Genomic DNA, 72,089 nt, shown 5'->3' on the forward strand with positions numbered 1-72,089 from the left:
TCCTTTGATGATGGTTCAAAGCGGACCAGCCGGATCGGCTGGTTAGCACACAAGGGTGACAACACCTATAGAAGAAAGACCTCGTTTGGTTCACAACGTGTCCCTTACCCTCAGAGTGCCACCTCATGCATGTGTCTTCCACTGACATGACATGTAGTTTCACCAACTTGCTTAGCTGAGACGATGGCTAGGAGAAATGCTGTTTTGACAGACACCCACTTGAGATCCACTTGTGACAAGGGTTTCGAAGGGTTGTCGACTCAGTACTGCAAGTACCAGGGGCAGATACCATGCCGGAGCCTTCTGAATCCGTAGAGGTCGGAGCCCTAAGGCCCCTTTCAGAAAGCGGGTCACCTACTGTAGCGAGCATGTCTGCTGGTTATAGCGGGCAACAAAGACCTTAAGCTTGGACTGTGAGTGGCACTATCCAGGAGGGACTGAAGAAATCCATGACAGCAGTCAGCGGGTGGAGTACTGTGTGAGAACCTCCTGAACTTGTTCTCATATCAAGTTTGGGTGGATGGTGCCAACGCTTTCAGGATGGTGGCTTTTTAAGCAATCATTACAGTCATTCAGCAGTGGGTAAGCCCCTGCAAGGGCCAGGCCCACAGTTAGATATGTCCTGGGTCTGAGTGCCAGATCTGACACCCCAGGTGCGAGAGGAGATCTCTCCTGTCGAGGAGGCACCACGGCTGACAGCGACAGAGCATGCACAACAGGGGAAACCAGGTCCTCCCCGGCCACCGAGGAGCCACCAACAGCAGGCTGTGGCCCTGCTCAAAGACCCTGTGTAGCGTTGACAAGATCAGTTTTCATTTTTCAGTTACAATTACGCCTTCAATTATCCATCTTCAATTTTGATGAAACCGCTTCTTTCTGAAAACAGGTTCCCAGTAATCCAATTCCTCTGAATCGTTTGTTTGCTTGCCTGTCTATTCCGCGTATCGGTTCCTCTTACGTCGCAAATATGTAACAATAAACTCCTCCAGGTCTTGTTTTATTATGTTTATGCTAGCACCGAGTGAAGCTCCTTCCACCATATAGTTGTTTGCTGTCCACCGTGGAGAATCCACCTCCTCCACCCACAGCAGCACTGTCCTCCTTGCTGTGTTTGTAGCGTCTCTGTTGCTACGCTACTCACTTCTGGGTTCTGTTCACTCGCGCAAAAGTTGCTTGTTGCACTGACTTTTCTTTTGAAAACAACAAACTTCAGCAAGAACACACACCTTGTCGCCAATTTCTGTCCTCATAACAAGTAATCAGACACGGGAGACGGAGTGGTACTGATCATTGTCTTTAGTTTGCTCTTTCACACGTTCACACACTGATGGACGTCACATGTAACAATTTATAGAATGTAAACAAAGGCTAAACTAAAGCTTTACCGTTTAACTACATAGGAAGTGCAGCTGTACATTTGGTTAATATGTTCTTTTTTACAGAATAATTATTTTGTTTTATGTGTGAATTAGTTTTGGATCAAGTTGTTCAAGTTCAAAAGGAGCACTGTAAATATTCTCAAATGTTTGTAGCCAAAATGTGTCATATGTTTGTAATAATAATAATAATAATTCATTAATTTTATATAGCGCTTTTGTATATATTATTATTCAGTGAAAAACAATCTATGGCTCCTTGGGGGCTTTTCGGGTGTGTATGGGGGGGGCAATGGCAGCCTCTCGGCTTGGGACCTTGGGGGCGTTCGGGGGGCTGCTTGGCCGTGGGGTGGTCGCCGGGGGCCCCTAGATCTCTCGCTCTTTATGCTGGCCCGACTGCTTCTTCGGGCCCGGGGGCGGCTTATGGGTTTTGCAGTAGCGGCTCTTGGAATCACATTTGTCATGGACGCACTGGCCTCGGGCTGTGGGATAACACTCATACTGGGCTCAACCATAGACACGTTGTTCCCAAATACCTGTTTTATGTAACTTCCACTCACTTCCTCCTCTGCTCACAGCCACCATCATTATTCCTAAGCCGCACACTGGTCACCCAGACTGGCTTGATAACACAACAATAAGCACAATATACACAACCACAACTTCACATCACATCACTTGAAACTTATTGATTATTCCCCACCCATTCGTTTTCCTATCTTGTATCCCTCCTCCCTGTTAACTCCCCCCCCCCCACCCCCCTCACCCTGGGTGTTGTAACACTGCCCTCTCTCTTTTACATCCTCCCCTTTAATAAAGTATTTACCCTTCCCTAGGGAGGGCTGGTGATGGTCACAATTATGCAATGAAATAAATTCATTTATTAATTGCAATAATAAAATATGCATTTGCTGTTAAAGATTGCACTTCTTGTAGTGTTAACCTTCAACAGCATGTGCAAACAAGGTGAAAGGAAAAAAAAAAAAAAAAAAAAAAAAAAAAAAAAAAAAAAAAAAAAAAAAAAAAAAAAAAAAAAAAAAGTGAAAACAATCTATACCTGGTGGATTAAAAGGGAGCTGATTTCCCTGCAGGAAATTAAAAGAGACAAATATAATATATTAAAGAGCTAAAGCAAACAATCATTTGTATTATTTCATTCCCTCACCCAATGAGAATCGGTAAGGAATCGAATCGATAAGCAGTATTGATAATGGGATCGGACCAAACTATCTGGTTCTTAAAACAGAGGAGTGTAACGTTTTTGTGGCTCCACAACACGGCTTCACTATGATTAACGTTTGTTCTGCGCAAGAGAGAGAGAGAGTTGTGTTGCAAAACGTTTCTTTTTTGTGGTACTTTCGGGTCTCTCTCTTTTTTAAAAAATCTCTCAACAACCTGACGAATTATGAGCATAATGTGCGCGCACGTGTGAGAGAGGTAACGCACGGAGGAGAGAGAGGTACACACACACACACACAACACACACACACACACACACACACACACACACACACACACACACACACACACACACACACACACACACACAGTATTTATAATAAAAATATACTAATGAGTACAATGAAACAAAAAACTAACAATATTTATACATAGAGTACACAAAACAACAACAGAAATTCCCAAAAATATATACAAAAATGCTCCAAAAACACACAAAATGACTCCAATAAAAAAAATTACAGAAAAATACACTAAACAACAAAAAATATGAAAAATGACTCAAAATACACAAAAAATAAATATTCATCCACCAAATGACAACAGAAATGCACAAAACTACACAAAAATGACTCCCAGTATTACACTACAATGGCAACAAAAAACTATAATTACAGAAAAAATGCACAAAAATACACATGACTCGAAAAAACATCCATGACAGAAAAATAACCACCAAACAAAAAAAATGTACAAATGAGTAAAAAAACCAAACACATTTATCATGCACATGTCTCATAGAATGAAAACCAGGTAAATCACACACACTATTTTACTTTACACCCGCAAAATAAACCCCTTCATTACAAGTAACAGAGTATGTACAACTCTTTGTACGTCTAAACCTTCAAAACACATACTCATTTGGCCAGGTTGTACATCCAACCTTCAAATATATTCTCCATTTGGCCATAATTGACAACTGTACTTATGCTCCCACATGAATGCATACTTCCGACGGGCACTGTAGGAGTTTTTTTTTAATTACAATTAAAATTGCGATTATTTTTTTCCCCCCTGAAAGCCAATTACCAATTACGCTCTCAATTATTAAATATCTAATCATGTCTAAATCAGCTGTAAAATACACTGATTACAATTATTCGTTGTCGAATTTGTGTTTCATCTTTGTTAGGCTTAAATCAAGGGGTACCCCTTGATTTATTGTTTATTTTACATAAAAATAATCTTCATAACGTAGCTCCTAACAGCCAATCCAAGGCAAATCCCAGAAGCTGCCTGTGGTTGTAGTGCAATGGGCACATGGAAATACACATCCTGGAGGGTCTACCAGCATGAACCTTGATAAGGAAACTAATGGGGCTGCAGGTGCTGTGGTCCCAGTAAAAACCATGTCCTATCCAGCCCATTGGAGAGGGAACACAGGTTAGCAAGCTCCAACCTATAAGGTCACGTGTCTGCCAACACAACGAGTAATTCCGGAGTTAGTTTTCCTGTCCATGAGCTCCACGTAACTAGCGTTCAAATGACCATACGTGCACAGGAAGATTAGATCTATTGGACACTGGAACTTATAGACTCCGGGGGTTACTTGGAGGCCACAGGTGACTTTTGTTGATATAAGTGCTCGACCAGTGCGTACGTGAGACGTAGATATCCAGTGCTAAAGGCACCGTCTCTGGCTTGTCAGTAGGAATGAAATAGAACTGTATTCTTTGATGATAACAAATTTATGAATTTGAATCACATTTTCAGACTTATATATTAGTTTGGCTCCCTAATGTTTACCTTTGATTTTGTTCTTTAGCTGGCGGAGTGGAGTGTGTAATCCTGGGTGTTCTGGTGATGACTCTAATCCTGCAGCTCTAATAATCACTGATTATTGACTCTATCCTCATCATCTGTTTTTTCATCTTATTTGCTAATTGTTGTGTTTGTATGTGCATTTAAAGCTACTTTATAATTTACCTATTGTTTTACCTGCTATTGTGACTATTTGGATAAAAACCTAATTTACGTAACATGCTTTGAATGATGTCAGATTAATTGTTAAGAAGAAATGCTAATCATAATATAATCCTTTTATTATTGTGAATTTAAAAATAAGACTAAATATATGATGTGTTATGATTATTGATGCACTTTCCTACACTGATCAATGCATATCATAACCCAATCAAATCTCTCAATCTTTCTGTTTTTGATTGAAATTTTAAATAAAGTAATTTTCTTTGTCATTTGAATGCAGTCACTGCAGTGTTTTTAGGAAGAAAAAGGCACAACTAGTGCAGACAAACATATTACATAGATAACATTTTATTTTATTTTATTTTTTGTATATTCTGTTTATTAGTTTTAGTTTTTTTTTTTTTACAAAAACAAATGCACAAACATTACACAGTGAACAACCATTAACACTGCAACAAAATAAAAGCTGCGAGACTGGTCGATATAATAAAGTATGTGGCATCAATACCACAGTGAAATAATGCAACATATACGTATTTGCCCATACCATATGGTGTGAGGTGTATTGACTGCTTAATATGATATTCATTTCATGCAATATTCCTTTTTACTTAAAGTATGAGTATTTGCCTTCATCAGGCTGCCTGAACAAATGTTTTCACAAGCAAATCCAGTCACCTTTGAAGCTCTGTCATTTGAATGTTTTATGCTATGTGAATCATGGAAGTTGCTTGTTCCCATGCTTCTCTGTTAATGCATGGGAGTTTTACCACCGTAATAAACATTTGTTGCTTCTATTCTTTGTCTTAAAGTTAAAGCTTTAAGCTCCACCTGTTGGGTGTCAGGTTTCTCGTCCGTTCATATATGTGATTGCCGGGCTGGATTTCTTCAGAGCATGATTTGACCTCCCTTGTTCTCCCAGGGTTTCTGTCTCTGCCATGGTTTTGATTATTGGGACCTTATTATCTGTTCTCCGATGTGGATGTTTAAAATGACTGTGTCTTTTTTGTTGAATTGTTCTGGTTTGTGTTGTGATTTCGTTGTGGATTTAGTCCGGTATACTGTGAATGTGTTGTGTCGATTTGTTTCGCGTTGTTTTTTAGCGTCTGTCTGTGCTCCGTGTAGTTGTGGCCTCTCCGTTGTTAACATCGATACTGGACGTTTGTTTGTTTTGAGAGGCAGAGCTGGAAGTTACGTCATGAAGTGGACGGACTTAGGTCCACCCAAGGGGGGAGGATGATCAGTTGTGGTTAAATGGCCATCTAGCGGTACAAATGGGAAACTGCATGTTTTAGTGGAAGCAATGTCGCTCTCTGCTGGTGACATGAAGTTAACACATATAAATTGTTCGTTCATTTAAATAGTTTATTTTTTAATATTTATGCATTATAATTAATCATAATTAGAATTGTTCCACAAATTTGAACTATGATTAAGATTTACAGAAATTTTTCAAGGTTTTTTTTTTTTTAGCTTTGGATTTACAGCTTTAAATATGCTGATGACTGTTTTTTTGTTTACATGAGGAGTTAGGGGGAGGAGTGTCTGAATTGCGACTCCTAGGGCACTGAAATACACACCTGGTGACTTTGACTTTGTGGATGACATGATGTTTGACATACTTGAAAAATGAAAAATGAAAAAGAATTTGTGGATAAAACAGTAAGGTTAATTCTACAAAAACTAGGAATCAAACAACGCTTAGGTGCTGTCTATCACCCACAAACCGCATTGTTAGCACACAGGTCTTAATTGGGTTGAGTCACTTCCGCTAGCATTGATGGTATGTTGTTCAAGTGAATTCCAAAGCAAAAAGGTCAACAGCAACTAGTTACACCAATAATGACTGTAGAACAAAATGTGTCCACTATTTTATCTGGGGCTATAGCTAGTGGTATTAATGCATCAAAGATAGTTTCTACTACAAATACAACAGTGATGGATAAGAATGCTTTAATAGCATTGATGACAACAGCTAATTCTGTAATTTCTGATAATCATACAAGTGTGGAAATTAGTTCCACAACAAATAAACCAATGACGACTTTTTCGGTGCCTATAGAGCCTGAAGGTACAACACCAACACCAGGCATTACATCCCAATTCATTACAAAGTCTATAAATACAACTCAACAGGGGGTCGACTGCGCAGCCGCAAAGATGACAGCCTAAAAGTTTCACTCCTCCGACATTTGGTGTTAAACTGCCCTTTAAACTTGACAAACGCGACTTGAACTAACGTGAATAGATGGATAAGGGCAAGATGTGGACGCGGGACAAGCAGACTAAGATGAAAACCAAGAAAAACCATCAGACTGTCGACTCACAGGACGGCGTTAGCCATGAATGCCCACGAGCTAATGCTAACTGCAGTCTGCTAGCCGAGAATGAGGAAGAAGGGGAAGACGAGGAGGTCAGTCTACACACAATACTGGCGGAAATAAAGAGCTTCCGCCAAGACAACAAGCAGCAACTTGGAGAAATTAAGGAGGAGATCAACAAGGCAAAGTTGAGACTCGATGAGGCGGAGGAACGGATTGTGAGTGCTGAGGAGAGGATGCAGTTGATGGAGGAAGTGATGGAGGAGCTGGTGAAGCTTCAGACTCACCTGGAAGCTAAACAATCCGACCAAGAGGGAAGATCCAGGCGGAATAATATTAGGATATATTCCGTAGCGGAGGGGTCTGAGAAAGAGTCTCCGTCGATGATTTTGTTGAGGAACTGTTAAAACGTAACCTATCCGTGACGGACGAAAAGGGTTTCCAGATTGAGCGGGCACACCGAGCACTGGGTCCGGCACCGAGAGAAGGGGCTCCTCCGAGGTCGATTGTTGTCGCTTTCCAAAGCTACAGAATGAAGGAGGAGATCCTGCGAACATCGTGGCAAATGAAGGGATTCGACTGGAAAGGTGCGCGTGTCAATTTTGATAATGACTACGCACCGAGTGTGCTTAAGAAAAGACAAGAATATGCGGAAGCAAAGAAGGTGCTGAAGGAAAAGGGGATCCGCTTCCAGACACCCTTCCCAGCCAGATTTCGAGTTTTCTACCCAGATGGAACCCGTACCTACACATCTGCAGAGGAAGCGACCGAGGAGATGACAAAAAAGGGGTTACAGGTTACTGTGCTTAAACCACCTGAGACCCTTCTGGAGCAGATCAGGAGACTGACATGGACTGTCAGCGGCGGACGAAGACAGACCCAGGCTCATAAACAAAGAAGATCAACATACAAGGACAGGCTCCAGAAGTTCAGGAGCTCATCACAGGAAGACCAAGACAAGGCTGAGTAGACGATGAACACACTGGCCCTATTGGGGGAATATATATTTCTGTTTTCTTTGACATTCTAGGTAAAGCTTAAGCTATCATTTCCCCCGGAGCGCGACAGAAACCATTTTATTCCCCTTTCCTTCTTATTTAATCTTATTTGATTAGTCAGACGTCTTAGATTTAAATTTAGATGATGACTAGTGTTTTCTGGTTTAAATTTTATTGTTATTATTTTTTTTATTATGAAAACGCAAAATGATGGCAATTAATAAGCATGTCGGGGGACTGATTTTTTTTTTTTTTTTTTTGGACTATTTGCACCACCATGGATAAAACTTATGGTGTTACCATGGCGACTGAGGGCCCTTTCAGGAATGAGAGGCCCTCCCTCAGGGAGGCTGCAGTACAACAACTGACTCAGGGTCCTTCTATGGACCCCACCTATCAATGTTCTGTTGAACATTTGATGTTCAAGATGTTCAGTAGAGGAGACTGTTCAGCAGCTGAATCCATCAACGTGTTGCCTTGACACAATACCCTCAAACTTCTTTAAAACTGTTGTAAAGTCAATTGTCACTGATTTGTGTCAGATAATTAACTGCTCATTCCAATCAGGCACCGTACCAAAATCCCTGAAAGTAGCTGCTGTGAAACCTCTGTTAAAAAGAGAACACTGGATGCCTCTATACTGGCTAACTATAGACCAATCAGAACCTTCTATTCATGGCCAAGATCATTGAGAAGGTGGTCTTCAACCAACTGAGTCAATTCTTAACATTCAACAAAATATTTGATAAATTTCAGTCAGGTTTTCGTTCTCATCACAGCACTGAAACTGCTCTGATCAAAGTGATCAATGACATAAGGTTGAACACTGATTCAGGAAAAGTATCTGTTCTCATTCTGTTGGATCTAAGTGCTGCATTTGACACTGTAGATCATACAATTTTGTTGCACAGATTGCAAACATGGGTTGGACTAAATGGAAAAGTAATGCAATGGTTTAAGTCATACTTAGAGGAGCGAAGATATTTTGTAAGCATTGGAAACTTTGAATCTGACAGATTACCAATGTCCTGTGGGGTTCCTCAGGGATCTGTTCTTGGACCTCTTCTGTTTAGCCTTTATATGCTTCCTTTAGGACAAATTTTACACAACTGTAAGGTTGATTATCAGAGCTATGCAGATGACACACAATTATATCTATCACTGAAACCAGATGACTATGGTCCCATTGAGGTGTTGTGTGACTGTTTAGAAAAAGTAAACTGCTGGATGAGTGAAAACTTCCTTCAACTAAACCATGACAAGATGGAGGTGATTGTCTTTGGTAACAAGGAAAAGAGGACTGCTGTCAGCAAGTATCTGAGTCTGGATCATTAACACTAGCATGACCAGAGTGGTGTCATTTGACACCTATAACTTTAATGCCCAAGCTGGTGTCAGATGGCGGGTGTGAACAAATGTGACCATTGTTATGTTACTGAGGCCACTACTCCCCCCTCAGCTAGGGTGGGGGGGGTGGCTAGGTAGGTTCCAGGACACAAAGACCTTTTGTAATCTCCTTTGTGTTTCCCATACAGCAGCTACATAGAGGTTGCAACTTATATTTCAACTTTTGCAACAGAAAGTAGTAAGTAGTAATAGTGAGATGGCAACAGTTTGTTTGCATTCTTGGTGAAATTTATTTAATAGAGATTTTGTGAACATTTCTGGCACTGCCACACCTCCTTTATGCATTTGCCACATGCAAACTTGTCACAATACATACAACGCTTGGTGGCACGGTTTTTCCTGCAGCAACACTTCACCTGGCACAATGCCCTTTTCCCCACATCAGGTGTGGGTGGTTGTTGCTGAAGGTTTTGCTCATTCACCTCCTTGGCTGCCATATGAGACTGGGCAAGCTCATTTTAAGCTCCAGCAAGAAGTCCACCCTTCTCTCCTTGACCCCAGTGCATGCCTGATAAAGCACATGTGCGTTCAGCGCTGCAATGTCAATCATGTTGTAAAACACAGCGACTGGCCAACGCCATGTTCCTGAACGCACAGTGTACTTTCGAACCATCTGGTCCATGACATCCACACCGCATTTCATGCTGTTGTAGTCGGTGACTGTGTTCGGCTTTTTTTTCCGAGTAGCCTCAGTCTCCACCACGCTGTGCACGCTACTGAGGAGGCAGACAGTCTTCTTCCGTTTGGGCACATAAACAGTCAGTGTGGCACCAGAGGTTGAAAACACTTGTGTGCTGAATTCCTCACGGGCCAAATTCTTTTTAGCTGAATCTGGAAGCTCCCGGCGAATCTTATTGACTGTGCCAAGGAGGGTGGTCTTCCGGCTGTGCAGTCGACGTGCTAGTGACAATGAAGTGAAAAAATTGTCAGTTGTAACAGTTCTTCCTTTGTCCATAAACGGTTCCATAAGCTTCATCACCACATTTTCAGACAATCTCTCCCCAGGTGGACGACTGGGGTCTTTGCCAAGATATGGGATGATTTTGCACACATACTTGGATTTAAGGTCACATGCCACCCAGAACTTGATACCAAACTTGTCCGGCTTCGTTGCAATGTATTGCAAGAAACAGCAGCGAGTCTTAGTTGGAAAAAGTTGCTCATCTATGGTGATGTGCCTGCCTGGGTTGTACGAAGTGATGCAGTTGGCAACAAAAGACCCCCAAACGTCAGAGATTGCAGCAAACCGGTCAGTCGTTCACCGCGTGTGTCCTTGTCGTCGAAGCGTAGATGCTGCATGATGTCCTTGAAACGGTTTCGAGCCATAATCCTGTTGATCAGGGGCGGTCCCAGTTTTGCTGACCATGCGTCATGCAGCGATGGAAGGCGGACAATCCCCCACAGAAGCACACACGATAAGCCTTTTCAAACTTTCACTATGGTTCAGTACTTCCGCATTGGGTCAACGGTCAAGAGGGATAATGTCAGCATAACTGATGGTGTAAACAGAGATTGAGATTGTTTTTCCCTGTTGAAGCATTGATTCTTTGTGCATCTTGTGCACTTTCTTCAAATTTGTAAAATAATAGCTTAATAAAATAATTCATGGACCTGGTTAGTGAATGGTGGACCTCGTGAATTTACCTTTTGAAAGTGAGAACTCAAACAGTCCTTTTCACACTCGGAAATCTTGCTTTACCATAAATAGCAACAATACATTTGATTTAAAAGCACAAAAACAATAAAGGTAAATAGTGAAAATACAGGAGTAGGAAACAGGGGCTTGGTTGCTTTATTACTGTTTTTCTTTTTCTAATTTTATTTATTGTGGTTTATTAATTGATCACAACACACATGGCTCATATTAATTTGGCCATTCTTATCCAATAATTCCATATAATGTTATTTGGATTAACAAACATCATCTACGTGGAAGAAACACTGGTTTCTCAACACTGGCCATCATTTACACCAACCCCCAAAGTTTGTCACTGCCCAGCTGCACATTCCGATCGAAAGGCTTTATTTACATAAGAGAGGTGGCCCACTGAGTTGCACATCAGTGTCATTTGGCGGCCTCTGGGCAGGGCAACAGGAGTAAGAAAACCTTGGGCATGCTAGAGTTAAAAGCTAAAGACCAAGTCAAAAACCTTGGTGTTCTGATTGACTCAGATCTTACATTCAGCATCAGATCAAATCTATCACAAAAACATCTTCTACCACCTAAAGAACATCTCCAGAGTGAAAGGTTTAATGACTCAGAAATATCAGGAGAAACTGGTCCATGCTTTTGCTGGTTCAGAACGCTGCAGCTCAGGTCTTAACCAGAACAAAGAGGCCAGAACACATTAGTCCAGTTTTAAAGTCTTTACACTGGCTCCCAGTCAGCCTCAGAATAGACTTTAAAGTTCTGCTGCTGGTTATAAATGTGTGAATGGGTTTGGTCCAGAATACATCAGTGACATGTTAGTCAGGTATGAACCCAGCAGGTCTCTCAGATCTATGGACACAGATCAGATAGTGGAGCCCAGAGCTCACAGTAAACATGGTGATGCTGCTTTTAGTTGTTATGCTGCAAAGAAGTGGAACAAACTGCCATCAGAGCTGAAGTCAGCATCACATGTAAACATTTTTAAATGAAAGTTAAAGGAACTTTTTTACTCTATTGCATATGATTGAGAGAGATTTTTTGTCATGTTGTTGATGTCATGATGATTTTACTGATGATTTTAATTGATTTTTCTGATGATTTTAATTGATTTTACCGATGATTTTAAATGTTCTTATTGATTTTAAACAATTGAATGTTTTATCATGTAAAGCACATTGAGTTGCCTTGAGTATGAAATGCGCTATACAAATAAATTTGCCTTGCCTTGCCTTGATTAAGGTTCACACCTTAACTAGTTACTTTGTTTTTTTGTTCGCTGCAGTTCAGAGCAGTATGGGAGCTGTCACACAAACTCATTTTAGAGGTCTTAAGAGGTTCTACTACAAATGTAATGTCGGATAATACTATAAAGATACTTTCCTATAATGTGAACGGTATTCTTAACCCGATCAAGAGAAGTAAAATATTTTCAAAGTTGAGAAAGGAGCAGGTGCAGGTGGTGTTTCTGCAGGAAACACATTTAACAGATGTGGAACATGTTAAATTGAGAAGAGGAGGCTTTAAACATCTATTCTATTCCTCCTATAAATCCGGGCATAGAAGAGGATCTGCTATCCTTATCTCAAACCAAGTTCAATATGAACATATCTCAGAGATTAAGGATATAATGACCATAGGAAGGATTGAAGGGGTTTTGGTGACATTATTTAGTATATATGCTCCCCCAGGAAGTGATTGGCGATTTTATCAAAGATTATTCCATATTATATCTACAGAATCTCAGGGGTTGCTTATATGTGGAGGTGATATGAACATAAAACTAACTAGAATGGATTAATCTGGGACCGGCAGAGGTCACAATATACCCATGATCAACAAAATCAACTCTATTATAGAGGAAATTGGTATTATTGATGTTTGGAGGGATCTTAACCCAACTAACCGGGACTACACCTTCTATTCAGCTCCACAATCCACATATTCGAGATTAGACTATTTCTTCATATTTAAAAAAGACCGATCTAGAATCAGATCTTGTGATATAGGAACAATTGATATATCAGACCACTCACCAATAAAAATGGTAATTAGTATTAATAATAATTTAAAAACAACATTGTGGAGATTAAACTCAAATATATTAAATAATGCCCAGGTAAAATTAGGATTACAAAAAGAGATGGAAATGTACTTTAAAGAAAATGAAAAAGGGGAAGTTTCCCCCCCTATGGTATGGGATGCTTACAAAGCGGTGTTGAGGGGGAAAACAATTTCCTACTCCTCAATGCTAAAGAAGCAAAGACAAGAGAAGCTCAATGATTTAAATCATCAACTTAAAGACTTACAGAAACAACACAAGGATAAAGTCAGGCCAAATAATGAAGGGGCAATTAAAAAACTGCAAAAAGATAGATGAGATTTATTCAGAGGAAATAAAAAGAAATTGATATTTCTAAAACAAGGACATTATGAGGCAGGTAGTAGAGCATTGAAATTGTTAGCTTATAAACTGAGGAAGCAAGAGGCCGATAATACCATCACTAAAATACGATGTTCTCAAACGAAGAAAATACAGTATAAATTGGAAGAGATCCAACGGAGCTTTGAAGAATATTACAAGAATTTATACTCACAACCCAAATTAAATAATGTAAATGAAATAGAGAAATTTCTTGAAACTTTGGATTTTCCTACAGTTACACAGGAACAGAATAAAACATTAGTAGCAGAAATAACTGCTAAAGAGGTGAAGGCCGCAATATCAAGGCTAAAACCACATAAAAGTCCTGGTTCAGATGGCTTTTTGGCCGAGTGGTATAAATGCTTTAAGGATCAATTAACCCCAAAACAATGTCACATATATAATTGGGCACTCAAAAAGGGAGAAATCCCCCCCTCGTGGAAGGCAGCTATAATTTCAGTAATTCAAAAAGAAGGTAAAGATAAATTAGACTGTAAACAATACCGACCAATTTCTGTGCTAAATGTAGACTATAAAATATTTATGTCTATTTTAGCTAGGAGAATAGAAAACATTTTACCATCACTCATACATCTGGACCAGACGGGCTTCATCCACCAGAGACAGACGCAGGATAGTTTGAGAAGGACATTACATATTATGTGGAATGTGCATCAAAATAAGACACAGGCAATGTTTATGGGAATGGACGCAGAGAAGGCATTTGATTCAGTCAGGTGGACCTTCCTGTATAAGGTACTAGATAAGTTTGGATTTCACAAGACTCTTATTCAGGCCTTTCAAGCCATATATAATGCACCTACAGCAAGGATAAAAATCAATGGTAGCCTCTCTAAATCTTTCACATTAGAACGTTCATGCAGACAGGGATGTCCCTGCTCACCACTTCTCTTTGCTCTTTTTATTGAGCCTCTAAGTCAATCTATTAGACAAAATACACAGATTACTGGAGTAAAGATAGCAGGAGAGGAGCACAAATTGTCATTATTTGCAGATGATGTGTTGATTTTTTTGACCCAACCCTTGAGATCTCTACCAACATTAATGTTGTTTCTGGGAAAATTTAGTCAATTGTCAGGCTACAAGCTAAATGTTCAAAAAACCCAGATTTTGGCTTTAAATTTCGATCCACCAGGGCATCTTATAAATAAATATGGCTTGAAGTGTGAAAAATCAATTAAGTATTTAGGAATTCACCTCACTCAAGATATTACAAAATTGTTTGAAGCTAATTATACCCCTCTTAGTTTAAAATTAAAGTCAGACATCTCCAGATGGAACCTCATACCCTTCCTTAGTCTAACTTCAAGGATTGACTCAATCAAAATGGTTATTCTGCCTCGTCTACTATATCTCTTTCAGACTCTACCAATTGAAGTAAATTATCAACAGTTTATTGAGTGGGATAAATTAATTTCGCGCTATATTTGGATGGGTAAGAAACTAAGGATAAGATACAAAACGATGCAATTGTCAAAAGAAAAAGGAGGTATGGCGCTCCCAATTTTAAGGGATTACTATTATGCAGCACAGTTAAGACCACTAGTGTGTCTTTCTGATCCACAATTTAGAGCAAGATGGAAAGAAATAGAAGAGGTGGAATCCACAGGACCCCCACTACAAGCTGTAATAGCTGATGATGGATTGATCAATATCTTTTATGATAAAGACAACCCTTGGATAAAAGTAACTCTGAAAATATGGCGGAAAATGATTATCAAACATAACCTGAAGGATGCAGAGAAAGTATTACGGTGGTGTGCATATGACACAGAATTTATACCAAACAGAACAGATTCCACTTTTAAAATTTGGAGAAATTCTGGGGTAACAGCTTACTGCTGTTTAATACAGAAGGGCGTTGTTAAAAGTTTTGATATGTGCAAGAGAGAATATAAATGGGAGAATAAAGATTTGTGTAGATATTTACAGATACGACATCGGTTGAATGAGATCATGCGGGGGATCAGGGAAATTAGACAGCGATATACTAAGTGTTTTTGTGACGGCTTATGTGTCTGGGAGTGGACGTGGAATAATATCCAGAATATACAAAAGCTTACAGAGCTCCTCAAACCTAAACACCCTGCATGTTAAAAGTAAATGGGAAAGGGAAGGAGGTCTGCCGATATCTGAAGAACAATGGGGGATATTTGTAAATTGCAATGGAAAACAAGTAATTCACACAGCTGGAAGGAATTTGGGTGGAAAAATATCATCAGATTTTTTATTACCCCTTTCCAAAAGAGATATCAAGGTGTTGGTACAGATTGTTGGAGGTTGTGTGGTTCAACTGAAGCCAATCATTCCCATGTGTTCTGGAGTTGCCCAAAACTTGCAACTTTTTGGCGAGAGGTTCATGAAAGTCTAGAAACTGTATTTCAAATAACTATTCCTTTTGATGTTTTCACACTGTATTTGGGAGGCATGGAACGGCATACACAATCTGCGGCAGACAAATATTTAATGAGAATACTGCTTGTGGGAGGGAAGAAGGCCATAACTAAGAAGTGGTTACAACCGGATGCACCAACAATTGACGATTGGTATAAAATTATTTATGACATCTACATTATGGAAAGATTGACCTTTTCTATTAAAGTGCAATCGGAGAAATTTCAAAGATGGTGGTCAAAGTGGGTTGGGTACATTGGCCCTCGGAGGCCAGACTTGATTTGATGACCCACCTATAGAATATAAAACTTACTGGACTATTCAATAGAGATGTGAGTATATACTTATAAATGGATGAGTGAAGGTGACAGCTTTTTTTTCTTGTTCATTTATTTTACTTTATTTTATTTTATTTTACTTTTGGGTTTTGAAATGTATACATTTGTTTAAAATGTTTTTGAAAATGAGAGGAAGGAGTGGCTGAAGTTTCAACTTGAGGAACCACATCTTGCACTGTTGGGTTATTTGTATATATGTGTATACAGATAAATGTTGTGCTGTAATGTTTGGAAATTGGTAAGATGTTGGACCATGTAAGATCTTCCAGTTTAAAAAAAAAATAAATTATATAAAAAAAAAAAAATACAACTCAACAGTCTATTGAACAGTTGAACGTTAGGTTGAATAATAGTGAGGACAGTTCTAAAGAGCCATTAGATGAGGAGGTTGATAGGGACTGCAGTGAGACAGAGAATGTGAATACATCACCAGTGTCTCAAAATCTTTGCGTGCTAAAAATGCGAGAAACACAGTGAAAAGCCTTTGGGTTTGATGCCTCAGCGTAGCAAATTTCAGATACATGGGCAAGCAGAAATATGTGGTATCAGCAGATAACTCACTCTGTTAGAGAGACCACTGGGGTAAAGGGTCCATTTTTAGTGAAAATTTCAACTCCAGGCATGTGGGATTCAATTTTACAGTCAATACCTGAACCTTTGCTAGCCTATTGCCAATCACAATTGGTGGCATGGCTGCGGTTTTTACACAGCAAACGCAATACTGATAATTTGGTGGAAATAGCGGATCACCTGTTCACAAGCAAAAACTCACATCACTACAATTGTTCTTCGCTAGTGGAACAACAGTATTTGAATATTCTTGAACATTAGGAAGATATTGTTATCAGACTGTTAAAGGTTTGCACACATTGTCACTCACCCAGAAAAGTCACCGATTGACATTGCTGAAACATGATATGGCTCTTGATTATGTCTTAGCTAAACAAGGTGTGTCACTTTAAATTTGACTGGAGATGACTGCTATATGTTAATCCCTAATACCTCTGATAACATGACTAGTGTGATAGACGCATTGAAACGTATAAGGGATGCCATTGGTCCATCAGCGGGCGCCGGTTGGTCAAGATAAATTAGGTCCAATAGGTGAGTATTAGCTCAAGTTCTTGGAGCTGCTATTCTATCACTTTGTGTGATGTTCTGTTGTTGTACATTGATACTGACCTTTGCTAAAGCTATGATATTGAGATGGGTAGGAGTTGTACTGCCACGAGAAAATGTTCAGATGCCATTACTAAATGGTGTTGATTATAATACAGATGAGGAGGAAGCAGTAGTGGTTGATGAGACATATCCATTTTGATTGATTACACCATTTCCTGAACACTATTTTAACCAAGAGGTCTCATGGTTAAAGGGGGGAACTGAAATGAGTATGGAATCACGTATTAACAATGTATTAATTATGTGTGGTGTGTTAAACATTAATAAAAAAAAAAACAGGAAAAATTTGAATTTAGCTATCGTGTTGTGTTTAATGTTTGTGCAAGATACTGGTTGGATGTTTTTTACCTTCCAGAACAAGTTTGGGAGTGATGGGGCTAGATGATTCTACCTGCCTAAACAAACTGAGATGCCTCAGACATGGACACTGAAGGACAAAAACATGGATGGCAATCCCCCAAAGAAGCCGTCATGAACTGTGCTACTGAATGATTAGTTGATGCTGCCAAAAGAAAATCAACAACAACAATTGTCCAATGTATTCATGTGTGTCCTACATGTTTGTGGTGTTTATTATACTGAAATATGTTTATTACAATGTATTCTACCTCATTAATGATTTTTTACTTTATACTAGATATTTTAACACATTTACACATTTTAGAGTTTGCTAGATAGTTTAAAGTGCTTATGTTGGGACCTCAGGTATTGTGATGTTTTTCCCAATTTTTATTTGCAGGGACAGTGGGGTTTAGGTAAGGAAAAGACTCACTGTGAGGTGCGATGGGGCGACCAGACCCCACAGTGGGCACACACCATCGACGACCCAGAAAAAACAGTTAAAGCTGATATTTGGAGTTTCTGAGAAACGTCTTGATGTCCCGCCCTAAACCGCTCCACTTCCTCCACCTGCCTCTGCCAATCTACATGAAGCCACGCCTCTACTTTCCCGCACGCGCATCGCAGAACATAAGAAGGTTGCATTGATATAGGTCTATGGGTCATCGTTATTCTTTTGGCGATTGACATTTCTGAGGTAAAAGCCAAAATCATATTTACCTGTTTGCTGTTGTGATGCACGGCCTAGTTTCCGTGCACAGTTCTGCGTTCACTTTGAATGACAGCTACAGGAAGTCAAAGCCTATTGGCTGAGCGCTCACAGCGCTTTTTTACATCTGTATAGGGGTCTATAGGACGAAGGACCTTCCACCGCGTTCATTGATTAGGACAAAAGAACATTAACAACAACTGACCATGCCCGATTATCACCATACACACACACACACACACACACACACACACACACACACACACACACACACACACACACACACACACACCCATACACACCCCCCCCGACACACCACCACACACACACACAGCATAATGAGTTCCCACTTATCGATTGTTAATCAAACAGTATGACAGCTCTTAAATAAATGAATACATAGAAAATACTTAAATATATATATATATATATATATATATATATATATTCCATAAAAAAATCAGTTAATACCTAAATGTATGTTTTTGTGGCAGAGTTGGTCCTCCTTACAGTAGAGGTATGAATCTTTCGGAATGATGATATATCATTCCTAAAGATTCATATATATATATATATATATATATATATTCCAAGCTACCAGCTAACGCCACTGATTTAATAACACTTTCCAAACAAAACTATATGAACACAAAGATAAAACAGTGAAAGGTCTACACACAGTGCAGCTTAATTATCCACAAGATGGCAGCAGTGCAGCATTGGAACAGTGCTAACAGTGCTATACGAGTCATTTAGTGTAAATTCCTGGATTGTTTCATATCACAAAATATATCACAGACTAAAAAAATATTAGTTTTAAAAAAGTTAATTGTGTTGTGTCTTATTAAAACGCAGTATACAGAGAGATTACTCACAAATACACTGTACAGCACTTTGTGATTTTATCTGCAAAAAGCACTTTATAAATAAATTAATTACTTATTTACTTCCTTACATACAGCAATATTGAACAAAGGATAAGACACAACACAGCCTTTCATAATTCTAATGATACACACACCCCTGGTTGGAAACCCTGTTTATGCAATTATACAATCAAGTAGTAAAAACAGGGAATGATAAGGCCAAAACCAAACGTAGAAGCAACGCAGAAAATTAAATGCGCGAATAATTCAGTTGTAGATCTCTCAGCCTTTCTAAATACACACATTCAATAACACAATATTTGGAGGATTGGAGATTGGCGGCTATCGAAGGCAAACACTACGATGGATAAACCACAGAAAAGCTCTTCAAAATGCAAATACATACAGAGAAGGACTTGTTCTGTAGGAAAGGGCACCATATTTGGAAAAGTTACGGTTTATTGGTGGTGCCGATTCATACAAGTCGGCTCCCTCGTCTTGGATCAATGACGACCTGGAGAGTCTTCTATCAATTATGTATCCTGATATCGTCAACTACAGTGGGGCAAAAAAGTATTTAATCAGCCACCAATTGTGCAATCTGAAGTTTGCTAGAGAACATTTGGATGATCCAGAAGAGGATTGGGTGAATGTCATATGGTCAGATGAAACCAAAATAGAAATTTTTGGTAAAAACTCAACTTGTGTTTGGAAGAGAAAGAACACCATGCCTACTGTAAAGCATGGGGGTGGTAACATCATGCTTTAAGGCTGTTTCTCTGCAAAGGGACCAGGACGACTGATCCGAGTAAAGGAAAGAATGAATGGGGTCATGTATCGTGAGATTTTGAGTGAAACCTCCTTCCATCAGCAAGGGCATTGAAGATGAAACGTGGCTGGGTTGTTCAGCACGACAATGATCGACAAGGAGTGACTTCTTAAGAAGCATTTCAAGGTCTGGAGTGGCCTAGCCAGTCTCCAGATCTCAACCCCATAGAAAATCTTTGGAGGGAGTTGAAAGTCTGTGTTTCCCAGTGACAGCCCCAAAACATCACTGCTCTAGAGGAGATCTGTATGGACCAAAATACCAGCAACAGTGTGTGAAAACTTACAGAAAACGTTTGACTTCTGTCAGTGCCAACAAAAGGTACATTACAAAATATTGACATGAACTTTTGTTATTTACCAAATACATATTTTCCACCATAATTTACAAATAAATTCATTAAAAATCCTACAATGTGATTTTCTAGACTTTTTTCTCATTTTCTCTGTCATAGATAAAAAAAATACAGGCCTCTCTCATCTTTTTAAGTGGGAGAACTTGCACAGTTGGTGGCTGACTAAATACTTTTTTGCCCCACTGTATCTGCTTTTCTCACCAAGCCCATACACAGTGGACGACCTTAAATCTTATCAAAGTTTGGAGTTCTACAACCAGATGGTGTGTGGATGGATGAGGGAGATGCAGTATCAAGTCATCAACGACAGATGTGTTGTGACAGATGTGTTGTGAAAGTCAAAGTAAGTAATGCAATAATGGAAAAAGTTCAGACCTTGACCTGGAATACAATAGAATTTAGCTCTACATTTTAACAACTGTGTTGCTACTGTAACAGGCTATTAAATGTGATTATATTAAGTCAATAATGCTATATGCAGTAGCTTGACATGAATTATATTAATATCTACACACTATCAATGATTCACTTACCTGACAAGGTAATTTGTTTTAATATTTTTGGCGTGGGCGTCCAAACCTTTTTTTTTTATCAGTATACCCATAGATTTTATTATTATTTTAATGATAAAATGATCCTGAAGAGAAGTGACAGGTAGTAAGAAAAGTCAATATGAAACATATTTTAACAATTGTTCACTTTGTACTGTATGTGTGAGACATAGAACTGTTTCATTAAATTGTAATTGACAGTTTGTATAGAACTTCTATGATAATTACATCAGTTATCTGAACTATATTACAATTCAGTTATGATTACAACAGCAACACATTTCTTTCAATTACATTTACAATTAGAATTGACCCTAAACTTGGTAGTGACAACAAGTAAGTGAGTGAGTAAGTAATCTTTATTTATAGAGAGCTTTTCACAGGTCGCCAAGGGCATTGGAGGCACCCCGTATTTAGATGAAGAATGGGAAAAACAACATGAGGGGAGGTGGATACATATTCATTATATTGGTATTGGAATATGAGCAATATTTGATTGAATCTGCAAAAAAGACTAAGTTTGTTCAAGCTTCTAATTTTACAGGTAAATGTAGGGAAAGTGATTAAGATCCCTTTATGAATTGGTTTCCATAATAAAGTCACCACAGGTCCCAGTCTGGCATCTTGTCAGTTGGCTCAGCTGTACATGGTGAGCTCTAACCACTGTGGAAACACAACACTTGGCATTAGTTATTATTACCAACTCACTTAATACATGTTGATTTCAAACAATTTTCATTGATCATATCATATTCATCAAAATATGCAAATATTTAGAATTTGTGTACCCTTCGTTCTTTGGTTATTCCGTTTTAAAACCAAATCAAAAAAACAAATAAACGGTGTGGTTATTTTGTTTTATTGTTTAAAACTAAAACACAAATACAGAAAAAACAGATAAGCAGGTTATAAGGATTATTATTATTATTAGGCATTCCGTTATCACATTAGTCATTACATGTAACAGAGTTCAACTTTTTATCATAACATGCCATGGATATTTTATCAATTTGTGCCCTTACGTATTGTATTTATTATGAGTGCTAAATTCTCCAGCTGTTCAAAGGTCACAGATTTAACGTGTTTCCATGTACCAGGATTCTACAAGTTCTTAAAAGAATAAAAGATATGGAATTTGCTGGTTTCAAAAAATCCTGTTTTATTATTGAAGGGACATTTGTTTTACTTTTTACTTAGTAGCATGTACTTTTTTACTTTTACTCAAGTAAAGGAGCAACTTAAATACTTTTACCAGACTACTTTTTTCCCCAACTATCTATACTTTTACTTGAGTACTGAAGATGAGTAATTTTGCCACCTCTGAGTAAATCTGCCTCCAGGTATTGAAGCCAAATCGTTTTGCAGGGAATCTTCTCAGTCATGCTGTTTGTACAGGTTGTTTTGATGGTGGTTTGCTCATATTAATGGTAGTTTTTGTTATGACATTTTGGTCAGTTTTGGTTGAAATAGCACAGCTCTATTGGAAATGAACACACATACTGTACCTCTTTTTCTCTGAGATGCATCATCATTCCATCATTGAGCTGAGAGTACATTTCTGTGTGGAAGAAATAAGTATTTAAATACCAATAGTGTCAGGATTATCACTAAAATGAATCCCGTCCTCTCCTTACGATGCATGCAGTCCAATCGAAGCATCAGGCTGATGAAGCTCTCCACTGTGATGGATTCAGAAGGCGTTTGGTAACGCAGACTCAGCAACTTTACCAACGCCTCACTGGGCTGCAATCCTGACCATCGACAAACATACAAAACATCATTGATTTCATCTGATGGACAGTTTAAGATCTCTAACATCTAAAGGTGGGCAACTTCTATCACAATGGGGGGCACACAAATGTGTTTGTTTGATGAAAGAGCCACATGATCAACATTCATGACTCAGCATTAACAATGAGTTTTTATTGTATTTTGTGTGTTTTTCTGTCATTCTGTGTATGTTTGTTGTTGTCTTGCTCGTTATTAGGCATTTGCGTCATTTTGTGAATTACTGTTGTTTTGTGTTATTTGGCGTAATTGTAATTTTACTGTTGTGTTCATTTCTGCAGTAGTTTTGTGTGTTATTTTAGTATTTTCTGTGTTTTTTTTTGTGTTTTACTGTATTTTCCTGCAATGTTGTAAATCTTTTTGCTTATGTTTTTGTTTTGTTATTTTGGGGGCTGCATTGAATTAGACTGAGGGCGGCATGTGGCCCCCGGCTTGCCACTTGGTCGTGCCTGATCTATAGAATGATGATGTTCTTGTTTCTTTCTCTGTGGGCAGTAAGACCAATTATAAACACATATAGTCCAAATTCAATTTGCTGGAATTCTATTTAGATTCCCAATGCTGGGAATTACATTCATCCTTTCTACTAAAAAAGTAGTGTCTCTACTTTGTCTTTTTTTTTTTTTTTTTTACCTGCAGCCATGATTGCATTGCTGAGTTCGGTCGTTGGGAGTTTTCCTGTTTGGGAAGCATCAGCTATGGAGAAAATGCCCTGGTTAAAAGAAGAGAGCGTTAGAGGAAGTTTCCTGATCACTGAACCAGATCACCATTCTGTGTTTGCTTTGTTTTGATTTTTTTTTACCTTGAATGTGACAACCTTCTTCCAAAGACGAGCAAATTCCACAGCATTCAGTTTGCCATTGATAGATGTCTTTGACACATATTAGTAAAGCTTAATACAGTGGTTCCCAAAAATCTGAAGGCACACCTATTGTGCAAAATAGCCTTTATAACACGTGTTATCACTCATATCATGTACAATATCTGTAAATGTACACAATTGTTTATAAAAGCCAAATAAAATGTGACAGACAACTATATTACTCATAAAATTTATATTAACGAAATATTGAAAAAAAAGGTATAGAGTTTTTCTATGTATTATGAAATGAGTGCATACAAAGTAGTACGTTAAAAATTATTATTTTTGTGTAGTTATATATTGCAATAATTATCTGTTTTATTTTTTTTTTCCAAATTCTGTTTTCTACATTAATTTTTTTTAAGTTTTTTTTTTTTTTTTTTTTAGAAATAATCATTTTTTTCATAAAATATTAGTTTTTAACTCCTGTGAAAAAACAAATACTAATAAATAAAAACTCATAATTAAACAAACATGTGTGTAAAAAATAAAGTAAGACACAATTAAAAGGTAGATGTAAGTTGCAGTGACATGAATTATTCTGACCTTTCCTTTTTAATTCTTTATGTCATATAAATATGGCTCTGTATTTAGGAGTCACTGATGCTTTGCGTAGTTTTTTGGCAGTTTAGGCAGGGTTTCGGGTGGATTAGGAGCTGTTTGAAGCGGCCAGGACGGGAGGGGGGTGGGTGGTGCACCTAATAAACGGTCCCCAGAAACATTTCCCCTTAAAAAAACGCTCCTTTACCTCACCTAATTATTAGCGATCTTGCACTAATATCCCTGGGACCACCACTTCCACCCTCCGGAGCTATTGCACCACATACACATATATACATTGGGGAATGGAGAGGCACCATGACAGGGTGGTGGGTAGTTTCACACATTTGGGCCTGTCGGGTGGGGGCCCGGTCCCTTTGTTGGTGGCTGAGCCGCCGTGTAGAGTACAAATACATCAGGATGGTGTGGTCAGGCGTGGTGGGGTGGTGGGTCTGTTGTGGCTGGGGGGGGTCTCTTATTTTAGTGCATTTGTTTGGTTTCTTTTAGCTATCTATGGTTCTTCTCTGCATTATCAGATTTCTACACATTAGGATACATCCATCAGAGCAACCATGCTGCGACAGCTGTCAATGCTGAAGCCTCCATCCTCGGCATGTCCTAGTTTAAAATAAACAAATAAAATTAAATCTGAACTTTCTCCAACCTAAAAGTGTCTGGAAATAAAAATTCCAAACCTTCCAAGAGATGTTTGTTCAGAACTAGTTTCAAGCTTTCAGCATCGAGCTCCTCGCTCTGAAAATATAATAGAGACGTTGTGGTCAGCTGGAATCCTCAAAAAACCAAACTCCTTTAAAAACACCAACACAACAACTAAACCTTGTCAGCATATCCATTGAAAAGGCTTCTCATCTTTCCGCCAATGTCACTTGTTTCTTCTGTATGTGGCTGTAAAACATTAGGAGGGAGGAATCAGTGAGTTAAACAATAAAAACAGAATAATGAAAACAATGCAATACATTAAAAACAGAATAATACAAAGAAGAGAAAAGAAAAGAAAAAGGCATGTAGGCAAAATTAGAAATGAGAATTTACAGAGAATGGGCAGATTGGAAGAGATGGGTTTTGAGTCTGGATTTGAAGAGGGGTGAGGTGGATGGAGGTCAGACAGGTGGGGGGGAGGGGGATGTTGTGGATGGCTTTGACAGTGTACAGGATGATTTTGAAGATGATTCTGAATTTGATGGGGAGCCAGTGGAGCTGCTGGAGGACAGGGCAGATACAGTATGGTCAGAAGAGGGGGTTCCGGTGATGAGTTCTGGACCAGTTGGAGCTTATGGAGGGATTTGTGAGAGACACCGAAAAGGAGTGAGTTACAAAAATTGATCCGGCAAGTGACGAGGCTGTGAACCAGGATGGCAGTGGAGTGAGTGAGTGAGAGAGGGGAGGAGACGTTGCATAGGTGGAACTATGCAAACCAGGTTATGTTATTGATGTGGGAGTGAAATGATTGGGAGCTGTCGAGGATGACAACGAGTCAGGCATGGACTCTGCCATCTGGCATACCGCGCAAATACAACTCGAGGAAGGAACGATGGCACAGCAGGGTTAAAGAATGAACGGGAGTTTGAGGAAAGCAGTGGTGAGGAGAGAGAAAGGATAGTAAAGAGAAAGAAGGAGGAAACTCAATTCAAGGTGATGTTGAGATTAGGATCAAAAGAGAACTAGAAGATGTTGAGTAGTTATCCTTTAAAGTTGACTAGAGAGTTGAAGAATAAGATGGCGAGGTTTGTGAGGGATGGGGGTTTGCTGATTATTTGTAAAACTAAAGAACAAAAAGACAAAGCAATAGAAATGGGCAGTGTGTGTAGAAGGAAGGTGTTAGATAGGTTTGTGATTGGAGTAGTATGAGGAGTTATATCTGGGATTGGATTGAATGAGAGTTTTGAGGAGACGATAAGGGAGAATAGAGGTGTGGAGAAAGTAAAAAGGTTAATGCACAACTAGAAATGATATGAGGGTAAACAGTCAGTCGATGATGAAGGAGTGGTTCTACCAGAGAATAATGATAGGATACATGAGTTATCCAGTGAGGGCGTATGTACCACATCCACTCAGGTGTTACAAATGCCAGAGGTTTGGACATGTGGTGGGTGTATGCAGAGGAAAACAGAGATGTCCAAAGTGGAGTGAAGAGTGTAGGAAAGGTGTGCAGCTAAACTGTAGTAACTGTGGGTGTGAACACTGAGTAATGGACAGGAAATGTGAGGCGAGGAAGAACGCACAGGAAGTGGAGAAAGTAAAAAGAACCCCCAAAAGAAGAAGGAGAAGAACCCAGCCGCACTTATGTGAGCTCCTAACGTGAGCCGGCACAAAAGTCCCAAATTAAATGACTGGATGGAAACTGAATAAGTGTATCGGCCCTTTCAGTTTTTAAGAATATAATCTTTAAAAAGAGATACCTTTAATTTTCCCGTTTGCTTGTAGCGGAGGTGCTAAGCACCATTTTGGAAACCCTGGCGAACTCTTCACATTACGTCTAAATGAAGTTACGTCAAGGTATAGAAAACTATTATTTCTTTTTGAAAGCTAATTAAGCCGAAGTATAGGTTGGACTTCAGAGAACAATTGAATGTTTGATGAACGCTGTCATGTATTTTGTCCTTGATGAAATTACGTTTGTATGTTTTGTAAACCAACCGTGGTTTTGAATGGGTCCAATTATGAAGATGAATGATTATGTTGTACAACTTGAATTCATGATTGTGAACAATCTGAACATTGCAATGACTTTATGATTATGCTTTTGGTTATTATTAGTGCACTTAATTTGAATGAATGATTGTGAATATGAAAAATGTATTTCTCATTTCATTATTTATTACACGTTTCCTAATTTATGGTTTTTTTTAATCTGCCTACAAAAAACTCATAAACCTATGTGACCCAACCAGCAGACGGTGAGCTACCCATACTCAACCATAACTTAGTAGGAATCAAACCCTTGTATTTTTTTCTGCTAAATCTTGGAACTTTTACTTTAAAAAACAAAGGGAACAAAATCATGAGCTTCAACTCATCACATGAACTCAGTAGTTTTTTTTCTTCTCCTCCCTTTTTTTCCAAACATTGTACAAATGTCTAATATATATATTTATCATTGAATATCTAGAGTATATATAAAATATATTTATATATAATCTTTAAACCTATAATATATACTGTTTTGCAAACAATTCTTTATTTTGCCTGTTTCATTCACACACATCAGACAGTGTTACTTAAACATGGATGATAATAAATAAATGAAACATTAATAGGCAACAACAAACAGATATAAACGTCACCTTCTCCTTATGGTTATGACCTTCGTGTTCATGGTTTTGACCTCCAGTATGCTCACTGTGGAAAAAGACATGAGGTCACAGTTACTTACTTAGTGTTGCACAACGTCACGCACAGGTCTGATCCTGAGAGTATCTTACTGAACGTGGGTCTCGGCCTTGGCCAGGACAGTCAGGATAAAGGACGCTGTCTGGTTTGGATTAAAGGTACACGGGACAATCAGGTATTCACCGGCCGTCATGTTCAGAAACTCCATGACCTCACGTCCATTCACAAAGGTTTTGGTCTGGGCCACAGGTCTGTTTGTGGTGAAAAAGGCAGCTGGGAACTTCCCCCTCTGTGCTTTGTACTGTAGTATTAGAAATAGGCACACATTCTGTTGCTTAGCAGCGTTTCACTGTCATCAGAGCATATGAGGGATATCTGAGAGAATCATTGGAAAATTCACTTACTTCTTCAGGAACCTTAAAAAAAAAGGAAAAGGAAAAGGACATTAGCTCAAAACCTTTGAATATAAACAGATTCTTTGAAACTTGGTTAGTGATAATTATGTGTAGCATTAAAGTTAGCTGACCATAATGCAGGGGATTCATTTATTTATTTTGTTTATTGTACTGTATGTATTGATCTAAGACGGGGTTAAGCTCATTTTAGGATAAGGACCAAATACAGACCAGTTTGATCTTAAGTGGAACACAAATTTAATCTTAAATGTGCCCAGTTTTCACGTCCATTTATAAATGATGTGCAGTAGGTGAGGTGCCGAGCCATGCAATAGGTGACAGATATCAGACCCTGCAGGATGTACACATTTCATTTTCTTGATTTTGTGACTAGTTTTAATCTAATTTGGGGAAATTTTGAGGAATAATTTGAGGATCGTGCAAGATTTCTTTGTAAGTTGACAACGTTGGGCGTCAGAGCTCAGCATGCAAACAGACCCTGGAAGCATACGCAGAGTTTGAGGGGGGACAGAGGGGCAATGCCCCCACAGTGATCAAAAGTTTTCATTTAAGTTTTGAAAACAATACATTTCTTAATATAATATAATGTACATAATATACACATATTTTAAGTGCCAAAAACACAGTGACTCAAAATGTGAATACAAAATGTAAAGGTTTACAAAATAAAACCAAGTAAAAAAGTTTTAAAGGACCAGCAACCGATGACATTTGACCTTCCTGCTTCCCGTAGCAGCTCAGAGCTTTGTTTGTTTACAACATGGCAGACACCGCGGGTGATCTGTGGACCCATAAGTCTGTTGTTTGTAGTGATACACTGAGAAACCTAACTTCGTAAATTATAACACTGATTAATTTGAGCAACTTTACTCTGTCATTCTTTAAGTTACAGTGGGTGCTGAACATTTCAAGCTGCATTTTGGATTTATTTTGGCAGGTCCATAATACAGCTTTCAAAACTTATGTTACAGAAATTAAAAAATAAATAAATAAAAACACTTAAATGTGTACATTTGTTTTCATTCCGTATTTGCGAAGCGAAACTCGAGATGTTCTATATATTCATATATCTATATATCTATAAAAATATATATATATATATATATATATATATATATAGATATATATATATATATATATATATATTTTTTTTTTTTTTGCTGCCCCACCTCTGGCAAAAATCTCAAACTCCGCCTACGCCTGGGAGCAACAGGACACTGTTTTTAGAACTGTTCGCAGTGTTAATTTTGTTGAATACAATTTTTTTGCCACAGTTTTTGTTGGCTACATTTTTCAAGTGACAACAACTAAACTCAGAATAATAAAAAAAAAAAAATACATGTGAACGAAAACTATATCAAATGTTTTTACATTTTTGGTAATTAATAAAAACTAAACATCAATGTTCCATGGGACGAAATCCAATCAGAGCTGAGTTTCTTTTTTGAATAGGTATCCAATCAAAACTACTTTTATTGCGTGGAAGGCGGGACAAGCCTTAATAGTTAAAACCATCAAATATCAAATGGTAAATGGACTTGATTTTATATAGAGCTTTATCACCACTGAAACAGTCTCAAAGCGCTTTACATATCAGCTCATTCACCCAATCACTCTCACATTCACACACCAGTGGGACAGGACTGACATGCAAGGCGCTAGTCGACCACTGGGAGCAACTTAGGGTTCAGTGTCTTGCCCAAGGACACTTCGACACATAGTCAGGTACTGGGATCGAACCCACAACCTCTCGATCAGAAGACGACCCTCTACCACCTGAGCCACGGTCAAGTTGATCCACACTTAGTTTAAAAACTTTATAAACTTTCATTCTTTACATTTTAGTTGATTATGATTACGACTAAATGAAAATGTTTTGTCCAAATGAAGTCATCGCTACACAAGACACTATTTGTGATGGAAATAAGCATTGCCTATTAATCGTATTAGATAGTATCACTGATCATCACATTGGAACACAAGGAGAAGTTAGAAAGGTAAAAAGATTGTAAATCAAACAATGAAACTATTAGATTTGAGTTGTGAGGTGCAAAGTTCTCATGGGTAAATGTGTATGTGTTGGTAGGTGCTGATTTCCTTTACATAGGCGTATCCACGTGAAACAATGATACCTTGAATATGGAGAATCCGATGAAGAGATTTTTCACCAGACGTCTGTTCCTCTTGTCAGGTTTCTGCATGAGAGACAGAAGCATGTTGTTCTCTCCAGATGTCTTTGCACATTCCCCGACAAGATCTTCAACCTTCACACGATACTGTGGGTTACACCAGAAGCTGTCTGAAACACAGAAAATGTAGAAATGACATATTTTGGTTATTCATCTATAAAGTAAATGTTCTTCATGTACAAAGGCAAACTGTCATCATTCAATCATTTTGTTCCTTATCAAGAAGGCTCAAAAATGTAGGGCTTGCTTTTAACTATTCTTGGCTGGCAAAAGAAAATATTGTGTTTTTCTCTTTTTCATTGCATTATTTTGCAGATTTTTTTTTATTGCATTATGGTTTAAAATGACTGTTTTCAGAAATTAACTTATTAACTAGAAAAGTGGGAATGTGATAAATAATGTCCAACTGCTTTGGCTGTATCTGTTTATTGTCAATGAACTCAAGTTTGTACAGTTTTTACCAAAAGCTTAGACATTTGTAGGCAGTACTCACAGCATTAAGTTCAGTCATTGAGGATTTAACAAACATCTATGTAGAGTTAAGGTTACAGACTGTGCAGGGCAAGATTTGAACCAGGATTCACATGATGATTGCTCAAAGGAAGGTAGAAGCAGGCTCTGATACTAAGCTAAAGCTGTCCACAGAAGTCTCAGGGTTAAAGTCCTACTTGTGGAAGCATAGTAAGGGGTGAAAACCTTAAATTACATTCAAACTAAAAAAGGAAGCATTTTACAAATTAGATATTATCATTGTCACTAAGTAGAATTACATTTTGATCTTTCAATGGTGTAAATGGGTTAAGAATTGCATGAATCATGACAAACAGGGTCAATTACAAAATGTATATCAATGTATTTTGTCAGAGTGCAACCTCTACAAAGTAGACAGATTTATTGATTAGTAAATTGACATTTTGGGACTAAAATTGTCTCTGAGTTAAAATATTGACAGATATAGCAGTTTACAGTAAAAGCATAAAACCTAATATTACATTAAAAGCAAAAGTGTCAGCATTTTACAAATTATATTACATAGCAGTATTGCCACTAAGCAGTGGAACATTTTGACATGTGAATGGTATAGATAGGTTTAGAATTAGCAGAGTAAATAACAGGTTACAATATAGTCAGAAGAATAAGAAAGTATTTGGAACTTAAAGTGGGAATAGTTTGCATTCCCACAATAATGAACAGCATTAGGGTGTAAGGTGAGGACGTACCAGGGTTATTTATGCAACCTCCAGCAGTGGTTCCTGCGATCCAGCGGCCCTCGTAGTACGAGGTCTTCCAGTGACAACTGTTGCCGCCATCGAGGAAATCAGGGCAAAGACAACAAATGTCCAGATCTGAGTAGAACCTAAGGAAATCTTCCAGGGTTAACCTAAGGAGCAAAATGAAGGTAACATGTGACTACAACGCAACAAACTAAGGATAAAGGAGAGAAATGTTTGCTTACCAAAACTCTCCATCATTTCGTACTGACAGACACATTTCCCGATCTTGAGGAGACACAGTTTGCCACAGAGGGGACCTTTGGAGACAGTTCATTAGAATCAAAAACCCTTTCCAGTGTAGCAGCTAAAGCAACACTGCACCAAATGTTTAGTTAAAAACCTAAAATCTTTCTAAAAAATAAAACATTTTTTTTTTAAAAAAATCTTTAACTTTGTTATGTTTTTTTAGATGGCATTTTTATTTGTGAGATCATAGTTAATGATAAGTTTTTTGAGAGACGTTTGACTTACTATGCTGTACAATTCAAGGGCATGTTTGATAATTGTTGACTTTATTCCTGTTTCACCTGACATGATAAAAGCTGCACGTCTCTGCCCAGAGCGCTGCCTGATGCTGTTTGTTCAAAATTGATATTCTGTGGAAATAATTTAAAAGACTGAGTGGAAAAACTAAACTGCAGTTTCACCACACCTTTAAAACCACTCGCTTTCACTCTCCAATAGAGGTTTTTATCAGCAAAACATCCATGGGGCTCCGATTGTAATGTTGCTAAAATAAACTTTTTGCAATATTTAGCAACAAACCACGTTTAAAAAAACATATGTGATTTTATTATGTTACTTTTGACCAGATTTACAGCAATATTTGTGATATGTACTTTTCTTGTAAAAATGTGATGTCAATCTTAAATCTAAATGTTAAATATTAAATTTAAATCTAAATGTAAAATCTAAATGCAAAATCTTAATGTAAAATCTAAAAATTAAAATAAATGTAAAATCTAAATATTGAAATAAATGTTAAATCTGTTTTCCATTATCAATGTTGAATCTATTTTCTATTTTCTGACCTGCTTGTTCCTGTTTTCAAGGTCGCAGGGGCCTGCTGGTGCCTATCTCCAGCTATCAATGGGCGTTATGCGGGGTTACACCCTGGACAGGGCTCCAGGCCATCACATCTTGATCTAAATGTTAAATATAAATGTCATGAGTGAAATTAAACATTTAGTTAATATGTACAATTAGATTTTAATTTGATATTTAACATTATAAGACAAGTAAATATCACAAATTTCACACAGAAATGTGGTTTGTTACTAAATGTTGCAGAAAGTTGTTGTTTATTTGTTTATTTTAGCATGCACAACTTTACAATCAGCGCCACATAAAAATCACCCCTTAATCAACCAACCTGTCAAATACAATAAATTTGCAAAAGCTGAATTCTTGTCAATTACCCCCAAAAGAACAAAGATTTAAATAAATGTAAAATGTTATTGGACATGGCTGTGTCTTTGAAAATACCTGTGGCTCATTCACTGCTGTGTTTTGTTTCCAGTCAACAACAGCAGAATAAAGAAGGATTAGCATGGGAGAGCAGTGCTCTTCACAAACATGTCAAAGCCTGCAGGTATGGTAAATGTCACGGCAGTATCGGGTTCACTTCTCACTCTAAAACCAGCCAAACCAGTGTGTAAAACCCCCGGAGGATGTTTTTCAGTGCACTCAAAGGCTTGCTAACTTAAACAGGAGAAGACTTGCATCAAAGCATCTTATTTGAGTTACATAAGGAGAAGACAATCATAAGGTCAAGTTCATTTTGCTTTTAACTCAGAAAACTTGATGTATTGTTGGTTTATTTTTCCCAGCACGTCTAACCCACTGAATACATGTGCACTTACTGGTCACTCCAGTCCCCTTTCCACTCTCCTTGGCCCCAGGGATTCCACACACGAATGAGTCTGACCTTCTGGCCTTGGTAAATCAGCTGATCACCAACCATCACCAGAGAAACATGGCTTTTACCAACATACTACACACCAGCTTCTCATACTGACTAACTAGGCTCACATTTAGATGTTGATAACACCAAGAATGTGGTTAGTATTTATGTATAAAACATGATTACCTCTTTCACGCCAGTGACTGCATAGGCATGCCCTTGAACTAGGCCATTTGGTAAAACCGTATTGGCAGAGGTTTCCTACATTTGCAAATAGAAAAATACAAGGTAAAACATCCAAAAACAATGTATTGTATTGTGACTTCATGTAAACACCTCAAGACCATCATTTGAAAACAATATGCACAAATGCATCGAATGCAGAACTCACAATTAAGATTTGGTTGTCATAGTGAGGACATCACAAAAAAATGACACATGGTTGGTAAAATTCAAAACTGTTTAGGTAAATATAATTTGGAACCACTTTGAAAGATTATTCATATTTGCTTTGTTCCTCTGCAAACACAGGTGTCACAATGTTGTAAAAACTGGTAAATAGTTAAAGCTCCTCTGAATAACAGTTCCTATTAGCTGTGCATGAATACTGGCTGGCTCTGGATAAGCTGTTAAGGTGCGTTCACACAAACACGACTTCAGCGACTATAGTCATTTAAATCGCTCGTAATGAGTCGCTTGAACATAGTTTCGCTTTTTGGTCGCTCCGTCGCTTCATCTATCACAGTGACGTGACGACCAGGGAACAGTATGAATAGTATGTGTCTGCAGAGCCGGTGGCAGCACTGAGAGGGCTGATCACTTCTTCTCTGTCCGTACGTTTACAGCACTCATCATACACCGCGCCACTTGTACTAACGGTTTAAATGATCAACTTAAGGAGATACAAATAGATGAGTTTACTCAAAATATACTTAAAATTTAAAAGGCTTGTTCAAGCAGTATAGTACTTTCATTTTGGCCCCAGTAAGTTGAGGAAATGCGCAGCCCCTCCCGCTGCAGCCTCCGGCTCTACAGACAGTGACGACTGGGGAATGACGTGGGGAGAGACTTGTTGCAGACTGGATGTCACAACACAGCGTCACTCAAAGTCACTTGAAAAGTTAAACATTTTCAACTTGGAGTGAATCAGATTGCGAGACTGTGTCGCTGGAATCGCACGACTCACGTCACGTCGCCAGAGTTTCTGAAGTTGTGTTCATACGTATGAACGCAAAGAACGTGACTTCAGCAACTAAATTACATTAAAAACCAATGTAAATGACGCAACGTCAAGCGACTTCCCTTCATGTGACGCGACTCATGCGTCCTGAGTTGCTGGAAGTTGCTCAAAGTTGAAAGTGTTTAACTTTTCAAGCAACTTCAAGTGACGCTGTGTTGCGACATCTACGTCACTCGCCCAGTCAGGTAGATGAAGCGATGGAGTGAGCAAAAAGAGCAACTATGTTCAAGCGACTCATCACTGGCAATTTAAGCAACTATAGTTGCTGAAGTTTCGTTCGGTGTGAACGCACCTTTAGAAGCGTTGACAGACAATCCAGAGCCAATCCTGCATGTTTTTGAAGATTCCCTACTTCCAAGGATTGTGCTATCAATCTCAAGCTCTGCCAAAGGCCTTCTGAGCAGAGAGAAAACTAAAGAACTAATGAGTGTTTCAGACAACGAAACAGTTGTGAATTGTGGTACAGAGTCATACTTACACCCTGTGGAGTACCACAGCCCATTAGTGACTTGGACTGACCAGCTCTGCATATCATATCCCACAGCATTGGCGGTGGCTCTGATAGGTTGATACAAATATGGACCCCTCCAGTGAAGTCCACCAAGGCCTCGGCAGGGGTCCCAGCATTCATGTCGGCATAAGAACCACACACCCTGTCACATGGGACAGAGGTCACTCTCATAGACAGACAGACAGACTGCAGAACATGCGGTGCAACAACTCTTACTTGGCGTAGGCTTTTTCTAAGAGAGCGGGCCAGAACTCATTTGGGTCTTTAGAATGAACAAAGATGAGTCTTCCATTGATTGTTGGCAGTTTGTCATCAATGACAACGTCCACCCATTGTCCAAATCTCCAGAACTACAAAAAAGAGAGTTACATTATTTTTATGCTTGAACCATTCTTGAATGTGACAGTTACAATTAGCATACCAACCAAGAACACAACACATTTACCCTGAAGTGGAAAAGTCCACAGTAGTCCACATCAAATCTTTGCTCCAGTGGAACAACTTGTCCAAGAATGTAGTTCTGGAATGTCAGAGCTCCAGCAGATGCCAGAAACCAGCAGTCCCCTACATGGAGATGTGATGATAGCTTAGCATAGTCCGATGAGAGAAAACACATCAGTACTTATAGGGTTCTATTCTCCCATGCGGTAAGTCAGAAAAACCATGTAGCAGCGCTGTTTTTGGCTGCGTGCTATTTTGCCTCTGTACGTAAGTCAGTCACTGCGCACCTTCGTTCCAGTTACGCACTTTGAGTGGAGCAACACTGGAATGTGGGCATTCCCAGTCAAATCTGGCCTTACACGTATTCTCCAGGTGGCTTAAGTTCTTTTCCTCTTATGCTCCTCTGAACCTGAAATAACTGCAGCGCCGCAAGAAGATGAAACATTATATTGCACCAAAAGTCTGGACTTAGTTACAATTTAAGGCACACAAACTCATCATGGGGCAGTGGTGGCCTAATGGTTAAAAAAGCGTGCTTGTAATTGTTGGGTCACCGATTCGAATCTTACCCGGGCCATCACTGTTGGATGTTCAGCAAGTCCCTTAACCCCAATCCAACTGCTCCCACTGGTATTATATCTGTGCCGTCTACGGCTGCAGCTTGGTACAATGAAACTCTGTTAGACGATAGACTGATGTCCAACTATTTTAACACTATCTCTAAAATAAAGCTACAGTTTGATACACTACAAAGGAAATAACAAGGGAAACATTGATGACAGATGAAGATGACAACTAATGAGTGCTGATCATTTCTAAATGTAGAAATTTAAGAAGGTAAAAGTAAAAATCAGTAAAAGCAGGCTTTCCACACAAACAAACATTATACTGTCGTTAGTATCGGAGGGAAAAGAGATTTTAACTGTGGTTTGGACAGAAAAATGTGCCCGATCTTTACACTGCAATAATCTGATCAAATCAACCTGTTACACTGTTCTTCAATGAAGGCATTTCAAATGAAAAATGTGCTTTATCATTTTCATGGATTTCAATGACAAGTGTTAGGAAAATGCAGTGCTTCGTGATAATGACAATAATGACATCATGGCCTAGTCCACCTCCCTGGCTTCAGACCGCCTTCATTCACAGATTTAGACGCTTTAGGTTGATTTATGCATGGTGGGCGTGTCAGGAACCTGAACCGGAGAATAGAAGCAGGAGATATCCGCGTAACTGCAGGTGCGTAAAGAAATACTTAAATCCAGACCGGAGATTACGGCTCATACTGAATAGGTAGGGACATATGGAAAGGAAGACAACTTCCAAACAAAAGGGAACAGTCTTTGAGACATGGTGGAAACCAACTTACCAACCATTCCTTGACCAAAGTCAAATCTGGAGATACCATCAACAACAAAAGATGGATCAGGAACAAGTTTCTAAAACAACAACAAAAGTTTATGTGCATTTTCATAGATTTACATCATTGCATACAGTAAATATTTTGTGATTGTTTAAATACACTGGTTCAAAATAAGAGATATGACACAATTAAAGGTATTAATTCAATGGTGTCCAAACCTATTTTTCTGTGTGCTCATTCAGGGCTACATCCATTTATTCCTTCTAAAGCACCAATGTGTTGAATGACTTGGTAAGAATCCTGAAAGGAAACACTCACCCCTGGCCTCAGCCACGTCACTCTTGCCAAGTCCTGAGGTGACAGTATCCCTTCCCCAATTGTTTGATGGTCAGGTGGAAACATATCGTCAATGTACCTTAAATGTTGACTGAGACAGTACTTTTTCAACTGCTGGTAGTCCTGATTGAGAAACCTCTCTGGGTTCTCAGGAGTGCCAAAACCGTCTTTTCCATGACGGGCTTCAATGAGGGTCTTGCACACACCAGATGGCATTGGTGCAAGATTTAAGAGCTCCTGTAAGAAAAAGTGAAAAATATATATATCTACGTAAACTACATGGCCCATGCAGTCTGACAAACTGTCTAAAGATTACTAGAAAAAATAACTTCAGACAGAGTTTATTACATCCCCCCCCCCCAAAAAAAAAAAAATTAAAAAAAAATCAAAGAGTATACTCTAAGCATGATATACTTTTAAATATGTCCTACGCCCTGTGTTGGTTAGAATATAACTACTATAACATATCTTGTAATCAGGATGCAATTTGTGAAAAAGCTGAAAATTTGTAAACATTTTGCAGTAACATGTTATTCAGAAAAATTAACACACAACAGCAGGTTTATATATATATATATATATATATATATATATATATATATATATATATATACAGTATATATAACAGTATAAACTGTTGTTTCACCAAAGGCTGAGACCCATACAAAGAGTATACTAGTATAAGTTTTCAGTAAAATGGTCCCAAACTTTTGAGACTTTAGGTTGGTTTTTCTTCTGTTGCGCAATTCTTTTTCACAATGTAAATGGTGAAGCAACACTGCACCCAGCAGTTCATGTATGGTACTGCAGCAAAAATGAACAGAAAGCCAACGCCGTCCTCTTTTTATCATGAACTTACAACATTAAATGACGCGCCTTATTGTATATGTTACACACATAGCGGTTGGTGCCAATCTCGAGACGGTCTCTATTTTTATTTCTGTTTTTTCTTTTGCCACCCTGTCAATAATCTAAAACTCTGCCTATGCTGAGACCCCCTTGAATATGGAAGATTTTACTCCTCCCTCATATGTTTTGTGTTCACACCATCATCTTTACTCATTGATCTCAGTGCCACGCCCACCTTAGTATTAGCATCTCTCCTCTGAAGGAAATACTAGACATACATATTACAGTCAATTTTCAAACTAAAACGTATTTCTGCAACAGCGCTATGGCTCTGACTTGTTTCTGGTAGATCAAAATGTGTAATTTGGTTGTTAATAATGACGATGTAATGATGAAAAGACTTTGGGTGGGGGGATACATTTAATCCCCACCGATTATAAGAACAATTCCGCCGAACGTAGGATGCGTAAACTACAGAGGGGGTGGGGGGATATCCCCACCATGCCCAACAGTCTAACAATAGTCTATTGATCCATTATCGATCATTTCTTCTCTTGTTATTGCATGCAGAACTATATGAACAACAGATTTTCCACAAAAAGTTACAATAAAACTGCAAAAAGTTTGGCATCTTTAAGTGCAAGAATAAGCTCAAGCTAAATCTTAAACCTACCTTGTCTTGGAGAGAAATCACAGTGTGTGTGTGTGTGTGTGTGTGTGTGTGTGTGTGAGAGAGAGAGAGAGCGAGTGTATAAGGTACAGCTTTATTACACACCTACAGTCTCCTGAGGCTCCAACGTCTGCGTGTCATGTTAAGCTCCACAGCGCCCTAAAGAATAAATGCAGCCCTGAGGGGCACATGCTGGTTACAGCATGTGTACAGACACAAACTACATTCACTAAACCTTGTACATACTCATTGTTTCACTCCAATTACTAAAATCCACCACAAAGTCACTTCACGTTTAAGTGTGCTAGAGCTAGAGTTCTGAGATTTGTTATTTTTGTGTTTTGTGCCAATTCAAACCTTTCTGTCTAAGCCAGGGGTGGGCAACTCATTTTTACCGGGGGCCGCATGAGCAACCCGAGCACTGCTGGAGGGCCACATCAACAATATTTCAATTAAATTCTGCTCAATATGATTTTTGATATACAGTAAGATAAATAATAATTTGGTTTTATATAAAATGTTAATCCTTAAATATTATATATATCGTTCATGAGTGCAGTCACATCCACAGCAAATCCGAGGTCTGCCACCCAGTCTTCATCTGAAAGTTCTGGGATGTCATATCCTGTCTCCCCACAGAAATACTGAATTTGGTCTCTCAGGTCCCAGACACTTGTCAGTACCTTGCCCAGGCTGAGCCACCTGATGTTGCTGTGGTAGCTTATGTCACCATGTTCACTCTGATTTAACTCCAAAAGTGCAACAAATTGTCTATGATTTAACGCTCTCGCTCTGATAAAGTTAACTGCTTTAGTTACAGTATCAACAACATGGTTCATTTTTAACACTGTCTTACACAACACTTCCTGGTGAATAATACAATGCAAAAATGTCAATTTCTGCACAGGGTTAATTTCTGTCACTTTATCCTTCATCCTCTTTAAAAGCCCAACATTTTTCCCCGTCATATTTGGACAACCATCTGTTGTCACACCTTCCAGCTTGTCCCATTTCAGTCCTAACATGTCCAAACACGCATTTACCTCCGTAAACAAGTCATCACCTGTGGTTCTCCCTTTGACACAAAACAAGCTTACACATCCATAATGCTGTCTTTTTTAACAAAAAAGATGATTTTAAAATACAGTATGGAGAACTACTATTTGTTGTTATTTAGTGTATACTGTTCCATATATATATATATATATATATATATATATATATATATATATATATAGATATATATATATATATATACATACACTATATATATATATATATATATTTTGCATATTGATCACTCTTAAATGTTCCGGATTACCAAACAAGTTTTACTGTAATATCTCACAAAGACAACCCAAGTAAATGTAAAATGCTGTGTCTTAATTATTTTTTATTGAGTGGCAAAAATAATTGAACCTATCTGACCTGATGTGAAAAAGGAATTTCCCCCTGAACCTAAAATCTGGTGGGATCCCCCCTTTGCAGCAATAAAGCAAATCAAGTGTTGACAATAAGTGATGACTGAATGGTTTTAACTCAGCCATATTTAAAGCTGATATCTGGAGTTTCTGAGAAATGTAATGTTTATGTATGATTTTTTTTGAAATGTAAAAAAATACCTCGTCTGTTACTATGGTCTACTGCTGGTGGTCATTCATATACTTTTGTCAGGTTTGGTTATGTTATTTAGCCCTTGGGGTCCTCTTTCAGTGATGTCTGTGTCTTTGTTTATACTGTTTGGGTCTGACCTCCTGTGTTTAACTCTTGTCTTTGTGTTTCAGGTATTCCTACTTGTGGCTCCACCCCCAGTGATGTCTGTGTTTGGTTTCTGACTGAATATCTACCTCATGTTTTCCACCCAGGTGTGGCCCGTTCCAATCAAGCTTCCCTCACTATTTAGCTGAGTGCTTGGTCACAGTATGGTTGCTGGATCATTGTCAATGTTACGCTCTCTGTGTGCTGCTGTGTGTTTTGTTTCCTGCTCCCAGTTTTCCCTGTTTCCTTGTGTCTTTTTGGGTTTTATTGTTACAAAATGGAATACTATCAATGCTATCCCTGCCTGCTGCCTCCATCGCTCTCTGCATTGGGGTCCACACCTACACCTAACCCTGACACATTAATGTATATATGTCCCTTCTTCGTCCTATAGACCCTTGTAAAAATGGAAACGATCGCTGACTGCACCCAGCCAATAGGCTTCAACTTCCTGTTTTTGAGACAATTAAAGTGAATGCGTAACTGCGCATGGAAACAAAGTCGCACGTCACAACAGCAAACAGGTAAATATGATTTTGGCTTTTACCTGACCCATAGACCTATATCAATGTTTCCCGATGCGACCTTGTTGTGTTCCGCAATGCAGAAAAGTAGAGGCGTGGCTTCTGGTAGATCGCAGAGGCTGAGAGAGGAAGTGGAGCTGTTGAGGGCGGAACATTGAGACGTCCTCTCAGAAACTCCAGATATCGGCTTTAAAGTTTTTATTTGAGCCAATCAGAGGTGGATTTGTTGCTATGTGAGAGAGAACCTGAGCTTTAAGGAACAAACTGATGGCAGAAGGTTCACCTTCAGGAGTTCCTGGTAGATTGAACAATTCAATGTTTCATTAATCACAGCAAGTTGTCCAGGTCCTCAAGCAGTGAAGCAGCCTCAGATAATAACTCTGCCACCAACATGCAAAAAAATCTGTGGGGCGACAGTTCCCACTTTGCTGCTTCGTAGACACAATCAAGAAGCGCTCCGTGTGCATGGAAATAAAGACAATCCCACTGCTGTCAATGCAGTAGTGGATTCACTGCAGGTTCTAATGATTCTGCTGATTCTAATGAGCAGCAGTGAATCCTGGTTGTCTTTATTTACATGCACACGGAGCTCTTCTTAATTGCGTCTACGAAACAGCAAAGTTGGAACTGTCGCCCCCTGTGGCCACAGATTTTTTAGGGTCACGGTTTTAATTTATCATCTTTAAAGCACTATTTGCAATGGATTAGTTTTACCTAGGGACCACTTAATAAATAATGACCCCCCCCCAACATCTGCTTTTCATGTGGTGCATTCGCAGGGGATAACCGAAGCCTGAGATTTTGCTGAAATATACGAACATCCCCCGGATATGATGTCAATGCGTTGCATAATGCGTAACATTTGCCAAAAGTAAATAAACATGCATCCAGGAAACAAAACAATGCGTAATCAGATTCAACTTTCAATTCAATTTATTTGTAGAGTGCAATGTACAACAAAGTCATCTCAATGCTCTTATCAAAATATAAAATTCATAATAAGCATTTAGCGACAGTGGGAAGAAACAACTCCCTTTTAACAGGAAGAAATCTTTGTTAGAACCAGGTTCAGAGGTGGCAGCCATCTGCGTGGACTGGTTGGTGTTAGTAGACAGAAGGACCAACAGAACAGGATAGAGAGATAGAACATCAGAGTGTCTCAGACTAGTTGAGCCGTGAACCACAGATCAGGAAGTGACATCATCAGCTTCACCTGAAACAGAGTAGAGAGAGAAGGACGAGGAGAAGACACTGACTGCAGAAAAACATGATACAGTATTATCACGTCAGCCTGTCTTGGCCTTGGACCTCACTCCCAGTGGACTAGTCAGCACTTATTATAAAGGTGACCAATCTCTTCCTGTTTATTGGTAAGCTAACAGCGACTCCAAGGTCTGTAAATGTGACCGTTCACAGACGAGCCCATATCCGCTCTAGTGGTTGTTTTATTATGATTCAGTCCTGTTTATGCGAACTGTAAATCATAACCAGCTACATCAGAATTTGAATCTCTTCCTGTTTATTGAACCAGTAAATGCAACCGTTTACGGACGAGCCCATGTTTGCTCTAGCGATCAGATTGTTATGATTCAGATCAATCCGTGTACCCTTCGTTCTTTGGTTATTTCATTTTAAAATCAAATTAAAAAACATAAAAAAATGTTTTTTTTTTGTTTTGTTTTATTAATTTAAAACTTGAAACAGGAAAAAAAAAAGTCAGTATCGTATGGAGTAGATGTGTTTTACCTGGGCTGCTCACCACGCGATAATTTATTCAGTCATTTTGCCATATTTTACAACAATTTGTCGATTCTTTGCATCATTTTCTATCTTTGAGTCAGTGAGCATGACGAGACCCAAGGCTAACCGCAGAAAGAACTTGGAGGGATCCCCTCACGAGGATGAGGGAGCACCGGTGGCGGAGCATGGGGAGCCTCTCGCAGGGTCCGTTTTACCAGGAAGTGAAAGTGGGTCGGTGGATGTACTTTCTGCAATATAGAATATGAGCAAAATGATGACAGAACGCTTAGATGCATTAGAGGCATCTCTTGCATCCACCCAAGCATCTTTGGTTAGCCTCGGGAACCATGTGAAAGATGTGGAGGAAGCTAGCTCGGACTATGACTATGCCGCCTCACCGCTCTGGAACAAACGTGCACAAGGGTGCACGCAGAAAATGGTGCGCTTCGTCTGAAGTTGATCGATCTTGAGGCTTGCTCTAGGCTGCAGAATATCAAGATTGTGGGTCTCCCTGAATGAGCGCCCAACTGAGTTTGTGACGAAGTTTATTACGGGATGTGGATCGAGCACACCGCATTGGAAGGCAACCCTCTGCCAATGACGCAAGGCAGCGCATAATGATTGCCCGGATTCATCATTTCCAGACAACACAGAGGATACTGCAGCTGGCCCGTCAACAGTTTCCCCTGAGTCACAAGGGCCAACGGATCCACATTTTTCCGGATTATCCAGCGGAGGTGATGAAGGAGCGGCCGGCTTTTGATGGCGCCTGTAAAAAGCTCCCGGATGCCGGCGCGCGGGCTGCCTTCATTTATCCAGCATGGCTGCGGGTTACCCATGGTAACACTGAGAAAGTGTTTTCCTCACCACGGGAGGCAGAGGACTTTGCAGGAACTTTACATTGACCGGATACTGATCGGCACACATCGTGGTATGTGACTGTTACTGTGCAATTATTCCGACGAGGAGGTTTTTATGACCATTGGTACTTTTTTCTCTTTTGCATTGCCTGAATGAGAGCTACAAGAGCTTAGTGTTAGAGCCTACCTGTAGCTCAAGACTTCATATGGTCTGGCAACCCCTGTATGATTATATAGGGTTATTGTTCTCACTTTGTTTGGGAAAGTGGGGTGGGGGGAGGGGGGCAATGTTCTTCAGGTTTGGTTTTTATTATTATTGTGTTTGTTTTTCAAGGGGTGCATGTTTACCTACTTTAATTAGAAATGCATCCTAGTTCACCTCCTCTAGGTGGCGGTATCACCTTTACCAGTTGGAATGTTAGGGGAATGGGCCATGTACTCAAACGCGCTAAGGTCTTCTTTCATTTAAAGTCAGTCTGCTGATATTATTTTTCTACAGGAAACGCATATAAGACCTGCCAAAGAAAAATTACTAAAGTGTTCCTGGGTTAACCAAATTTTCCAGTCCACCTTTTCCAGTAAGGCCCGGGGAGTTGTCATTTTGATTTGTAAAACTATTCCATTTAGACATATTTCTACTATCAGTGACCCAAACGGTAGATATATTTTGGTAAGAGGCTATATTTACTCATTTCACATTACGCTTTTGAATGTTTACGCTCCAAATTCTGATGATCCTGATATTTAATAAACTGCCTAACTCCCCTGACACACATTATTATTGGCAGAGACTTCAATCGTGTGCTAGATAATTTTTTGGACAGGTCAGCCAATACAACCCAATAATCTGCATCCTTCACACTGTTAAATAATTTAATGTCTTCTATGAATCTGGTAGATATTTGGAGACTGCAGTATCCCACAAATACAGATTATTCCTTCTTTTCAGCAAACACAGATCATATTCTAGGATGGATTACTTTATATTGGAATCTAGTTTAATTTCTAATGTGATCTCTTCAACTTATCGTAATATTTTAATCTCTGATCATTCTCCAACATCCTTGGTCTTAACCATAAGAGACAACATTATAACTGGCGATTTCATCCCTCACTCCTTCTGGAGGCATCATTTGACAAGTTTATGTCGGCAAAAATCTCTGAGTTTCTGGAAACTAATGACCATTCTGAGGTTAATGACTCCACCCTATGGGAAACTTTTAAGGTAGTCAGCAGAGGTCATATTATCTCTTTTGAGACCTCTATGAGGAGGGAGAAGAGGAAGCGTCTTGCAGAAATAGAAAATGTACTTCTGCAGTTGGAAACTGCTTATCAATCCTCCCCCAGTCCCTCTACTCTACAAAATATTCTGAAATTAAAATATGAACGTCATAGTCTATTGTCTGATCAGGTGCGGGACCAGCTGCTTAAAGTAAGGCAAAGACATTTTGAGCTCGGGGATAAGCCACATAAACTTCTGTCTAGGCATCTAAAAGGCTTACAGGCCAGCAGAACTATTCATAAAATCAGGTCAAAAACAGGGGAATTAGTTGTTGACCCAAAAGGCATTAATGATCGTTTTTAAGGAGTATTACGAGCAACTCTATAAGTCAAAAGCAAATGGGAATCTTTCTGACTGGTTTGGAGGTCTAGCTCTTCCTAAGTTAAGCAAGACTGCACAAGATGCCTTCAATTCAAACATCTCAACTCAGGAGTTTTTGGATGCCATAAAATCTTTTCCTAATGATAAGACTGCTGGACCGGAGGCTTCAGCATTGAATTATATAAAAAGTACTCTGAAAAGTTGGCTCCCTACTTTTGAGAATGTTTACACACTCATTTGAAACTTGTAAATTTCCTCCAATATTTCACTGATACTGAAGGAGGGCAGGGATGAGACTGAGCCTTCATCTTTTCGACCTATTGTTGTATTAAACTCCGACATGAAGGTTTTTACAAAAATACTGGCAAACGGGGTAAATAAACATAAAACCTCCATTATTCATGCTGATCAAACTGGCTTTGTCCCACATAGGTTCTCATTTTTTAATGTAAGAAGGCTAATGAAAATAAAATATCATAAACATGAGAGAGGCAGTAAAATGGCCGCCCTTTGCTTAGATGTGAAAAAGGCATTTGACCAATTGGAGTGGCGATACGTGTTGAGAGCTTTGGAGGAGTTTGGGTTTGGCACTCGGTTTATCTCTTGGATTAAATTTTTATTTGCCCAGCCCTCTTCTTCCATTTTAACTAATCAAGAAAATGGGCCCCCTTTCCGTTACCCCGTGTTACACGACAGGGCTGTCCACTCAGCCCCTTGTTGTTTGCAATTGCAATTGAACCTCTTGCCGTCAGTATTCGACACCACACTCTTCTTAGACCCATTCATCTGGGGAATATAGACCATCACCTTCCTTTATATGCGGACGACGTTGTAATTTCCTCTCACAGCCTGAACAGTCCATCCCTGTTCTACTTGACCTCATAAAATATTTTGGCAACGTCTCAGGATACTGAGTTTTTACATAATCTTCCATTTAAAGTTATGGATAAATTAAAGTATCTTGGAGTACTCCTTCCAAGAGATCCTAAATTAATATTTAAATACAATTTTCTTGAAGCGGTAGAGAAATTAAAAATCAATGTCAAAAAATGGCGTACCCTTCCTCTTTCTATGGTGGGCTGCATAAATACTATCAAAATGGTCTCTCTTCCGAGGTTTTTATATCTTTTTCAATATCTCCCTATTTTTTTGACAAAACCATTTTTCAAATCATTAGATTCAATAATTATGCCTTTTATTTGGAACTACAAAGCACATAGAATTTCCAAAATTCATGTACAGAAGTCAAGAGTGAGAGGTGGGTTAGGACTACCATGTTTCCTCCACTACTACTGGGCCATCAATCTCACGGCCCTTGCTTACTGGCAGGAAGGTTATAAAAAAGAAGTCTCAGCAGATACTCCTGCATGGGTCGCCATTGAAAACTGTTTAGTGTTGAAAACAGTTCTCACCACCTGGCCCTCCTGCAATATTGAAAGTGAATAATCGTATAGTCCTGAATTGCCTGAAAATATGGGAGCAAATAAGGAAGAGCAGCAAACTGCCAAACACCTCTGTGCATGCCCCGGTGTCTCGTAACCATGCTTTTCTTCCGTCCCTGTCGGATATTACATTTGAGACTTGGAGACTAAAGGGTTTAGTCACGTTGAAGAATTTGTATATTGGTGAACAATTAGCCTCATTTACTCAGCTCTGGCACAAATTCTCTCTTCCCTCTTCTCACTTTTTTTGATATTTACAAATAAGAAACCAGTCTATGCCTAATTTTCAGACTCTTCCTGAGGAAAAAAAGATTTACAGTCTTCTGCCTCAAAAAAATGTATTTCAGGCTTTGTAAAAGTGTTCTCTAAACAAGTGAATTTTACCCCTTTCCATTTGAGGGGGGCCTGGGAGGAGGATCTGGGGATAAGTATAACAGATGACATTTGGGAGGAAAACCTTAGCAGACTCCGATCATGCTCAATTAATACCAAGCATCAGTTAATTTATTTTAAAGTACTACATAGACTTTTTTCTTCTACTCCTCCTTTATGTGATCGTTGTAAGTCTGCTGAGGGCTCCTTGGCACACCTTTTTTGGGCGTGTCCACGGTTATATCATTTTTGGTGTGAGATATTCAACTGGTTTTCTGGAGTGTATGATTGTGTTTTCAAACCTGACCCAGAAATAGCATTGTTTGGGTATTCCTCATCTCTACAAAATCACAGTCTCTCTGTACAGTGTACAATAATGTATGGGATGATCATTGCCAAGAAAGCAATATTGAACCTTTGGAATGTGGGCACTGTACCTCAGTTTAAAACCTGGCTTGCCGACCTCACCAATGTACTGCACATGGAGAGGATCTGATATGGCATGATGGGCTGTCTTGATAAATTTTACAACATCTGGCAACCTTTCTTGGACTATCTTGCCCGAGCTGATAACCTTTCTGGACAGTGAGACATGTGTACCACCTACCTTTTTTCTTTTAAATGCTTGTTGGGACATAAAGTACTAGCGATGCAGAGTTCTGTCATCTCGACTGTTAGCCCTTGTGTTTTTTTTCTTTTTCTTTTTTTTCCCTTTTTTTGTTTTGTTTTATTGGCTTCTTGTCTGTTGTATGTACTTAAACATTTGGAAAAATTCAATAAAGATACTGTATAAAAAAAAAAAAAAAATGAATGAAAACATGAGCAGGACCAGAAAACTCAAAGAACGAAGCGTATACAGATTCAGATCCCGCCCATTTCTGTCCAAATCACACAGAGGCCTATTCGCATTGAATTACTATTATCACAGGACCTCAGAGTTCAGCAAAATATAGTGTCAAGGGGAATTTTTACTTTACAAATTACTCACATGGCCAATTCACACGAGATTAACATCACAGACATTCTTCGCAATTATTACAAATCGCATGTGGTCACATGGGTTTGGATTTCCCCCATGGGTGATTTGGAACGGTAAAGTCAGAATTTACTGTGAATGGGTTTAGTCCAGAATCCATCAGTGAGACGTTAGTCAGGTATGAACCCAGCAGGTCTCTCAGATCTATGGACACAGGTCAGATAGTGGAGCCCAGAGTTTACACATCTATGGACACAGGTCAGATAGTGGAGCTCAGAGTTCACATGTCTATGAACACTAGGGATGTAACGATTCACTCAACTCCCGATTCGATTCACGATACTGGGTTCACGATACGATTCTCTCACGATTTTTTCATTACCAAAATGGGACTGTAGACAAATTTTTTTTTTGGGGAAAAAAACTAGAAAATACTGTATTATTTTCCTTTTATTTTTCATTGTCAAAAGAATTCCTTGATAAACTATTCAAAACAATGCAATTTATCTAAAAATAAATCTTGAATTAAATAAATAAAGGAATAATACCAATGAAAATGAAGCCTATTAATTTAAATTCTGGTTCTATAATAAACAATGCAAAACTGCATAATAGTTCTTTTTCTTTTAAAAGTGCAACTGAAAATGTATTTTGTGCCTTAACAATTGGACTTTTAAAAAAAAAAAACCGTCATTACACTGATTTACGTCATATTTGTTTGGACCAGCAGAGGGCGCTGGTAACACAGTGGTCGGTTGGCATGCAGATATTCTAGCAGTGAAGAAGAGATGCTATGCTAGCAGACAGAGCTAATAGAAAAACATGACTTTTACAGATATTCAAGTAATATTACAGATATTCTTTCGGTGCTAAAGGGGTAATGAATCATTTATTAACATATTTAAGAGTAGAAGGCGGCCAGAAACAAAGTATTAGCAGACTCCGCCCACCGCCAACACTTCCGGATAGCGCCCTCTGCGTACTGCGATTTAATTGTCAGAAAATTGATATCAACCGTGATACCTATGAATCGATTTTTAACTGCCTTACGATTAATCGTTACATCCCTAATGAACACAGGTCAGATAGTGGAGCCCAGAGTTCACAGTAAACATGGTGACGCTGCAGGTGAAGTTGTTATGCTGCAAAGAAGTGGAACAAACTGCAGCACAGCTGAAGTCACCGTCACATGTGAACATATTTAAATCAAAGTTAAAGGCACTATTTTACTCTACTAACTGAGAGGTAGGTTTTTAATCATATTATTGTCGATTTAATGTTTTTACTGCTCATTTTAATGTTCTTTGTTGATTTTAAAACTGTTTGTTTCCCTTTTTAATTGTGTAAAGCACATTCAGTGGCCTTGTGTATGAAATGTGCTATACACTTGCTTTGCCTTCTTCTAGAATCATTTGTCTGACGTCTGACAACAACGGTGGCACATGTCAGTGGTAAAATAATGATCAGCATCCTCATGTCAAAAACTTCAGGAAATAATATACAATATTCACTATGTTCACAAATTAAATTACATTACACTATATTACACAGTAACGCAGGCTGTATTTCTGTCACTTCCTTTGCTTTCTTTACCTCAGCCCTGTGTCATGTTTTTAAAGCCTCAGAACATGAATCACTTTGAATGCCTCATTGCTTTTATATGCTACATAATGTTGCCTTGCTTTGTTGGGCCAATAGAAACATTACAACAAACATTATTGCCTTTATTGTAATTTATCAGAATTTTCAACTGAGAAAAGCGGGTTTCCGAGTTGCCTGGTACGCAGTGTCTGGAAACCCATTTTAAAAAATAGTATTTGGTTTATTTGCTGGCCCATTCAGTTTTTGGGAGACCCACCCACAATTAAAATCCAGGCGCCACTACTGTTTGCAAGTAAATTAATTCAACAACCAGTCGGGTTTTAATTACAGAATATAAAGAAAAAATAAGTTGTAATTACACAATGAAGCAGACAACTAGAGAGTACTTTTTGACAGTCTGCTCTAAGCATTGCAATCACTTTACAAGCAGAGGTCATTTTGACAGAACATTTCAATTCAGTCAAAATTTGGTCATCAGGACTATTTTAGTTCTAGTCTAGTTTTAGTCAACTAAATGACATTAAAATTTTAGTTGAATCGATCTGGTACAAAAATAGTTGACAAAAATTTACAGGATAAAATTTTATGCATTTTAATAAGATTTCATGACCATTTATCAACCTGATAAGGGATGGTATTAATGTTTGTAAATACTAGGGTGTTTATTGCCATGAATATGACGATACGATTCACGATTTGCATGTCATGATACAATATATTTTGATACTAACCAATACAATATACGTTGCAATATCAATAATTACAAATTTCACCTTCACAAGTACAAAATGGTATGAAATAATATGTATTTCTTTTTTTTTTTACTTGCGATAACAAGTAAATGGTAAATAACTGTAATTCAAGCACCAATATGAAAAACAAACTGAAAAATTACATTTTTCAAAAAAGTTTAACTCTTGCTTTTACAATAAATTCTGATTCTGTTAAGTTCCTAAATTCTCAAAAAAACACAACAAAACACAGACATATATGAATGTTCCCAGTATGTTTTATGAAAATAAAGTGCAATCAACTTCCAGAGGAGTGAGGTAGTCTAACACGGTCTGATTCACTGACACAGTATGTATTTTTTTTTTTGCCGTCATTTCATCAAAAATCCATAATCATCATTGAGCATATTGTAATCCAAAGTGCTCTGACTGGACAGTGAATATCTGCTCCTTCTCCTAGCTGTGAATGAGTTTAAGAAATATAGTGTGACGCTAGACTTAAGCCAATCAGAGCTGTTTTGAGTATTACTATTGGCTGCTCGATAAAAGTCTATGTGCGCTCATGATCTGAGAAAAGGGAAAGTGCAATGGCAGATTTTCCAGCAGAAGTCTCTAACGTGGCTTTTGGCGCAGCTGTTAATGGCAAATCAAGAGGAAAAAGGAAGACCGAGGTGGAGAAGCAACAAAATAAAGGCACAAACGTGTTCGGGAGGAATAGACTTCACTTGACTGTACTGTGAGCTCATTGGGTGCCAAGTGGTCACGATGGAAGACCACCACCCGGTTATGTTTGGTCAGCTGGTATACAACGTGGGAAAGCGATTGTAGCACAGTGCCAGGCCCAATCCACTTCTCTCTTAAAATTGCAATTGGAATTTTGAGTTTGGAAAATGTTCACAATGCCTTCCGATGTTTGCGTTGCAGTTGTTATTTAAATTTCATTAATTTCATTTTCAATTCAGCTTTATTTATTTAGCGCAAATGACAACAAAATCATCTCAAACCGCTGAACAAAATATGGACTCTTTTTTTTTATAGGATGAAATCTCCAGTAGAACCAGGTTAGGGGGGTGGCAGCTATCCGCTTCCAATGGGTGGGGTTAGTGAACAGAAGGGCAAAAAGAAGAGAATAGAAGGATCTGAGTGTCCCTGACTAGTTTAGCCACAAACCATCAATCTGGAAGCACCAGCTCCAGCATCAAGACACCTGAAGCAGGAAAGAGAGCCCTCGGAGGGCGAGGAGAAGGCACAGACTGCAGAAAAACATGATACGCTATGATACACTCGTTCCTAGTGATTGGGTTAATATTAAACGCCTTGTGGCATCCTCCATGTTCTGAAATGCTACTACTACAGATGAGGTTTTGTCTTGTACTGGTCACATGTAATGATGTATGGGGTGGACATCAGTGTAAATGCTGTGAAGCAGTGTGATGGGTTATGGGTTAAAATGCTAAATGTTTTCCCAGCTGATTTTTCAGTTGAGCATTTGCCATGTTATCAATATTCTGCCATGAATACAATATTGGCTTGTGTAATTTGAAACAAAACAAAAGTCCAAAGTCCTCTAGAAACCCTCTGGAAATCCCCTGGATTGTAATATTTATGATGGTGTGATGTCTTGTGTAACACTTGTGACAGTGGAACACTTTTTCTTTCCAGTAAGAGGAAATGTTTTATCTTGAGTAAACATTGTGTCGTTATCATGCATGGTTCATTGCTGCCGATTGATGTTGGTTGTAAAAAATATTATAGAGGAAATAAAAAAATGTAGTAAAATCAACTTGTTTACTGCATAAACTAGGGTGACCATAAGTCCAGTTTTACCTGGACAAATCCTCTTTTCATGTGTTGTCCAGGCTGTCTGGGGATATTTCACAAACTAATGAAATCTTCCAGGTTTCCCAGGGACCTTAAACACATCTTGAGAACACATTAATTTAAAAGACTGTAACTCTGCTAATATTTGTTTTATAATATTTGCTCTTCATGGTTATTACAGTAGTTTTACTCACACATGACAGAATCATTAAAAGATGCCACTTTGTTTTGATGAAATCGTCAAACACGAGGAAAAGAGAAAGAGAGTGAGATTAAAAGAGACCAAAACAGCGGTGGATTTATTTGAAGAATTTATTAATTGATGTCTATAATTAATGATTATTTAATGTTCTGTAAGCCTTAGTTTTTAGTCACACTTTTAATTTCTAGAAGGCAATGTTTCTTATGTGGTTTTAACGATTGAGAGATAGTAAGGTTTATATGAGACTATTATAATGCATAATAAAGGTGATTAACTTGAGTCACCACTGATTTCAGATTTTACTTTAAGTTTCTGTTATAAAGAGAGAAATTTTCTTTTACACCTTATTATTTTTTACACCTTATGGACAATAACAACTTATTTATTTATTATATGGTATTTTAGCCTTACAAGGTAGATGAAAGAAAACAATGAGTACTTTTTGAGTATGCCAAGGTCGACCCAATTCTCCTTTCTTTCATAAATCAAAATAGGGTCTCCCCATATAAACCCTGTTAACAAACTGCTGCAGTTGCCCCTGCAGCTGCTTCCTCTGCCCTGTCCCAAGTCAAGGATGTCGCATGTCAGTGAGCCAGAACTGGTGGTTGACAACATGACCAGCAACTGTTACTTTTGGCTCCGAGGGCCACGACGGACTCGCTGCGAGCACGCTCGGAACCCCACTCGGTTTCGCTCTGGGTACCCTGCATACCTCCGTCCCACCATCCCTCCTCCTCCACTCCCCAAATTGCTTCCCAGATCGGATGTTGTGGCATCCCACTGCTATCCGTGAGGTGGATATGGGTGAAATGCAGAGGAAATAATTGTGCGTTGTGTGCTGCTGTTATTGAGTGAATATAATTAGTGTTCAAAAAGTTTTGTTTCCTTCTTAAGGTTTAATAAGAACATAGACTTGTTTATTGGGACTTTGATTTACTGAAAAATTGTGCAATCTGTTTAAGCACTTACTTGTTCTCCTTATTTTTCCTGCACTTTAGTTTTTCATTCTGTTTAGCAGAATTTTGTTACGTTGTCGCAGTGAATGCTTACAAGACTAAGTCAAAGTATTCAAGTTCACAACTGTAATTGAAGTAGATAAATAAACTGTCTTTAATATTAATTCATGCTTCATTTTGTTACGGTTCAGTGTTGGTGTGGACTCAAATGCAGAGAGAGAGAAGGATGCAGGATCGTAGCATATCGTTCCTGGAACCAATCCATGTTTTTATTCCAAAATCCAAAGTCAAAACTTAAATCCTAAACAGGGAGCAAGACCAGACACGAGGACAGTGCCAACAACCCTGACAACATCACACAATGATCCCGCAGTCATACTGTGTCCAAACACTCAGCTAAATAGTAGAGGAGGCCTGATTGGGAATGGGCCACACCTGGGTGGAAACACGAGGGAGCTAATCAGTCACCGCCCAAGCACACAGACATCACTGAGGGGCGGAGCCACAAACAGGAATCCCTGAAACACAGACAAGAGTTAACACAAACCAAATAAACAAAGACAGAATAACAAAAAGAGGACCCAAGGGTTAAAATAAACAGAACCTGACACATTTTCCCTTATCTTAACATAAGCCTAGCCTATAAGGAAGAGTAATTCATGTATAATACATATCATAATGTTTATTAGAACACATGACATTGATTTATTGATTGTTTGAATCGCAGTATTAAAGAAAAAAAAATCACAATCAGAGTATTTTTTATAATCGTTCAGCCCTACTACTGACCACATGTTCAGATGTGAAGCCATCTGTACCTTCAATAGTTTTCTAGTGCATGCTGAAATCTCCGCTGCAATATATTTTCATCGTTTTAGTTCACATGTATTTTGTTAATTAGTCATAGTCTAGTTGTTGTCACTATTAAAATGTAAGTGATGATGCAAGTGAGATTTTTAGCCAATAAAACGAACACTCTTTACAAGCACTTGTTATCACGTTTTGATTAATGACTGACAGACAGCTCAGCATAATGAAGGTGAACACACTTCCTAAACACATAAAGCAATAAATGAATATATAACAGGTGATAAATGAAATGAGAAAGTGAAACTGTGAAACAATCAAAGAGTCAAGATGAGGTAATGAGATGAAGCCAAAGTCAAGGTTTGTTTAATGCTTCTTTACATACGTAGCTGGAAGCCATAGGAGGACCTGACAAACCTTCAGCCTTTTATGTGGTTAGTAGGTTAGGCTGCTCGAAGCAGGAGATCCACCCTTTCTTCCACAACACAACCCACTTCTCATAGTCTGATCTATAAGGTAAGACCCTTTTTATATTTAAATCTCATGTTTATAAATACATTTCAAATGTGTACTTTAAGATGGTCAACCAGGCTCATCTTTTTAATCATGGTACATACAATAAAGGCCCAATATATTAGTCATATTTACAATTCGGGTATTACAGTACCTGTCTTACTTAAAAGTCTTTCACATGGAAATGGATATTTAGATTTTTGAAGAAAAGAATATGAGGAGTTTTATTATTTTCTAGCAGAAATCAGGCCAAACTAGTAACATATGGTGACAAAATTCTGTGACATTCCTCATTTATTTTCTGTTAAAATAGTTGGACAGGACAGTTGACACATCATTTCACAATCACTATGTTCAGGTTATGTACAGTGGATATAAAATGTCTACACACTGCTGTTCAAATGCCAGGTTTTTGTGATGTAAAAAAATGACACCAAGATAAATAATTTCACAATAATTTCCACCTTTAATGTGACCAATAACCTGTACAATGCAATTTAAAAACAAACTGAAACCTTTAAAGGTGAAAAATAAAAAAAATTATAAACTTAAGATAACCTGGTTGCATAAACATGCTCACCCTTAAACTAATACTTTGTTGCAGCACCTTTGGCTTTTATTACAGCACTCAGTGTTTTTGGATCAAAGTCTATCAGTGTGGCACATCTTGATGAGCCAATATTTGCCCACTCTTGTTTACAAAACCGCTCCATATCTGACAGATAGCGAGGGCGTGTCCTGTGAACAGATGTTCAATGGGATTCAGGTCTGGACTCTGGCTGGGCCATTCCAAAACCTCCATCTTATTCTGGTGAAGCCATTCTTTTGTTGATGTGGCTGTGTGCTTAGGGTTGAAATATAAAGTTCCTCGTCATCTTTAGCTTTCTAACAGAAGCCTGAAGGTTTTGTGCCAACACTGTCTGGTTTTTGGAACTGTTCATAATTCCCTCCACCCTGACTAAGGCCCCAGTTCCAGCTGAATAAAAACAGCCCCAAAGCATGATGCTGCCACCACCATGCTTCACTTTAGGTATGGTGTTCTTTTGGGGATGAGCAAATTGCAATTATGGCCAGAAAGTTCAACCTTGGTTTCATTGGACTATAAGAGAATTTCCCACATGCGTTTGAGAAACTTTAAATGTGTTTTTGCAAAATGAAGCTGGGCTCGGAAGTTTTTCTTTGTAAGATAAGGCTTCCCTCTTGCCACCCTACCCCATAGCCCAGACATATGAAGAAGAAGGGAAATTCGTGTCACATGTCACATGTACTACACAGCCAGTACTTGAAAGAAATTCCTACAGCTCCTTCAATGTTGCCGTCGGCCTCTTGGCTCTGGAGGTATATATATATATACAGTATATATATCTCTTTCCTCATTTGTGATCAGTTGGTTCTGAGCATCCTCTCTATGTCGCTGTCGATGAATAAGTCACAACAAAGCAGTGATTCAGTGATTTGCTTTTTCAGGCTTCTGTCAGTCTCACACACATTTTCTGTTTTTCGTGCCTCTAGCATGGACTTTGAGGCCAGAGTTTGGATGTTTTTTTGAACATTGAACCTCTCCTCTGGAGTCATCAATTTCAATTTCCTGAAGCATGGGTCTAATGCAGCTGCGATGATCTGTTTGCATGGGCTATCACACGTGACTGTGACATTGTCAGACCAGCGTGTAGTGATCTCCTGCAAAGCCACTTGCCGAAAAGTCTGCACATGAGCTCCATCACATGTGGTCTGAGTGGACGCAGCGCACTTTTTGAAAAAAGTAGGTCCTGAAGCATATGTATGCCAAACTTGATACTTGTATCACGAAGTTAAAGACTGTTTCAGCAATCTGCTGCACTATAGAGTCCGAATTCCACCCGCTGAAGACTCAGGTAGTCAGTGTTTTCCGTGTACCAGGGGTCACCTGTGTGGAAGCGAGAGGACGGCCCTTGTTGTTAAAAGTGCTTGGATTGGGCGAAAGTGGCATCAGCATAAAACCCTGATCCCCCCTTGAGTCCGAATATGTGTAATATTATTAATATAAACACTATTAAAAACACTGAAGTAATAACATTACAAACACTGTTAGGTTGGAAATATCAACAGAGTGTTGATGTTTATATCCCTCTCAACCTATGACCCCCCAGTCACGCATGCGCAGTTCCAGAGTATGAAAAGGCTTATTGGTATCCCTCCTCGTGGCGGCGGAGCGAGCTGTTCTGAGCAAGTCTGATACCCAGAGGTAGAATCGAGAATGATGTAGTCCATCCAGCTTAAGTGAATGAAACCTAATTACATTCATATGGTCCTGACATTTTAGGTTTACTTATTTTAACGTTACTGCAGTTTAGGGTTGGGCACCGAGATCCTAACCTTCGGTTCCGGAACTGTCACGAAGATGTTTGAATTCCGATTCATTTTTTTCGGTTCCTAAATGCCTGCACTAGTTTGTTTCCGCTGCTTGTATTACTCCGCCACGCTTGCTCTGTTTGTTCACGCAGGGTTTGCATAAAGGTGCGTTCACACCAAACACGACTGTAGCGACTGCAGTCACTTCATTATAGTGGCTTTTTGGTCTCTCCATCACTTCATCGCTCTAGTGACACGACGACCAGGGAAGAGACTCAGTGTGTGTGTGTGTGTGTGTGTGTGTGTGTGTGTGTGTGTGTCTGTCTGCAAAGCTGCTGACGGGATAGAGAGGGTTGATAACTTCTTCTCCGGCCGTATCATAGACTGCTTTGTAACCGCTTTTACAGTTTAAATGATCAACTTACAGAGTTACTAAAGGATGAGTTCACCCAGAATGTCGGCTTATTCAAGAAGTTAACTGCTTTAATTATGCCCTGGTATATTGAGGAAGTGTAGTACAGCCCTCCACTGCAGCCGTCTCACTGTAGCGGGAGGGAGGGGCTGTTGCCTCGACTCTACAGACAGTGACGGCCAGGGGAATTGTTGCTTGAAGTCACTTTATAAAGTTGAATTTTTTCAACTTTGAGCGACTAGGTCACGCAGGACCTAGTCGCCAGAATAATAATAATCTTTTGTAACAAGAACTGTTGATTGATTTGTCACATGACTGCTCCAGGGTTCGTTTATTTTGTTTCACATCAAGTTGGGCTGCAGCTCTTTGTTTTTTAGACTGCTGCCAACTTGTTTGTAATTGAATACCCTAGTTTCAGTACAGCAACCATATTAAACTGTATCAACTAAGTGAATTAATAAAAATGGCCTTAGTAAAGGCTTTTTCAAATGAAAAAATTATCCTGTAAAACTGTGACCTCTTTACCTGCACAACTCAAATGGTAAATGATGCCCAACCCTACTGCTGTTGTATCTTCAAATAGCTACCCAGGCTATTTTTGTATGCATTGTGTTCTGATTTTAGTCCCTAAATTACTCACTCCTTTACCATTGACAAATGTCTTCTCTGTTTTCATGTCCAAATCAGAATTATTGAGCAAAAATGCCTCCTCCCGGCGTGTGTCTAAACATAATGGAGTCCCGCCATAAGACAGAGGGCTATGGCAGCTTCAGCAACCCCAATAAGTTCTTCAACCAAGACCACCAGCAGCTGAAACACGACTGTCTCATCCAAAGAGTGTCGTTTATTGATGAAACGTTTCCTCCAAACCAACAATCTATCGGTCCAGGGATTCTCAGTCCAAACGACCTTGCCAATCTAAAGTGGCTGAGACCAGCGGTAACTACAGTAAAATGTTATTAAATCATATATTATACTCCTAAAGATTTATTGATTGTATTTAGAAATTCGAGTGATTATTGATTTATTTAATTGTATGCCATTGTAAAAGCAGGTATAGGCAGGTTATTAAACAGCTTAATGAAGCTTAGCTGGGGAAGTTCTCTACACTATCTGTCATTAAAAGTGTTCTTTTTGACTTGTTTATGCGCATAGTACAAAGTTAATGGGAATGTTGTCAGGTATCAGCTAAATAAAGAATATCCAGGTCTAGACCTCCTTCAAAATAAAAGGAAGTGTGAAAAAAAATGTAAATTGAGTATGTTTTCAATGAAAAAGTCTTCAGTCAATTAAAAAACAAAGATCAAATGTTTTAATGAATTATTCCCTAAAGAAGTCCGATGCCCAATGATCTTTCTCATTGTTTCAGAACATCTCTCCTAATCCAGCCTTCATACTGCAAGGGATCTCCAGGTTTGATTTTAGACAGGGAGAACTTGGTGAGTTAATATCGTCATGCAGTATTTGTATGACTCTGTATGTGCAGATAGTTGACGATCTAATCAATGTCTTCTGAACAGGAAACTGCTGGTTTCTTGCATCTATTGGGGCGCTTACATTTAAGAAGTGCGTCTTTGAGCAGATCATCCCTTCAGGACAAACATTTGATAAGAACTACTGTGGGCTGTTTCACTTTCGGGTAAATACCCAGTAAAGTAACATTTGATTGTTAAGCCTACTGTACAGACGTATTTAAAGGTAAAATATATCATCATGAGGAGCAATTACTGTGAAAACAGATTGATTGGAATTCTACGAGGCTAAAACGGCTTTCAATGGATTTTACTCTGTATCTGAATAAGACTTTACATGATCAACCTGCCACGCTCTAAACATACATTAACCACACACACACACACACACACACACACACACACACACACACACACACACACACACACACACACACACACACACACACACACACACACACACACATATAGGTTCTCGTGATGGAATCTTATGGTAGTATTTTCAAGACACCCCCAAAAAAGATAAGATGTAAAACATGACAAATGTGTTAATAATAATTGCTTTTTTTTAAATGTTTTTCTGATGCAATGGTTTTTACTTTTTTTTGTTACCAGTGAAAAACTAATAAACAATAAATTATTATAAGACACAGAGGTAAGCAATGGCCTCATGTAACGGATTTTCAATATTCTCGAGTGGTGAAACAACCCAAAGTTGGGGTCTAAGATAAAAATGAAGAAATTGCATGAAGAAAAATGTGTTGTTTACTGTTCCAGACCCAAACACACAAACTTTTTTCTAATTTTGAGGAGCTGCCATTTCCACCAGATAGAACGTATAGCAGATCTTTATATACACTCTGAGAGAGTATGTGGAGCTGTATTACTATAATTCCAGTTTCCTATGTGGTGTAGTTCCTGATATATCCGAAGCTGAAAGTGGAAGAAAAATAAGGATGCGTGAAAATCGACACATACGCCCCTCACTAAATCGTCCTTATCTCAAAAAGTATTTATCTGATCAAAATAAATATGTACAGTGTGCCTATTAAATACTTAAAGAACAATTGGTAAATATTTCAGAATTTCTTTAGACTGAAGTGTGTGGGCCATTTGTTGAAATGACATGGAATGACCCATAAAACTACTTAAAGGTAGGGTAGGCGATTTTCGAAAGCTTTGCATGATTTTGAATATAGCTTCCCCGATGACTTTGCCTTTACCCCCCTCCCCCCTCCCCTCTGTGTTTCATCTCACTCACATGCATGCTCACAGCTGCAGCAGAAGAAGAGCTCAGTTTGTGTAGAAACGTCGTTGTTTCATGTCTCATTCAGCAGTAAATAAACAATAAACTTTATCATCATATACGTTAAAAACATGGCAAAAAAACTCTGTTTTAACTCTGTCAGCAGTGATGTGCTTTCAGTGTGAGCTTGTGCATGCGAGGGATTGAGAACGAACAGGAAGACAGGGAAACGTGATTTGTTTAAAAAAATGGTTTGTTTTTTTCTTTTGGTCGAAGTTATGACAGGTTTACAGCTGCTACAGATGATGGATTTTCTTCATTCGTTTTTCAGAGAACATGAGATCTTAATTTCTGTCAGGACATAAAGAAACTTAAAAAGTGTATCTGGTAGAGAGTCACAATAAACATGTTATCTAATTAAAACACAAAGTGCATTGAAGTTATTGATGAAAATCAGCTTCTATTGCTTTTATTTATTATCCAAGCATGTTCTTTAGACACACACACAGCTCTGTGTACATTTCTTGTGCACGCTAGTTTAATTTTAATCCCATTTATCATTTCAAATTCAATTCAAATTGAAAGAACTTAATTTTGCCTTAGGAACTTCAGTTTCAGTTACATCTCGACCAAGAAACATGAAAGACAATAACATATCACATGGAGAGCAGCGCTCCGTTTCATACAAGAGAAATATGAAACAATGGGTCAGAAGAAGAGGTAATAAAGGCAAAAACCAAACTGGGCCCTTTATTCGACCATTTACAGTTGTGATAAAGAAGTGTGGCACAAATATAACGCCATATCAAACCAGATGCTATTGACGTGCTGCCATGTTTCAGATTGCTGTGTAGTGTGTAGGGGTTTGTGTTAACTGAAGGATACACGTAAATACAGTGTTGATGTGACACATAAAACACACGTACTACTGATCCATCCACTCTGCTTAGAAAACTCTTCAGTGATCAGATGTATTAAATCTAGTCCACGGACACGTCGGCTCGTTTCTGTCCGTGTTGTTTGTTCACATCATCACATCATTGTTACAGCTTAATTTACGTGCTCGTTTGTTGTGCCGAACTGTGAAGTGTCGCAATGTGTGCGCGTGCACTGTGTCTGATGCACTGATGTATATTCCACTTGCTTCTAAAATGTAATCCCCCAAAGTAATCCTTGTATTTATAAAAAAATATACCTGTAATATGATTACATGTTTTTTGATATACTGTAACGGATTACAGTTACATGTTTTTTGATATATTGTAACGGATTACAGTTACATGTTTTTTGATATACTGTAACGGATTACAGTTACATGTTTTTTGTATCCAGATTATGTAACACTGTTACTTGTAATCCGTTACTCTCCAAGTCTGCCGTTACCAGCGACACACAAAACGACACACAAAACGACAACAAAGACACGCTTAATGAGAGAAAAATACACAAAATCACTACAAAATACACAAAAATAACAGAGAAACATAGAAAACGACATAAGAAACAACCAAACAACACCAAAAACACATACACTGAGAGAGAATAATTTAAATGATACTAACAACACACAAAAATGAAAACAAAAACACATAAAATAAGAGAAAAATATTCGTAATAATAAAAAGAACAGACAAACAACAACAAAATACACAAAATGTTGATAGAAATTATCTTGATTAGTACAGGAACTGAAATTATTACAAATTATTTACAAAATGAGATTCTTTCAAATGTGTTATCACTAATTTATTCCATCATTATGCTAGTTGTTTTTTCATGGAATTCTGAGAAAAATGTATTTGTCACACATAAGTGGGGTACTTACAATCAAAAATAAGAGAAAGGGGCTACTTGAGTCAAAAGGTTTGAGAACCACTGCTCTAAAGGGCCCCAGGCTTTGAGTTTGACACGTGTGCTTTAGACCAACCTGACATGTGGCATGTTTGTGAAATTATTCAGTTCTGGAGATTTGGGAAGTGGGTGGATGTTGTCATTGATGACAAGCTGCCAACAATCAATGGCAGACTCATCTTTGTTCATTCCAAAGACCCTAACGAGTTCTGGCCTGCTCTGATGGAGAAAGCCTACGCCAAGTATGTATAAGTGAAGTCAACAGAAAGCACTTTAGAGATCTTCATATCCAATTAAAGCCTTCTATGTGCTTGTTCCAGGGTGTGTGGGTCCTACACTGACATGAGTGCTGGGACTCCAGCAGAGGCTCTGATGGACTTCACCGGTGGCGTCCACATGAGCATCCTTCTATCTGAGCCCCCGTCCAACCTGTTTGAGCTGATGAACAGAGCCGGCAGCTCTAGTGCGCTGATGGCTTGTGCTACACCTCTGTGTGTGAGTGGCTCATGATGACATCATTCCATTAATGATGGAAAACATCCCAAATCCAGCATGGCCGACTTTTACAGCGCTCTATGTTTGTGGTTCACAGGGTTCCACTTCAAACACTTTGTCATCCAACGGTTTGGTCCTGGGTCACGCCTATACTGTGACTGGAGTCGAACAGGTGGAGTATTGATCTTAGAATGAAAAAGAATCAATAGATATTAAAGGGCAGCCGTCCACAGACTTACCTTGTTGTGTGTTGTATAGGTGACGACGAACCGTGGCAAGGTAGTCAACCTGGTGCGGTTGTGGAACCCCTGGGGTAAAGGAGAGTGGAACGGGGATTGGAGTGATCGGTAAACACAAATCTGCTTCTTTTGTTGATTTTTGTCATTGTTGTGAAACTATGGCTAATCTACAGGCTTTGTCTTATTGGGTCTGTACGACAAAAGCTGGATTTCCTCTTATCACACTTAAAACTTCTGGGATTTATTGGGTTTGTGCTGTACTACGACGCTGGTTAACGTCTTACCAGAATCACCATGGTGATGTTTGGCTGAACACTTGATCCACTTCATAACCTGGTCAGGACCAGGTTATGAAGTGGATCAGATCTGAGTGAGTACTAAAGCCCCGCCTCCTGACCAATTAGTTCTCTTGTAAAATGAGCTGCTCATTGTTATTAGATCGTGATTGGTGGAGATCTGACAGCTGAGTTTAGGAAAGAAAGATTATTAATGGATAAATGCAATCTACCGTTACGCCATGTCACTACAGGGCCTACTTAAAGCTGATATCTGGAGTTTCTGAGAGGACGTCTCGATGTCCCGCCCTCAACAGCTTCACTTTCTCTCACTGTCTCTCACAATCTACCAGAAGCCACGCCCTTCTTTTCTGCACAAGCATCGCGGAACATAACAAGATCACATTGATATATGTCTATGGGTCATGTAAGAGCCTAAATCATATTTACATGTTTGCTGTTGTGACCCGTGGCATACTTTGATTGACAGTCTCAAAAACAGGAAGTAGAAGCCTATTGGCTGGGCGCACTCGGCGATCGTTGTGTATAGGGGTCTATAGGACGAAGGAGGGACTTATATACATTAATGTATATGGATGACCACCAGCAGTCGACAATAGTAAAAGACTAGTTAGGGATTTTTATGAATTCCAAAAGAATGATACATAAACATAGATTTCTCAGAAACTCCAGATATCAGCTTTAAGTGAGAGAGAAAAAGTGGAATATTTACAAAGTATAGGTCTCAGTCCCACCCCAGGCATGAGACATAACCATAGAAATAAACCTCTCCAATAGCCACTAAATCAGAGTTTTCCAACCTTTGGGTCAGAACCTCATGTGTGGTCGCCTGGGGTTTAAATGGGGTAGCCTGAAATTTCTGAAAGTTTAAAACATATTTTTGGAAATGTTTTAATTATTACTCTTTTTAAAAAGAACAGTAGTTTAGTTCACTGTGCTTGTCTTCTTCTCATTCTTCTTTATTTCTGGTACTGGGCCACCTCTCAAAGCCGTGGAGAATGGGCACTAGCGTCATTTCACTTCACCTTTGCAGAACTGTGCAGGAAACTTGTTGCCAGAACAGCAGTACAAAATGTATCACACAATCTGTTTACTGCAATAGGGAGAAATGTGTGTGGGCTCACTCTCTTTAGTTTTGAGTGCCTCATCACCCATTAGCGTTAAAAAATAATGTTTATTTCCTCACAAATCATGATCTATCTGTTTATATCCTGTTTTGTAGTACAGGGGCTCTCTGTGAGAATGTTTGGTTAGAGATATTAGGATATACTGATCCAGCTACATAGTACAGACCTGTTAAGACAGGCTTTATCTTATGACATTACGTGTTGTACAATCTTAATCCAACATCAACGAGGAACCGAAACAATGTTTTTCTTGCACATACTGTATGTCACTCACACTACCATTTGCCAATATTCAAAACACTGCATGTTGCACCATGCTGCTAGATGGGCACTAAACATGGGAAACTAAATAATCCAACAAACACATGAAGATGTGTTATCCATTTGGGTGTTTTTCAGGTCTCCTTTATGGCAGACTGTGACCCCTGAAAAACGTCTTATTTGCCTTTCAATTGAAGATAACGGAGAGTTTTGGTAGGTGGACTGACTGAATAATTACATTTAGCTTCTTTCCAAAATCAAAATACAATTAAGACTCCATGAGTCTGTTTTCAGGATGACAGTGGACGACTTCTGTAGCTTCTATTCTGATCTCGACATCTGTGGGATGAGTCCAGACTTCCTTGATAGAAACTCCAGTCGTTGGTGGACGTTGTCGTATGAGGGTCAGTGGGTTGCAGGAACCACTGCAGGAGGCTGTGGGAATAACACAGGTACTGCATGATTTTACCAATAATTCCAACAAGTTCACTTTCTCTGCTTTTATAAATAATATGTTTAGGGTTCATTTATTGCCGGGGGGGGAGAGAAATAAATAAATAGAATTAAATATATAGAATGTTTCAAGATTCGTGTCAATCCCAAAAAATTGCATTGACGCATTGTTTAATGTTGTAAATTCATGATAAAATCAGACCTTTGACCGCTTTCTGCTTCATTTTTGCTGCAGTACCATAACATGAACAGCTGGAATCCAAAATGCAGCTTCAAATCTTCAACACCCACTTGTAACTTAAAGAATGCAAGAACAAAGTTGGTCAGATTAAGCAGTGTTTTTATTCATGATGTTCTACATGATATATCATCCACTGGATACATGTGCTTTAATATGGGAGATACACTTTAACATGGAGGGATAAACTTTGTGTCAGTTGTAAATCAATAAGTTATACGACAGGTAGGATAGAATAAAAGGATACATAATGATTAAAAGCCTTTAAAAGTCCAACAATGTAGATTATAGCACTAAAGGTCTCTAATGTTACTCCGCCTTCGCTGAATGCATGCACACGGCCAGAGAACGCTGATGCCGATGATCGCGAAGTTTGCTCGTTCTCTGTTCCAGTCGCTTGTTTTCTCAGTGTATCACTACAAACAACACACTAGTGAGTCTACGGAGCACCCGCCGTGTTGTCATGTTGTAAACAAAGCTCTGAGCTGCTACGGGAAGCAGGAAGGTCACATGTCATCGGCTGCTGGTCCTTTAAAACTTTTTTACTTGGTTTTATTTTGTGAACATTTTCATTTTTATTTTCTATTTATTGTGTTTTTATATTATGTACATTGTATTAAGAATTAGGAAAACTGTAATGCAAACTTTTGACCCCCGCAACACAAAAGTTCTTTGTGGGTGTGGCCAGCCTGACAGAACTGTCAAGTTGGCTCCGCCCCCTGTCGCCCAATGGTCTCTGGGTTATGGTTGTTCTTTAACAGACTTCCCTGGGGGAAAATGTTCCCTAAAGGATGAGGGAACATTTTCACTCTGCCACGCCTCTGAGGAAGACTGACAGTTGACAGGAGATCAAAGTAAATGTCCTGAAAAAAGTTGTCTGAATAAATCAAACCTTTTTAACCATTTGTTTTATGACAAAGAGAGCAGGCAATTAATCATCAGTGTTTTAAATATCAAGAAGCTTACGGAATGAAATGTACTTCAATAAATGTAAAGCAGACCAACATCCAGAGGAGCAGAACGTAGAAATCACTCAGATAGAACAGGAAACAGTGGCTTAAAAAACACGTAAACATAAATTCAAACATAGCTATACAAGTCATTTTAAATGTAATTTTCTTTCTTTATTTTTTTTTTTGTCAAAATCATTACATTTACTAATGTGGAACACTAGGAAAAAATAAAAATTTAATTTGAACTTGCACTTCTGTCTCGACAAGCTCGTGTTTTACTGCATATTCTCCTATATTTCTTTGTTGGTTTTCTCCTGTTACACTGGTTTCCTACCACAGGCCTGAAACATATGGAATCACAGGAGTGCCAAAGTTAAAAGGAAATGCATGTGGAAATATAAAGCGATTCAATAAAACAAATTTGTAAATAAAAAGAGAATCAATAATGAAAAAATATACAAATGTAGCATATTCTATTTCCATTTTATTTTTGCTTTTTCTGTTTTGTCTTTGTCTTTTCCATTTGCGTTTTGACATTGCTTTTACTTCATGACTCAAGCTGTCGGTAAAAGCAATGTCAAAGTACACAGCAAGAGCTGTGGGCGGGTCAGTTGATGTTCACACGATACCTGCTATGTATTAGCATTAGCAGGCTCGGGGAGTAACAAAAAACATGTAACTGTAATCTGTGACAGTATATTAAAAAACGTGTAATCAGATTACAGTTTTTTTTTGTAAAAACGGGAATTATTTCGGGGGATTACAATTTAAAAGCAAGCAGAACATGCATCAGTGCATCAACACACAGTGCACACACACATTTAGACACTTCACGGCAGTTCACTACAACAAAAGAACACGTTAAACAAGCTGTAACAATATTGTGGTGACGTGAACAGCGCGGCCACCGCGTGCTTGTCTGGAAACGGACCAACGTGTCCGTGGACTGACTCAGAGCTGCTGGATTTAATACATCTGATCACTGAAGAGTTTTCTAAGCAGAGTTGATGGATCAGTACGTGTGTTTTATTTTTCTGTCACGTCATCACTGTAGTACCGTGGGACCCCGACACAACAATCTGAAGCACGGCACGTATGGCGTTATATTTGTCAGTGCACGTCTGAACTTTATCACGACTGTAAATGGTCCGCGTTATAAGGATTATCTCTTGATTGAATTAAAATTGTGGCACAAATATAACGCCATACGTGCCGTGCTTCAGATTGTTGTGTAGGGGTCCCATAAAGACAAAACAGAAAAAGCAATGACAAAATGGAAAAAACAAAAGCAAAATGGAAAAAGAATATTCTACATTTTTTTCATTTTTTTCCCCATTTTTATTATTTATTCTCTTTTTATTTACAAATTTGTATTATTGATTCGCTTTATATTTCCACATGCATTTCCTTTTAATTTTGGCACTCCTGTGATTCCATAGAAACAGGCCAGGGCATATGTGTCAAACTCATGGCCCGGGGGCCAAATCCGGCCCTTTGGAGCATCCAATTCGGCCCAGAGGAGAAAGTAAAAATGACAGAGAAAACATTAATCGTTGTGTAAATGAAATTCAACAAAATTTGCAGGGACTCACAGTTGTCCTGGTGCTTATATTGAAAAATTGCAATACATAATATTTCCCTTTAATAAATAGAAATTGGTCACAAAATCTGGGAAATTGAAAGTGAAGATCCTGTTGGATTGATATTTGTCACCTATTGCTTGCATTTTATCAGTTTATTACATATTTTATACACATAGAAGATTAAACTAGTGCACAATAATCTTAAAATTACTTGTTTTCCCGCATAAAATCTGACGCCCACTTGAGATCCTGAATTAAAATGAGTTTGACACCCCTGGGCTAGGGTGACTTTCATTGCAGCGGGAGCCACAAAAATGTGCAAAAAACCTTTCAAAAATATACAGTTACATTTTGTATATTTTATCAAATAATTTATTAGGGCTAAAATCTCGTTCTTCATGTGACGTTGTTCTGGATTTTCATGTTAGATTTCTGTCCCTGAGTCTGAGAGAAATCAGAATCACAATTCCTTTATTAATCCCTGTGTTACAGCCACAGAAAAAAAAATCACAAATAAAAGAGTAAAAATGTTAACAAAGACGAAAGAAAGAATAAACAATAAATAAGTGTATGATTAAGTAAAAGACTGTTTTTAAAATAGGGATCAGATACACATACATCACAGTAGTAGAAAATAAAGTAGGATAGATACTACTACTACTACTACTACTACTACTAATAATAATAATAATAATAATAATAATAATAATAATAATAATAATAATAATGTACAAATTATATAAATATGATACATATATTTACAAAAATAATACAAATATACAAATATGATTTAGTCAAGCTATGACAGTCAAGCTATGAGAGCTGAACAGCCTGTAGCGTATAAAGATGTTTTCTGGCCTTTACTCTAAAAGACCAACATGAGTCACAAAGATAAGCAGGATGATCATAAACAATAAAACACTTTAAACACTGTCAAAAGAGGTTTTTTTGTTTAAATATGGCCATCGTAAAACCACTGAGTGCTCAAACCCACCACTGACGTCAGTTCAAGTTCTGCTGAAGGTACATTAAGTTTATATTGATGATGTTTACATTTTTGGTTGTTCTTTCACAGACAGTTTCTGGACAAATCCACAATATCCAATTGAGATTCGTGCGGAACAGTTTGATTCTAACTGTGAGAAAAACCTGCTGGTGTCTCTTTTACAAAAGCATGATAAGAGGAACAGACACCAGGTGCAAAACCACTATATTGGACTGTACATATTTGAGGTAAATGTTCTTTTATTTCAACACCTTCCATGCAGTTAGCGTGAAACCACACTTGTTGGGAATAGTTGAAGTGAAGTTTCATTTATAAAGGCTGCCTTTCCTCTTTTCTTTAGAAACATTTGTTTGTTTTTTAAAGGAGCATAGGGCAGGATTTGTGGAAAATAAACATTCATTTTAAGTATTTTAATGCTAATGGATGATGAATGAGCCCACACACACATTTCTCCCAACGGCCTTGAACAGATTGTGTGATACAGTTTGTTCTGCTGTTACGGAGCCAAATTTCCTATGCAGACGGTTTGGAGACTGAAAAGACGACAAGCGTGGTGGACCAAACAACTGTTTGGTTCCGCAGAGGCATGCGCGCAGGTCTTGCGGTAAACGGTCACATGAACGAGGAGTAAATAAATAACCGTGTCACAGTTGGAGTGTTGATTGGGCTGCATTTTTTCGTCCGACCCGAACACGACAGGCATTCAGATATTTATATCCGAGTCTGACCCGATAGTTAAAACCTATTTTGTTCTTCCTACAAATGACATATTTACGTTTGCTTTAGTGGTAACCACCACTTTTATTAACAAACAACTGTTGATGTCAACATTAGATCAGTGCAAGTTAACAGTTAAGTTAAAGTTAAACACAAACAGACCCAGTAGATCTATTTACATAAACCATGAATCAAAGATAATCACTGCTGTTGTGCAGAAAAATAATTGTATCAACAATAGATGCTTCAAGATGTCCTCCTCTAGTCCATGGCCCTCCTCTGGTCCATGGCCCTCCTCTGGTCCATGGCCCTCCTCTAGTCCATGGTCCCCCTCTTAAGTATTCCAACCTGGGAGATGACCTGAAACAGTGCCTGTGCCACACTCTTTGCAGAGAAGATCAGTAGTGGCACTGCTTCAGGATATTGCGTTGCATAATCTACTAAGACTAATACAAAGCAATAACCCCATGCGCCCCGGTGAAATGGCCCGATGGTCACCACCGAGAGCAGCACACATCCCATTCCCCCCTGCCGTGAATCCTCACCAGCAATGCGTTAATCAAAGCCCCAGACCGAAGCAGGTCCTGATGGATCATAGACTGTGAGCAGCCCGAATCCACCATCTCAGAGCCTTACCGGCACTCGATAAGCCCCACCTGGGCTGGGGGAGGGCGTGGGAGGGCCGACAACCCGGATCACCGACAAATTAGATCACCTGCCCCACCTCCATTGCTGGACACTCCTTGCGAAAGTGCCTAAGCTGCCCGCACTGCCAGCCCAGACATCACCTGCTCAGTAGCTGATCCTTCACAGAGCATTTAAATGAGATCCTTTAAGTCCAATTTTTACACTTACTATTTGTTTTGCTCCACCTCTGTTGTGAGGATGGAGATTATCATCTTATAAATATTGGGCAGGGCCTCCAAAACAGGTTAATGATGATCAAATTTAGCCACCGCATTTATCAACACCCGATCAGTTGTACGCTGGGATTAATCAGATACTGTTTGACACGTTGGTAATGTCGTATGACCAAATGTGCACTCAAATTTGCACCCGTTGTCACACAAGGTTGATAAATGAGGGCCTATGTGACCAACCCGACCGCCAGTTCTAAATATCTGTCCGAACCCAACCCGACCCGTCGGATCCCGTGGGGCTTCAGTCGGGTTTCCATCCTCTAGTCACAGTATCAGCTGCTCTGCTATAAGAGCACTGGCTTGGCTGACTACAGTTACACTAACTATAGATTATTATTCATCCTGCCCTATGCTCTTTTAATACTGCAACAATTCACAAATAAAATGTAAAGGTTGTCTTTAAACTTTTTGTAGCTATTGATAACAGCGTTACACGTTCTATGTGTTATTTAAAAATTGTAAAGCTTTAATCATGATGCAAATTAATTTTACTTTATGTATCATCTGTGTGTGTGTGTGTGTGTGTGTGTGCGTGCGTGCGTGCGTGCGTGCGCGTGCGTGCGTGCGTGCGCGTGCGTGCGTGCGTGCGTGCGTGCGTGCGTGCGTGTGTGTGTGTGTGTGTGTGTGTGTGTGTGTGTGTGTGTGTGTGTCCTCCAAGGTGAAAGAAAAGGTAAGAATCTGTTTTTCATTTCTTATACAGATGCAGCTTCTCTTGGTTGAAGCACCTTCAATCAGGGTTTGGGTCAATTATAATTGTAATCACATAATTGATAATTAATTACAATTATAACGGTAATATAATAAAAATTAGTTTTTGTAATTGTTATTGAGTTCAGATAATTGAGGCATGGAAATTCAATAAAAACTATCATTTACAATTTAATTAAACACAAAACTGTAGTTAATTATTAAAACATGCTTCTAAACAGGTTTACCTGCTGGTTCTCGTGATCTTACGGATAATTTTAAAAATGTAATTCAGTTAATGCAGCTCCTTTCATACAAACTCTTCACGCTGTGGAATAGTGATTTATTGTGATTATTATGACTAATACAGTATGTGCTCCTGCAGTATCAGCCAGGGATGGGGAAGTTCCCAGCCTCATTTTTTAGCAGCCACGCCCCTGTTGCTCAGTCCAAATCGTACCGGAATTCTCGTGAGGTGATGGAGTTTCTCTTCCTGACTCCTGGTCACTACGTGATCGTTCCCTCCACCTATGACCCCAATAAGACGGCGTCCTTCCTCCTCACCCTCTACTCTAAGGACGAGATCTGCTCTTAGTATGGCCACACCCACACCCACAGCCAACACACACACATTAATTTCATTCTTAATTTTTTTAAATTTAATTACTTTATTAATCATTAATCCCTGAAGGGAAATTACATTACATACATTACACACATTACACTCACACACCACACACACATCTCACATCTCTCACATCACACACACATCTCTCACACACGTCACACGTCACACGTCACACGTCACACATTACACATTACACATTACACATTACACACTACACGTTACACATTACACATTACACATTACACACACTAATTGTGTGACTGAACTTTTTTACAGTATTTTGACAAAATAATACGTTTATATATTTTCACAGTGACAATTCTGGGGACGATGAAAAGAACTTCATTGAAAAGGTATTTAATATTTACTATTACTATATTTGTCATTATTTAGTCATTATTTAGTTATGCTTTATTATTATTTTAAACAAAAGGAAATTGGATAAAATATTATCTTTTAATTTAAAAAAAAAAAAAAGTTTTGACAAGTAAAATTATTAGGGATCAATCGGTAGATCACCACTGATTGATTAATTAACATTAGCAAATGGGTAAAAGAATAATAGTTATTGATCTCCTGACATGTTTCATCTGCCAACTATCAGTCTTCC

The 72,089-nt window shown here is 38.7% G+C and overlaps 3 protein-coding genes across 5 annotated transcripts in view; 2 read left to right on the forward strand and 1 right to left on the reverse strand.

Moving 5' to 3' along the window:
• LOC114456539 (cell wall protein DAN4-like) overlaps nucleotides 1–4,633 on the forward strand; it is a 7,237-nt gene extending 2,604 nt beyond the window's left edge. Inside the window, exon 5 of the mRNA XM_028438378.1 lies at nucleotides 4,382–4,633. The gene's annotated coding sequence lies outside the window, so the exon portion shown is untranslated. The remainder of the gene's footprint in view (nucleotides 1–4,381) is intronic.
• Nucleotides 4,634–21,261: 16,628 nt separating this feature from the next.
• On the reverse strand, nucleotides 21,262–38,889 carry LOC114456804 (calpain-1 catalytic subunit-like). Of its 2 annotated transcripts, none has more exons than XM_028438788.1 (22): nucleotides 38,763–38,889; nucleotides 37,121–37,375; nucleotides 36,809–36,878; nucleotides 35,444–35,562; nucleotides 35,215–35,348; nucleotides 34,966–35,140; nucleotides 33,434–33,508; nucleotides 33,207–33,292; nucleotides 31,527–31,601; nucleotides 31,291–31,451; nucleotides 30,014–30,180; nucleotides 27,870–27,881; nucleotides 27,558–27,766; nucleotides 27,420–27,474; nucleotides 24,952–25,020; nucleotides 24,810–24,867; nucleotides 24,671–24,732; nucleotides 23,515–23,583; nucleotides 23,346–23,424; nucleotides 22,559–22,675; nucleotides 22,430–22,482; nucleotides 21,262–21,587 (listed from the first exon to the last, which is right to left on the reverse strand). In XM_028438788.1, the coding sequence occupies exons 2-22, from the start codon at nucleotides 37,352–37,354 to the stop codon at nucleotides 21,561–21,563; spliced, it is 2,106 nt and encodes a 701-aa protein (XP_028294589.1). In that variant the 5' UTR covers nucleotides 37,355–37,375; nucleotides 38,763–38,889; the 3' UTR covers nucleotides 21,262–21,560. The 2 variants fall into 2 exon arrangements, with proteins under 2 accessions (XP_028294589.1, XP_028294588.1); XM_028438787.1 differs by lacking the exon at nucleotides 38,763–38,889 and adding an exon at nucleotides 38,661–38,756.
• Nucleotides 38,890–54,381: 15,492 nt separating this feature from the next.
• Nucleotides 54,382–72,089, forward strand: part of LOC114456806 (calpain-1 catalytic subunit-like) — a 23,815-nt gene continuing 6,107 nt past the window's right edge. For both annotated transcript variants that reach the window (XM_028438792.1, XM_028438793.1), the window contains exons 1-14: nucleotides 54,382–54,567; nucleotides 57,995–58,246; nucleotides 58,677–58,746; nucleotides 58,828–58,946; nucleotides 61,985–62,118; nucleotides 62,197–62,371; nucleotides 62,469–62,543; nucleotides 62,630–62,718; nucleotides 64,433–64,507; nucleotides 64,589–64,746; nucleotides 68,597–68,754; nucleotides 70,823–70,834; nucleotides 71,237–71,445; nucleotides 71,793–71,832. In XM_028438792.1, coding sequence (XP_028294593.1) covers nucleotides 58,010–58,246; nucleotides 58,677–58,746; nucleotides 58,828–58,946; nucleotides 61,985–62,118; nucleotides 62,197–62,371; nucleotides 62,469–62,543; nucleotides 62,630–62,718; nucleotides 64,433–64,507; nucleotides 64,589–64,746; nucleotides 68,597–68,754; nucleotides 70,823–70,834; nucleotides 71,237–71,445; nucleotides 71,793–71,832 — 1,551 coding nt within the window. In that variant the 5' untranslated portion in view covers nucleotides 54,382–54,567; nucleotides 57,995–58,009. The remainder of the gene's footprint in view (nucleotides 54,568–57,994; nucleotides 58,247–58,676; nucleotides 58,747–58,827; nucleotides 58,947–61,984; nucleotides 62,119–62,196; nucleotides 62,372–62,468; nucleotides 62,544–62,629; nucleotides 62,719–64,432; nucleotides 64,508–64,588; nucleotides 64,747–68,596; nucleotides 68,755–70,822; nucleotides 70,835–71,236; nucleotides 71,446–71,792; nucleotides 71,833–72,089) is intronic.

This window comes from Gouania willdenowi, chromosome 22, assembly GCF_900634775.1.
Source record: "Gouania willdenowi chromosome 22, fGouWil2.1, whole genome shotgun sequence".
NCBI classification, from domain to species: Eukaryota; Metazoa; Chordata; class Actinopteri; order Blenniiformes; family Gobiesocidae; genus Gouania; species Gouania willdenowi.

What these genes read in the sequence shown, in the direction of transcription:
- LOC114456804 (XM_028438788.1), bottom strand. Translation starts at nt 37,354, where the DNA reads ATGCCATCTGGTGTGTGCAAGACCCTCATTGAAGCCCGTCATGGAAAA. An exon ending in CAGTCACTGGCGTGAAAGAG is followed by an intron (nt 33,293 to 33,433) that starts GTAATCATGTTT and finishes GTTGGTGATCAG; the next exon opens with CTGATTTACCAAGGCCAGAA. An exon ending in GAACAAACATCTCTTGGAAG is followed by an intron (nt 24,733 to 24,809) that starts GTTTGGAATTTT and finishes ATTTTAAACTAG; the next exon opens with GACATGCCGAGGATGGAGGC.